Here is a 72,089-nt window from a genome sequence, read left to right as displayed (position 1 = left end):
AAATCACTACTGCTACCACCAATGATAATAATGATAAAGGAAATAACAAGGGAACAGAATACAACACCTCACCACCCGCTGACCGATAACTCGCCCCCCAAGCCCGACCAAGCTTCGACCGATACCTCCTCCAACCCTGCAGTCTCCCAGCCCTTCCGGCTAACTCCCAGTTACATCCTGGGCATGACGTGCTGTGGTATGGAATACCTCTTTGGTCAGTTTGGGTCAGGTGTCCTGTCTCTGCTTCCTCCCAGCTTCCCCTCCTCCCTGGCAGAGCATGAGGCTCACAAAGTCCTTGGCCAAACCAAAACATCTCTATCAGCTCTGTTCCCGAGCCGAAAGTCAAAACACTGCACTGCACCAGCTACCAAGGAGGAGAAACATGACTGCTACTGCTGAACCCAGGACATTATCCACCCCTTATTCCATACCATTCACGTCATGCTCAGATCCCACATTTTCAATATACCATCACTCTTATCTCGGTGCACTCTTATCTTAGTGCATGGACCAGTCCCTATAAAGCTGCTGCGTCCATCTGGTCCATGATGCCAGGCTCCATCTCTTGTAACAGTCTTCCAGAGCAGGAGAGACTGTGTGCAGTGTTCACACTTGTGAATAACCTGGGCAATAGTGTCCATTGTTAAGTCCACCCCTCGATCATGAGTCCATCTCTGTGTTGCATCTCTGCTCTGATGGCCTGAAGTGCCATGGGCCCACCAGGCTTAAAATAATCCAGCCCTTCAAGCCCGACCACGCTCCGACCGATACCTCCTCCAACCCTGCAGTCCCCCAGGCTTAAAGTAATTCACTGTCCCCTTAAGCAGTTTCTGCAGCTTGTTGCTGGGGACTCCATACAGCTGCCTTCCATCTCCGATGCTTCCAAAGCACTGGAGGGGCCCAGTGGACTAGATACTTGCCCATACTGTCCCACACACCCTGCCACTCATGACTCTCCAGCCTTGGGGAAAATCTCTTGGTCCCCCTATATTGTTGTCTAACCCCAGACAAGACCCAAACCTGACTCTGCTTAACTTTTGAGGTCAGACAAAATGGTTGTGGGTAGAACACAGCCTGTGTGTGTGCCAACATGCTGATCCCCATCACAATCAGCAGGCAGGTCCCAGGGACACCCAAAGGCCATTCAGAGCCTTCAGAACTCTCGGTTGATGCTGCTGTGCTTGTCACTGGGGCTGGTGTAGCTGCTGTGCTTGCCGGCTCTCCCACCACCGGCTTCTCTTTTCCTGAGTCCAGCTCTTCCTCCTCTGCCTTGCTGGGAAATGCTGCGTGGTCTCCTGCATCCTCCTGGGGCTCGGCGGGTGGCTGCCGGGGAATGCTCTCGGCCGTCGCGGGGCTCGGCTCGGCCGCGGGGCTCGGCTCCTCCGCCGCCTTCTCCCGCTGCTCGGCAGCCGCTTCCTTCTGCTCCTCGACCGCCCCGACCTCCTCCACCGGCAGCCGTCCCCTCGCGGCCTCCGGCCCCGCTCCCGCCGCCGCTTGGTCCCTGGGGCCGCTCTCCTGAGCCGCTTCGGCTGCCGCCGGCTCCCGGGGCCGCTCCCACTCGGCTCCCCGCAGCCTCACGAAGATGGAGAGTAGGGTGAGGGCCAGGACGGTGAAGAGCAGCCGGACGGCCAGGTACACGTCCACGGCCACGTCCGTCCCACCCTGCTGCTGGAGCCCGCCCGTATTACAAGCCATTGCCATAAAGCACAGTGAGACAAGAACCTTAGCCCAGGCCCCACACTTGATAAACACTATCACAGCAAATACCGGCTCTACGTAAGTTACAACGGTCTGAAGCTGTGAGATCAAGAAGAACAACTCTGATACCCAATAAATCAGCATTGTGACGAATGACTAGTAATCCAGTCAAATCTGTCGTTATCTCAACCCTTCGTGCCCCACGTTGGGCGCCAAAAAGAACTGTCGTGGTTTAAACCCAGTCAGGTAATTCGTTCGCTCACTTCCCCCCCTTTCTTGCCCTCCCCCTGCTCTCGGAGGGACGGAGAGGAGAATCAAAAGAATGCAACTCCCACGGGTTGAGATAAGAACAGTTTAGTAACTAAGGTATAACACAAATCACTACTGCTACCACCAATGATAATAATGATAAAGGAAATAACAAGGGAACAGAATACAACACCTCACCACCCGCTGACCGATAACTCGCCCCCCAAGCCCGACCAAGCTTCGACCGATACCTCCTCCAACCCTGCAGTCTCCCAGCCCTTCCGGCTAACTCCCAGTTACATCCTGGGCATGACGTGCTGTGGTATGGAATACCTCTTTGGTCAGTTTGGGTCAGGTGTCCTGTCTCTGCTTCCTCCCAGCTTCCCCTCCTCCCTGGCAGAGCATGAGGCTCACAAAGTCCTTGGCCAAACCAAAACATCTCTATCAGCTCTGTTCCCGAGCCGAAAGTCAAAACACTGCACTGCACCAGCTACCAAGGAGGAGAAACATGACTGCTACTGCTGAACCCAGGACAGACATGTCAGCTCAAGCTTCTTTACAGTTCTTGCAGCTTTTTATTTCCTTTATTAAACTGTGTTTCTTGCCTGTTTCTATCATGTTAGGAAGGCAGTTTACGTTTAAAATAAGATTAAGGAGCTGGACAATATGTAGCATCTGTACGGATCTAAGCTGTTTACAGCAGTCAGCTAAAAAAAACTACAACATTCCAAGGCACCAAGGGTATTGTGACAGAGAGGACACTGGATGTAGTCACATATTTTGTTGATTTTAACCATGTGTTTTCAGAATACTGAGATTTCTCATGAAGGTTAGGCACATGGTAGCTAGTTAACACAGTCTTGTAAGATTCATTTACAACTCCTGAACTGCTGCCAGCAATTACTTAGGATGCAAGTCTGTATTAAAATCAAGGCAGAAAACCACAGATGCTTCTACATTTACTCTCCTCTTCTGTATTTTTGGACATAAATCACTTTAAATAAAGACTAAAACAAAAGTAATTTTTATGAAAGAAGGAGGCATTTCAAGATTAGTTCCATTTCAAATATTATTCTTTTAACATACTTGCCCAGAAAAGCATATTCAGATACATGCCAGTTATGCAGGTTGGATATGGGAGTTTTTTCAAAAGTAAATATGTTGAATTAGTGTTTTAGAGGTCTTTCAGTTTCTTGCTACAGCTGAAAACAAATATATGTGGAAGTGGCAACACCAATTCACAGCCAGTATCTTCAACTGATACAAAATTTCATATCATCAGAAAAATACGCCAGATAAATATTTGATCTTGTAGGTATGTACAGATGTAACAAAATGTGCAAAATTGTATTTTTAGTTATCTTTTTTCTTTCTCCAAAATATTTTCCTTATTTCCTGTTTAAAAAACACATATTGAACCCAAATACTGGAATCTAATTATAATAAAATACACATATTTTTCACCTAATGTATTTTAAATATCTCAGAGAAGATATGTTCTAAGCAGCCACAAAGAAACAAACCGTTAGTTACTGTTTCAAGCAACATATATTGTCTCATAGTAGTGTCGGCTAGTATTAAAATACAAGACAAAGTTGTTTTCAGTGTGTCAACAACAAAAGCTCTCTGTCATCTCGCTTTGCTGAAAGGTATTGAAAGAAGATCACTTTAGGGTAGTCAGCTTTCACATTAATTAACATTGTGTTCCAAGCATCTTTGGATTTATTTAGATTTATTTTAAAAAACAGATGTCTGTAATGTACATAGAGTACACCGACTCTGAAAAATAGGAAATTATTAAATCTGAGGGTTCCCACTGGCTTCTCAACTTGATCTTTTCTCATCTGTTACCAACAGCAGTGACTGATATCACCTGAAAGTAAAATCTTTTCTGTGATAGCCTCTGGCATGCCTTGTTTTGTCCCTTTTTCTCAGACTTCTAGAGCTTTCATCGTTGTAAAGGTATATCTTTCAGATCTTGTGTGTCTTTTCAAGTCATACACTTTTCTCTTGAGAAAGCAGTTTCTTAAGCAGCTGCCACTGGAACACCTACGCTTCAGGTTGAATTTTTCTTTTTACTGCACAATTTAGTCTGCCAGTTGGGGAATATAGCAAGAACACTATGCTATTTCCAAAAATGAAACCACTTTTGTTAATCCCTGTCTTCTATCTTCTTAAAGCACATCAGCTTTAAGTCCTATTATGGTGTTCAAAAATTACGTTAATTTATATGTACTGCATTATTCACACCTGCAATCTTGAAGATCAATATAACAACACTTTTTTTTTTTTTTATTTTGAGGCTTTTGTTGCCTGTGTGTGCTTTCAGTTTCAAGCATAACTATGTGATTTACAAGCATACTATGTCCTTTCTCTGAAGCTTAAACACACTGATAAAAGTTTCCATTCGAACAGCCTAAGAAATGACTATGTAATAAACGCTAGCAAATATTATATGGATTAAAACATGCATTAAGGAAGATAGGAAAGCATGTAGAAATTACATGTTGTCATGGTTTACGCCCAGCCAGAAGCTCAGAATGATGCAGCCACTTGCTCACTCCTCCCCTCCCACTCTGAGAGGGACAGGGAGGAAATCTAAGGAATTTAGCTCTCACGGGCTAAGACAACAATACAACAACTAAGGTACAATACAAAACTATTACTACTACCACCAATAATAATAAGGGAAATAACAAGGGGATAGAATATAAAACTAAAAGAGGTAAAGGAAAAGAAAACAACACAAGTGTTGCACAATACAATTGCTCACCACCCATCAACCAATATCCAGGCCAAACAGCAGTCTGGGCCTTCCAGGTAATTGCCCCCAGCTGATATACTGGGCATAACGTGCTGTGGTATGGAATACCTCTTTGGCTAGTTCGGGTCAGGTGTCCTGCCTCTGCTTCCTCCCAGCTTCCCATGCCTCTCCTTACTGGCAGAGCATGAAAGACTGAGCAAGTCCATGATCGGTGTAAACATTACTTGGCAACAACTAAAACCACCAGTGTGTTATCAGTGTTGTTCTCAGACTAAAGCTGAAAACACAGCACTGCACCAGCTGCTAAGAGGGAGAAAAATAACTGCTACAGCTGAACCCAGGACACATGTGCAGCATGAAACAGGAAAATGAGGCAATGTTATGTTAAATGATGAGTTAGTTATCTTTCAGCCTCCTAACATCTAACACCTTCTCAGAGAAACTGTATGTACATTAAGAAATGTCCTTCACTCAGCATCATACATTTGTTTTCTTTCTCTTCCTGAATTGCATTGTACATATTCTATTAGAAAACATTCTGCCCAATCAGAACTTACTGATATTGCATGGCTTACTTTGTTTAAACTTGTCAGAAATGCCATCTTATTCTAGCATCCCATCTAAACTAAACTTAGTCTACATTGAAGCGAAGAAAATTTAAATGTTAGAGTTAGCATGCTTTTGTTCTGCATAAATTAAAAATTCCTTATTTATACATACTCTTCTTCCCTCAAATTGCATCATCAAGTGGGAAATATGGAAAATGTCTCCCTGTATTACTTACTGCTTAACTCCCCCTATGCTATAGGAAGTCTCTCACATTTAAAGAAGTTGGCTTCATTCAGAAAGAAAGTAATACAGATGTTCTGTTAGTTCCTGATCCAAGAACCCACTGGAAAAGTTGAATACATAAGGCCATGCTGCTTTTTGATTTTCCAATTATTTTAGGTGGGTTTTTTTGCAAGGCTGATTTCACACCATCAGCCAAAAACAACACCTAAAATATTTCTATTACTGGCATCTAAAACACCTTGTTCAGACACTTTCATCAAGTCTTAAAAAAATTCTTTACATACTATACACATTTCTCTGAATGTTAAAAAGAACTTAGGTGGCAATGTCTTTACGAAATTATTCAGATTTCTAAATTGTCTAACATATATGCTTTCAGTAATATGCTGAAAAAAATCTGCAGAATAATAAATACTATTCTACAATACCAACTTTCTTGAATGTTGTGATGGGGGTTTGGTTTGTCTGAACTACAGTAGTTTAGAGAAAGGAAGAAAGAGTAGCAATCATGCAGCAGTTCCTGGATTAACTGTTCACTCACACTTTCTTCTTGGTTTTTTATGACATATCTAAACCACAAAAAAAAACACCAACACCAACACCACCACCAAAAAAAAAAAACCACACAAAACCAAAAAAAACCAAAAACAGACAAGGAAAAAGAAAAACCACCACCACCAAAAACCACAGTCTCATGTTTTTAGTAAACAACTCCCTTTTCACAGGGATGTTATATCTAAACAACATAAAATTAGTGGTCTGTTGAAGATGTCAAAGGAAATAGTTTCAGGAATCATACGTAAAATAAAAAAAAATGGGAAGAATATGATAACACAAGAGCACAGAATGGAGTTGGAAGCAAAATGCACCAAAGGGGAAAATAAAGAAAGAAAGGGGAAAGATTTCATAGTCAGTAGAACAATTACACTAACAGGATACTAGCTTGGCTGAAAAAAGCACAGTAAATTAATTACCTAAATATAGTAAAGAACAAGCACAAGAAAGTCTAAGATACCAGGTTACTATATGCCTTATAATTTCTTTCCATACTGTTGTCAGAGGCCTTTGACAACTAAAATTAAAATCGAGTAACATATAATTACTGTTTTCCCTGAACTCAAATAGAAATGTACCTAAAGAGCTTAAGCAAAATAGTATATAACTATTTCATAAACTGTGATGACATAGCCAGGCACAATACACGACTTTGCCATGAAGGTAAGAAAACAATGTAACTACCTGTCCCTTCCTGCTGGGCGAGGGAGAGAGAGCTGATCTTTTGTAACACTGCGAGGTTCGCAAGAGAAATCACAAACCCTCCAGAGGTTTACATTTTACTGTAAACTACCCTAAAACTGTGTCAGGAGGAACAACTCATTGCAAGATCCGAAGCAGACAAGAACGAAAGAAAACCCCAAAGAAATAGGCTCACCTCTTGTTATAAAAATCTAGCCAATCTGTTTTAATTGATTTTTATTATAATTAATATCGAGAGACAATAAGCAAACAGCGCTGGGTGCACCGGGGAATCTCCACTCAGCCCAGGACGCACACCTGGAACTTCTGGGGATAGTCTCTTATACTTTTTGGTTTCCAGGGCTTCTTGGGTTTCAGCCAATCCTGTTGTCTTCTTTCCCCAGGCTTCTCCACCTGTTGTTGGGGTCTTGTCTCCAGGTGAAAAAAATATTATGTCTATCACAAGTCTGACCGCCATCTTAGCCCCCATAAATTCCACTCCTTATGTGTTTATTTGTTCAGCGCAGATTTCACAACGTTCTGGAACAGGGCATTCTCTAAGTTACCTACCCCCCCCCCAAGAAATTTAAACAATGAACAAAATTTAAATTGCAATTTAAACAATGAACAAAACATTTCTTTGCACAATGTTGCGGTTGACCCAGGGGAATTATTCCCTTGTTTCTTCTTCCTCCTCACTGTGGTATTGACAGGGACACTTATCATACCCTTTGCACATAGCACAATGATCACAAGGGATTCCATCTCCACACAAAGTGCAATGATCACTAGGACCCCTGAGTTGCTGACACAAATCACTCTGATGTAACTCACACACTCAATAGACTCAAGTAATGTCTTCTCAGTCAACGAACTGCAGCCTGTCAAGGACCAGGATTTTCCCCCAGAAATCAGTGGTCGCACGACATGCAGACAAGGGCTGTTTTGCCCTTTTATAGGGCAGGCGGTCCTAGATCCTTCCGCTCATTTCCAAGCTTGCATTATGTGAACTATTCTGGAACGTTCCAGGCAGTACCAGGGGGATCTGGTGAACGTCAGACCCAGCAAAAGCTGTGCCTAGAGAAGTGCCGCAGTGTCTTTGCCGCTGTCTTCGCGGTCTCAGGGAAGGCACACAGAAAACCATCCCCTGCCTTCCTGGAGTACGATCTCGCTCTGCCTCCTCACTACCACTCTGCTGCTCACCAGTGACAGGCACTCAGCCTCCCTCAGTGCCTTCTGTCTTCTGAGATGTTTTGAGGCACCCACAGAAAAGGTCTCTTGACCATCAAGCTTCCAAAGGGGCAAAGACATGTAGCTGCATGCAGGAGCACTCAAATCACAGATGAAGAAACTAAGTAATCCCAAAGAGCTACAAGCAGATAGGAGACCTTCCTAAATATGCAGACTGCCAAAATTGAGACAAATATAAATAATATTAGGGAGAGACAGTGTCATGGTTTAAACCCAGTCAGGTAATTCGTTCGCTCACTTCCCCCCCTTTCTTGCCCTCCCCCTGCTCTCGGAGGGACGGAGAGGAGAATCAAAAGAATGCAACTCCCACGGGTTGAGATAAGAACAGTTTAGTAACTAAGGTATAACACAAATCACTACTGCTACCACCAATGATAATAATGATAAAGGAAATAACAAGGGAACAGAATACAACACCTCACCACCCGCTGACCGATAACTCGCCCCCCAAGCCTGACCAAGCTCCGACCGATACCTCCTCCACCCCTGCAGTCTCCCAGCCCTTCCGGCTAACTCCCAGTTACATCCTGGGCATGACGTGCTGTGGTATGGAATAGCTCTTTGGTCAGTTTGGGTCAGGTGTCCTGTCTCTGCTTCCTCCTGGCTTCCCCTCCTCCCTGGCAGAGCATGAGGCTCACAAAGTCCTTGGCCAAACCAAAACATCCTTTTATCAGCTCTGTTCCCGAGCTGAAAGTCAAAACACTGCACTGCACCAGCTACCAAGAAGGAGAAAAAATGACTGCTACTGCTGAACCCAGGACATTATCCACCCCTTATTCCATACCATTCACGTTATGCTCAGTTCCCACATTTTCAATATACCATCACTCTTATCTTAGTGCATGGACCAGTCCCTATAAAGCTGCTGAGTCCATCTGGTCCATGATGTCAGGCTCCATCTCTTGTAACAGTCTTCCAGAGCAGGAGAGACTGTGTGCAGTGTTCACACTCGTGAATAACTAGGGCAATAGTGTCCATTGTTAAGTCCACCCCTCGATCATGAGTCCATCTCTGTGTTGCATCTCTGCTCTGATGGCCTGAAGTGCCATGGGCCCACCAGGCTTAAAATAATTCACTGTCCCCTTAAGCAGTTTCTGCAGCTTGTTGCTGGGGACTCCATACAGCTGCCTTCCATCTCCGACGCTTCCAAAGCACTGGAGGGGCCCAGTGGACTAGATACTTGCCCATACTGTCCCACACACCCTGCCACTCATGACTCTCCAGCCTTGGGGAAAATCTCTTGGTCCCCCTATATTGTTGTCTAACCCCAGACAAGACCCAAACCTGACTCTGCTTAACTTTTGAGATCAGACAAAATGGTTGTGGGTAGAACACAGTCTGTGTGTGTGCCAACATGCTGATCCCCATCACAATCAGCAGGCAGGTCCCAAGGATACCCAAAGCCCATTCAAAACCTTCAGAACTCTCAGTTGATGCTGCTGTACTTGTCACTGGGGCTGGTGTAGCTGCTGTGCTTGCCGGCTCTCCCACCACCAGCTTCTCTTTTCCGGAGTCCAGATCTTCCTCCTCTGCCTTGCTGGGAAATGCTGCGTGGTCTCCTGCATCCTCCTGGGGCTCGGCGGGCGGCTTCCGGGGAATGCTCTCGGCCGTCGCAGGGCTCGGCTCCTCCGCGGGGCTGGGCTCCTCCGCGGGGCTCGGCTCTTCCGCGGGGCTCGGCTCCTCCGCCGCCTTCTCCCGCTGCTCGGCAGCCGCTTCCTTCCGCTCCTCGACCTCCCCGACCTCCTCCACCTGCAGCCGTCCCCTGGCGGCCTCCGGCCCCGCTCCCGCCGCCGCTTGGTCCCCGGGGCCGCTCTCCCGGGCCGCTTCAGCAGCCGCCGGCTCCCGGGACCGCTCCCCCTCAGTTCCCCGCAGCCTCACGAAGATGGAGAGTAGGGCGAGGGCCAGGACGGTGAAGAGCAGCCGGACGGCCAGGTACAAGTCCACGGCCACGTCCGTCCCACCCTGCTGCTGGAGCCCGCCCGTATTACAAGCCATTGCCATAAAGCACAGTGAGACAAGAACCTTAGCCCAGGCCCCACACTTGATAAACACTAACACAGCAAATACCGGCTCTACGTAAGTTACAACATTCTGAAGCTGTGAGATCAAGAGAAACAACTCTGAGAGCCAATAAATCGTCATTGTGATGAATGACTATTTAATCCAGTCAGATCTGTCGTTATCTCAACCCTTCGTGCCCCACGTTGGGCGCCAAAAAGAACTGTCGTGGTTTAAACCCAGTCAGGTAATTCGTTCGCTCACTTCCCCCCCTTTCTTGCCCTCCCCCTGCTCTCGGAGGGACGGAGAGGAGAATCAAAAGAATGCAACTCCCACGGGTTGAGATAAGAACAGTTTAGTAACTAAGGTATAACACAAATCACTACTGCTACCACCAATGATAATAATGATAAAGGAAATAACAAGGGAACAGAATACAACACCTCACCACCCGCTGACCGATAACTCGCCCCCCAAGCCCGACCAAGCTCCGACCGATACCTCCTCCACCCCTGCAGTCTCCCAGCCCTTCCGGCTAACTCCCAGTTACATCCTGGGCATGACGTGCTGTGGTATGGAATAGCTCTTTGGTCAGTTTGGGTCAGGTGTCCTGTCTCTGCTTCCTCCTGGCTTCCCCTCCTCCCTGGCAGAGCATGAGGCTCACAAAGTCCTTGGCCAAACCAAAACATCCTTTTATCAGCTCTGTTCCCGAGCTGAAAGTCAAAACACTGCACTGCACCAGCTACCAAGAAGGAGAAAAAATGACTGCTACTGCTGAACCCAGGACAGACAGGAATCCATTTTTGGGATCACAGTCACCTTATTGACTAAGAGAAATCAGGAACTGCAGGCATTGGTACTGTTTAGTATGATTTCTGTAGTGCTGTAGTAGTAGTACTGTAGTTCTGTGCACCTGCAGCTAATTTAGTGTAAGCTTGCTAAAGAATAATAGTTTAGTGATAACGAAGAACTAACCATCAGCACAGAAGGGTATTGTTAATGAATACATTTAATAGTTTGTATTTTATGAAAGTTTAATAAAATGACTTGTCTGTCTTCTAGACACTCCCACCACAGCTGTATCCAATTCCCTGATAATCTGTCTTTATACGCACATACATCCATAGACATGTCTCACATATATGTACATTCTCGTGAAAAGGCAGATCAGAATATTTGTAACCAAATATTGTACCCAAAGGCCCATATGAATCTGTACAGTTTAAGTCCACTTTATGAAGACATAGGACTAAAACCTGCTAATATATTTTAAATATTGTAGTTCCACTGAAATCAATGTTTATGCTAATATTTACCCCCAGTCTTTTAAAAAACCCCTTATAGACTGTGCAGCATCCCATTTGTCTTTCAGTATTATATAGCATTCATTACTACAAAGTACAAAATAAACTAATAAAAACCCAAATGTATGAAATAATTAAAATAATAGTTACCTTAAAGGTACATGTATTTATATGTCTACAGATACTAAAATTTAATTCCCATCTGACCTGTTTGCAATTGTTACTTCATGAAGCTGAAACTGTTAATTGAGAAAACTTTTTTAGTCTGTGAACTGCAATAATGACATAAACAAAAGTTAATTAGACACTATGCGGATTTCCCTGGGGCAAAATTGTCAGAAGCTGTATGTCAGACAAAAGGAAGATCATATGGGAATGCAAAAATTACAGAGGTTTCTTCCCAAAGAGTAGTAAAAACGTGGGGGTTTTAATACTCAAATTTTGCTCAAAATTAACTTGTTTAACCTACTACCCTTGCGTTAATAGTTTTGTGTCAGAGATTTTTATTTTTTCTCTTTTATTCTAGGCTCTTCCTTTAGACTCTTAGGAAATCATATAATATTTGTTGAAATTTATTTTAAAAACATGTATTTTTTTAACTCACTGATGTGTATGGTTCCAAAAGAACTGTTTTCTGGCAGAAACTTAATTATTTCTACCCATGACCATTTAATGCCACTATATGCTTTCATTGTCCTTTAGTGTAAGTGATTCTTAGGCTACCCTAGTGCTGTCAATCATTCAAAAAGAGCAAACATATCCCTTCTTTCTAATGACAGGCAAGTTTAGGATTGCTGTTGTTTGGATCATCTTTTTCTTTAATTTATTCCATAGTCACACAAATTTGTCCTCAGCTCATAAAAGAAGGAAGTGTGACAAAGCCACAAACTTTTGTATTAATTTAAAGATATTAAATGCAAGTCCTTTAAATCCTCATTTAAGTCAGCAGTTCTTGTAATTCCTTTAATTTGTGGAAGTTTCCCTTTTGAAGTCTGGAACCTCCATTATCTACATTACTTTACTTAGCTTTCCTTTTAAGTTAAACAAACTAAATGTCATCTTTCAAGCCAAGGCTCTTTCCTACAGTCATCTCTCATAACTTATTATCAATGACAATGGGTCCCAAATCACTGGTTGTTTTAAAATCAGCATTGGAAATGCTAAAAATAAATGGTTTTAGTTATTCTGGGTTGTTACTGTGCCTCCTGTTCCCTTACTCAAAAAAAAAAAAACAACAGCTTTCTTTAATTCACATGGAAAATTCTGGCATAAATTTATTGTGTATATCCTTCCTTAGATTCAGGAGGCTCGGGTAAGCATTTGAAAAGGTGGTTCTTCTAAAGACTGCTTGTTAATAATAGGTTACTTGGCATTCTTTTTCTCCATTTATTTTTGCTCTACTGGTTTTGTTTTGAGTATGTTGATTTCCTTCAGCAGCATTCCCATTAAATGCAGGAAGACAGCATAAAAAAACATGAAAATGAGGTATATTATTACAAATTATAAAGTATTTAGCATATGGGATGGAATTCAGTTCCAAAGGAAAATAAATTATGGTTGACTATTAGGAGGTGTTTGTAATGCCCTAATAACTCACTATACTTAGAGGAGATCAAATCAACAGAGCCTACATAGTGATTCATTTCACACTAGAGTAGATGCCTCAGTACCTGAGCATATAGATCTAGTTCCAGTTGTGGTGGCTTATGGTAACGCATCTGGCAAAGAGCTCCTGACCCAGGTCCTGGACTTCCTGTTGATGTGGCCTATCTGTCAAGCCCCTGGAGAAGAAGGAACTTGGCCAAATCAGGGGGTCTGAAATGACACTGAGATGATAAAATCTTTAGGCAAACAAACTAGTCTCTGACATTTATCTAAACATCATTTTGAGAACTGAGTTCAGGTGCCTATGCGTAGATGTCAGTTGAGTGGGGGATTCATAGTATCCCCATGAGGCTGAGAGCTGTAACACTGAAGATCAGAAGTCTTCTGTAGTTGACAGCCAGAAGTGGAGTCCAGCTCTGGAGTCCTCTGTACAGGAAAGATATAGAACCATTGGAAATGGTCCAGAGAAGGGTCACAAAAATTATCAGAGGTATTGAGCACCACTTCTGTAAGGAAAGGCTGAAAGACTTGGGGCTGTTCAGGCTGGAGAAGACTCTGGGGAGAACTTATTGTAGCCTTTCAGTTATTAAAAAGGGCCTATAAGAAAGATGGGGAAAGACTTTTTAGCAAGGCCTGTTGTGATAGGATGAGGAGTAATGGTTTTAAACTAGAAGAGAGAAAACTGAAGCTAGCTGTGAGAAAGAAATTTTTTACAGTGAGGGCAGTGAAACACAAAGAGGTTGCCCAGAGAGGTGGTAGATGTGCCATCCCCAGAGACATTCAAAGCCAGGTTAGATGTGGTTCTGGGTAACCTGATTTAGTTGAAGATGCCCTTCTTCATTGCAGGTTGCTGGGACTACACAGCCTTTGAAGGTCCTTTCCAACCCAAACTATTGTATGATTCTATGAGTCTAAATCAGGCAGAATACTCTAGGACATTTCAAATGGCTCTAGTTCCTTATCTATAAGCAAAGGAATCAAATCATTAATGTAGTTCTAGGTACTGTAGGATACCATGCCTGACCTGCAGTTGCTACTCAGAATGACAGCCTACTCTATCGTCCAGTGTCATATGTATTGTCCCATAAAAATGTCTTGGATAATCAAATGCAGCAGGAACTTACTTTGAAACAATCAACTCTTTTATGTCAGGTGAGGTAAATCACTGTAGACTGTCTTAGCTATAACAGTTGTAGACTGAAGTCTGACATCCAACTCACATCCATGTAGATGTGCACATCTATGTATAGTCATCTAATATTTGGTGTTTGGAACTAAATCTTGTCTCAGTCTAAGACAGTATTTGGTTCCTCTGTGAAGGAAAATATGTGTCTCTCATGCATCTTTTCATTTTTAATTAACAAGCTGTAGTGTTTACATTTCTGAGATAACTGGGAAAAAAGTTAAACAACCTTCTCAATAATTAAATGTTTTGAGTCATCATAGCTTCTAGCCTTTCAAAACTATTTACTTTTCAACATAGGTAAACTTAGAAGTTTTGCTTTTCTTAAACATATAAGAATATAATTCCTCTGCTCATCCTCCCCTGTTTCTACTGAGTTTTCAGATTTTTTAATAAATTAATAAGGTAAGATGTTTATTTGGGGTTCAGAATGGATATTATATACTCCTTTTTTTTCTGTGAATATAAATAAAAGGTGTCAAAAGGCTACTTGAAGGTCGCCTTCTCTCTCATTCTACAGTAAAATTAATAGTAGAAAAGCTCTTCCTACAAAGCTTTTCTATGCCCTTAATTAATCCCTCACCTGTAGTGGTTGAAGAAAAAATACCTTTCTTCAAAATATATTCCTTAAAAATCTATGGTAAGATAAGACTGCTTTTGGTCAAGTAGTAACAATGAAAATCCTGACTAAATCAGATCTGAACAAACAAAATTTAAAATTCAGATATAGTGAAAAAACTTTTACATAAAAAATAACTTCCACATACTCAAGGTGTGAATGACAGGAGTCCTTTTCTCTGGAACTCTAATGCACTCTGAATTTTGAATATATCATTGTTCTTATTGCTTCAGTCTTTTCTGAAGGTCCAAAAAAGGCAAAACAACATAGAAATGGAGGAGATGGGGAAAAGGTATTGGAAGTGAAAGCCCTGTGCTCTGTTATTCTTTAATTGGAACTTCAGTTATCTTAAAGCATCTTAGCCAAAAACATTTACATCCCTAAGGTCTGTCAGAAGTAAAATCAAGCGTATTATTTCTATGACACTTATTTTTTCAATGTCTTTCCCCTTTTCCCTCTTTTCTAGTTAACTCTTAATCAAGCTTGTGTATTTCTCCTACCAAAGATAATACTCCTTCCAGTTCTCTTTCCCATACTTTTTGATATCCAGCTAATCACCTCCAAATATTGTTGACACAAGCATTTCTTTTCACAAGCCTCCCTATCTCCATTTTTATTACCTCCATAGCCACTTTTTTGCATCTTATCCTTTTATTTTCATTGCTGTTGTTGTAGTTTCAGTTCTAACTAAAATTTATTTTCCAAACTGACTACTGAAATAGCCATTCCTGGCCAAATAGTTTTTAAAGCTTCAGGGGGCAGAAAAATAGAATATATCTGAGGAGAGGAGAGAAGGGGAGAGAAGGAGGGGAGAGTAGGGAAAGAAATATATATTCATTTTTTGCAGTTTTCATACCAGTTGTAAAAACTCCCTTTGCGTGTCCTGTACCATGTATATTTTTCACAGAAGACAAAAATGAGGTGGCATGAAAAAGAATGAATTGCTGACTTTTGCTTTTACAAAACAGGCCAGTTTTCTCCTGTACACAGAAAAGGGGATCCACTGGCTAAATGGAAGGTCTCTGGTGCATATAACTATTTAATATATTTTTTATTGTTTAGATTAGGTTTTATAAAGCATAAAATAATTGTTCTTACCTTATCAATAAATGGAGTAATTTATTCTGGTTTTACAATCCAAAAGTCTTCTACTCCCCAGCTTTGCAAGTTTCCCTTCTGATAAGAGCACTATCTTTCATATAGTCCTTTCCAACTCTGATAAAAAAATGTTATTACAATATTTTACAGTATTTTCTGAGATAAGATCCTTAATTCTGACTCAATTCTATTCTCAGCCTTATCAGACAGAGAAAACTGGTAATTAGAAAGGCAAAGATCAGAGATAGGCATGATCATAGTCTTAATTTGGAAGTTCCATCATATAAATTGACCTCAAAAAATCAATTAATTTTTGGCAGGTATACACAACCAAAACAATACATGCAATACTGGTCCAAATTATAGACATGCACATGGAATTGTCTTCTAACAGCTGAACAGCTCCTGAAGCATATACTCAGTTGCCTACGGAGAGGCATAAAATGCCGTTTGGGATTTTGTACGGTATCTGTATTGCTGAATGAGGTTGACCAGTACTTTATCTCTATACTGACTCATGGATAGCAGGGGATGTGGGGATGTGTCGTGGGTTCAGCAGGAGCAGTCATTTTTCTCTTTCTTAGTAGCTGGTGCAGGGCTGTGGTTTTGATTTTCAGCCTGGGAACAATGCTGATAACACCAACGTTTTTAACTCTTGCTAAGTCATGTTTAGTCTGACCAAGGACTTTCTGAGTCTCATGCTCTACCAGGGAGAAGAGGAAGCCAGAAGGAAGTAGAGACAGGACACCTGACCCAAACTGACCAAAGAGGTATTCCATACCACAGCACATCATGCCCAGGATAGAAACTGGGGGCAGTTACCTGGAAGGGCTAGTTCACTGCTGGGGTCTGGCTGGCTATCAGTCAGCAGGTGCTGAGTGGTTGTATTCTCTTCCCTTGTTATTTCCCTCATCATTATTATTATTGGTGGTAGCAGGAGTGGTTTTGTGATATACCTTAGTTACTGGACTGTTCTTATACCAACTCGTGGGAATTACATTCTTTTGATTCTTCTCCCCATCCCTCCAGGAGTTGGGGGCAGGAAGGAGAGGGTGGGGAGTGAGCGGACAGGTGCGTGTTTTTTCTGGGTTGCCTACTGGGCTTGAACCATGACAAGATGGTGCAGCGATGGAAGCAGAGCAACTGTCAAAGCAGAGGTAAACCATGTGGGCTGCTGCACTGTGGCAAGATATCACTGCCTGGGTGCAGAACGTGGTGGTGAAGGTACGTCATGTAGATGCTCATGTACCCAAGAGCTGGGCTACTGAGGGATACCAGAACAACCAACAAGTGGATCAAGCTGCGAAGATTGAAGTGGATTTAGATTGGCAATGTAAGGGTGTATTACATTTAGCCCTGTGGGCCATGAACATAGATGGGCTCATGACTGAGGGGTGGACTTGACCATGAACAACATCACCCAAGTTATTTATTAATGTGCAGCACTGCAATTAAACAAGCCAAGCTCTTAAAACCTCTCTGGTATGGAGGACAGTGGTTGAAGTACAAATATGGCTAGGACTGGCAAATGGACTATATCAATATCAATTCAGGGTGAACCACTTTTCTAGGTCTATTTAATTACTGACTACGCTGCATTTACTTCTGTATTGAAGAATCTTAACCAAGAAATAGAGTAGTGAAAAAAAAAAACAAAACGCCTCCTAAAGGATGTATGATACTACTTTGAGTTGCGTTTTTCATTTTTCATTTTCTTGTAGATCAAGTTTTAAAGAGTTTCAGCATTTTAAATATATGTTTATGTAGTGAATCATCATACGGGGAGATTCATTTTATATCATGGTTGCCATGCAGAATGTAGGTGTCTAACCTGCACAATTTATTAAGGGATCTTTCTATATGCTCTCACTCTGGTGGTTTTCATGGTAGTTACCATGTTCTCAGTCAGCTGTGAATTATAACTTGAGGCTATGAATTACAACTTGCACTGTGACACGTCTTGTTCAACTATCCACAAATGAAGTCTCTCTCTCCCCTCCCCCAAACCCCATCACCAAAGAAAGGACTTTTCAGGAATTCTGACCCTAGTGTTGGTCATAATGGTATAAGAGAGACTTAAAACATGAGAAGGAAACAAATATGGAAAGATGCAAAATTTTTATATTTTTTAATATCTATTCACATCTGCTGTAGGGAAAATATTAAATAATTAATCCTAAGGGACAGCTACTGTTAGAGAATAGCCAGTACAAGAATTCAGGTTCTATTATAAACCTGCATCTTCCTCCTGAGCATTTTGTATTAGCCACTCTTTACTCTAGTATTTATGAACTCTCAAACAATACAGATATTAATCTCCTTGACAGTGTTAATGACATGTTTTATAGACTCTATTTTGTGTGTCTTACCACCTGTTATCCAACAAATCATAGAATCATAGAATCATAGAATTGTTAGGGTTGGAAAGGATGTTAAGATCATCTAGTTCCAACCCCCCTGCCGTGGGCAGGGACACCTGATGCTAAATCATATGACCCAAGGCCTTGTCCAACCTGGCCTTGAACACTGCCAGGGATGGAGCATTCACAGCCTCACTGGGCAACCTATTACAGTGCCTTACCACCCTAACAGGAAAGAATTCCCTTCTTATATCCAACCTAAACTTCCCCCGTTTAAGATTTAACCTGTTACCCCTTGTCCTATCACTACAGTCTCTAATGAAGTGTCCATCCCCAGGATCCCTATAGGCCCCCTTCAAATACTGGAAGGCTGCTATGAGGTCTCCACTCTACCTTTTCTTCTCCAGGCTGAGCAGCCCCAACTTCCTCAGCCTGTGTTCATACAGGAGGTGTTCCCGTTCCCTGATCATCCTCGTGGCCCTTCTCTGGACTTGTTCCTACAGTTGCATGTCCTTTTTATGTTGAGGACACCAGAACTGCACACAATACTCCAGGTGAGGTCTCACAAGAGCAGAGTAGAGGGTCAGGATCACCTCCTTCGACCTGCTGGTCACGCTCCTTTTGATGCAGCCCAGAATACGGTTGGCTTTCTGGGCTGCAAGAGCACACTGAAGCTGGCCCATGTTCATTTTCTCATCAACCAACACCCCCAAGTCCTTCTCTGCAGGGCTGCTCTGAATCTCTTCTCTGCCCAGCCTGTAGCTGTGCCTGGGATTGCTCCCACCCAGGTGTGGGACCTTGCACTTGGCATGGTTAAACTTCATGAGGTTGGCATCAGCCCACCTCACAAGCGTGTCGAGGTCCCTCTGGATGGCATTCCTTCCCTCCAGCCTATCAACCAAACCGCACAGGTTGGTGTCATCGGCAAACTTGCTGAGGGCGCACTCAATCCCACTGTTCATGTCAGCAACAAAGATGTTAAACAAGACCGGTCCCAACACGGATCCCTGAGGGACATCACTCATTACTGGTCTCCAGCAGGACATTGAGCCGTTGACCACAGCTCTTTGTGTGTGGCCATCCAGCCAGTTCTTTATCCACCGAGTGGTCCATCCATCAAATTGATGTCTCTCCAATTTAGAGACAAGGATATCGTGCGGGACAGTGTTGAAAGCTTTTCACAAGTTCAGGGGCTTCACAAACTTCATTTGCCAGCTCCTTCAGGACCCGCGGATGGATCTCATCAGGTCCCATGGACTTGTGCACGTTCAGATTTTTAAGATGGTCTCGAACCAGTTCCTCTCCTACAGTGGGCGCAAGGTCTTCATTCTCACAGTCCCTGCATCTGCCTTCCAAGACTTGGGTGGTTTGGTCAGAGCCTTTGCCAGTGAAGACCGAGGCAAAGAAGTCATTCAGAACCTCAGCCTTCTCCAAATCCTGTGTAGCCAGTTCTCCTGAGAGCTTCCTGAGGGGGCCTAGGTTCTCCCTAGTCTGGTTTTTTTTTGCTATGTACCTGTAGAATCCCTTCCTGTTATCTTTAATACTTCTAGCTAAGTTTAATTCTAACTGAGCCTTAGCTTTCCTAACCTGCTCCCTAGCTTCTCGGACAACATCCCTGTACTCTTCCCATGCCACCTGTCCTTGCTTCCACCTATTATAAGCCTCTTTTTTCATTTGAATTTTCCTCAGGAGCTCCTTATCCATCCAAGGAAGTCTCCTGGCCCTTCTGCTGCACTTCCTTCTGGTTGGGATGCAACACTCCTGAGCTTGCAGCAGGTGATCCTTGAATATCAATCAAGAGGCTTGGGCCCCTCTGCCCTCTAGGGCTGTATCCCATGGAACCTTACTAAGCAGGTTCCTGAAGAGGCCAAAGTCTGCTCTTTTGAAGTCCAGGGCAGTGAGCTTGCTGCATGCTCTTCTCACTGTCCTGAGGATCTCAAATTCGAGCATCTCATGATCGCTGCATCCAAGGCTGCACTGAAGAGTCACATTTCCAATGAGCCCTTCCCTGTTGGTGAGCACGAGGTCAAGCACGGCATCTCTCCTTCTCAGTTCCTCTATTACCTGCAGAAGGAAGTTGTCTTCTACACAATCGAGGAACCTCCTGGATTGCTTGTGCCTGGCTGTACCGTCCTTCCAACAGATGTCAGGGTGGTTGAAGTCACCCATGAGAACAAAGGCCTGCGAGCATGAGGCTTTTCCTATCTGTCTATGCAGTGCTTCATCCGCAGGTTCTCTTTGATCAGGTGGTCTGTAACAGATTCCCACAGTAATGTCTCCCATAGCTATATTCCCTTTAACCCTGACCCACAAACTCTCTGTGGACTGCTCACCTGTCCCCAGACAGAGTTCCATACTCTCCAGCCTATCCCTAACATAAAGGGCAACTCCCCGTCTCCACCTGCCAGGCCTGTCTTTCCTAAAAAGCCTGTAACCTTCCATTCTGACACTCCAGACATAGGAACCATCCCATCATGTTTCTGTGATGCCTATTATATCATACCCCTGTAGACGTGCACACATCTCTAATTCCTCTTGTTTGTTCCCCATGCTATGGGCATTTGTATAGAGGCATCTGAGCCGAGCTCCATCTGAAGCCAGCTCATTGGCTGGAGCGGCTGGGATATCTCTACATTGCTCCAAGCATTTATTATAGTTTCTGGCAACTGACTGGCTGTGTTGGAATTGAATGATGCCCCCAACACATCTAGTTTAAAGCCTCCTTGACCAGTCTGGCAAGCCTCCTACCAAAACTGCTCTTTCCCTTCTTTATCATCAGATAAAGAAATCCTTGTTGCCAAGAGGAAAAATGTTGATACAGATTCAAAGACTATGAAAATAGAAGGTTTTGTGATGATAATCTGCTGTTTACCCTGTAGATCATAGATTATAAGATAAATTAATTTCCATTTCAGGTCCCATACTTTGTGTAAATTGATATTTTTTTAATATTCAAGCAAGCATTTGTTCTCAGTGCATAGTGTCTAGCAGTTGAGAAACTCACCATTACCATTGATCGCTTGGTCCAACGGCAATTTGCTCTTACTCTGCTTTCGGATCTCTTAATGTTTCCCAGTTATAGCTACCTAATCAATGGCAGTCTGATTTGCTTTTCCTGATTACAATTTTACTTTTTCTTTAGTTTCTGTCCAGAAGCTTTGCCATATTTATCTTCTATCCACTCTGGTTATTATTCTGTTTATTAGTCTAGGAAGCTACAGTATTTTAAATACAAATCAGGAGAATTTCTTTCATTAGCCTTCAGTTTAATCTCCGAAGAAAAAAAAAAGTGTAGGCTTTGTCATCTCATAGCAGTAAATGTCATTAAGGAACCACACTTTCTATAACTAAGAGTTATAAAAGGGAAAAAATGACCAATGTCATAACTAGATGTGCTTGACACGCTCATTTGCCTGAACAAATATCTATTTGATAAAAAGCAATTCTGACTACAAATACAGATGAATACTCAAAGTCTAAATCTCAGATGATACTTCATTTACTGAAAAAAAAAAAAAAAAAAAACAAGCCCAAAAAAAGAAACTTAGATAATTCCCAATCTTCACTGATATTTTTAGTCAAGTTTTTTTTATTTGTTTCATATACTGGCATTATCTCCACCTGTGTTGTTATATTTGTCTGATTTGGTTTGTTTTTTATGTTTGTGTATCACAAGTACAATGTTCATGTATTTTACATAGGTGGGAATTTGACTAGTGTAGGTTAGAAGATACAAAAGGCAAAGCTGACAAAATTTAATAACTTTTTTTTTAGACGCTTATGTAAAAGGTGACTGGTGAACAAAGGAGGAAACAAGGCGTTTAACAGATGAAAAAATGCTTATAGACCCAAACTCACTTCACTGTTAAATCACTTGATTCTTCAAAAAAGAGAAATGATAAAATAATCCATTCAGTCGCACGCTGATTTGTGACAGCAGACCAAAAGTAATTCACAGAAAACTAGGAAGTTACAGTTGCAATAACTAGGACTTTTCTTAACAGCATAGGTTAGCTAGCACCTTCTTAAAAAAATGTGGTGGTGGCAAAGAAAGTAGTTTTTTGGATGGATATAGAGTAATTTCTTGCACAAATTCAGAGTGATGAGGAGAAACACCAACCAGAAAGGTTCAATATGTCCATTAGATCAAAAAATATGGGACTACAGGGTATCCTGGTGGACCCTATACTTTGAAAAAAGAGATGCAGTGTAACAAGGCACCTGAATCCTTACCTAGGTGGGTGTATGTGAACAAAAGATTTTGGTGTACTCACTCAATGTAAAAAATCAGGATATGCTAGATGTTTCATTCAAGGCCACAGTTAATTCAGTATGATGTGTGTGTGTCCCCACATCCCCAATTATTCATAAAGAATGCTTCCTTTAAATAAATTTCTTAAGTCTTCTGTATTAGTGTAAGTCCAAAGATTATCACTGCTTCAGTAATAACAGTGAACGTTCAAAGAAAAAGTATAAATTTGAAGTAACTCCTTAATAATAATAGTCTTCTGGGACAGGTGTTTATTTCACCCCTACGCACGCAGATATTTGCACAGTAATTAAGGATTTATACACCTTGTTCTCCAGTCTTATTGGCTGTCTTGAAGAGGACATCCTTAAATACTCCTACACATTGTATCAGAGCATTAAGTGATTGTTGTGGTTTAAACCCTGTTGGCAAGCCAGCCATGCAGTTTCTCTCTGCGCCCCCCCCCCCCCCCTTCTCCCCTTCCCCTCACCCCTGCTCCCAGAGGGATGGGGAGGGGAGGAGAATCAAAAGAATGTAACTCCCACAGGTTGACATAAGAACAGTCCAGTAACTAAGATATAACACAAGCCACTACTGCTACCACCAATGGTAATAATGATAAAGGAAATAACAAGGGAAGAGAATATGATACCACCTGCCAAAACAAGCCCAACTGAGAAGTGACTGATACCTAGTCCAACTCCGCAGTGCCCTAACCCTTCTGGGTAACTCTCAAGTTACATCCTGTGCATGATACGTTGTGGTATGGAATACCTCTTTGGTCAGTTTGGGTCAGGTGTCCTGTCTCTGCTTCCTCCCAGCTTCCCCTCGCCCCTGGCAGAGCATGAGGCTCACAAAGTCCTTGGTCAGTCTAAACATTTGAGCAGTACTAAAAATATCAGTGTTATAAGCACTGTTCCCAGGCCGAAAGTCAAAACCACAGCTCTGCACCAGCTACTAAGAAGGAGAAAAAATGACTGCTACTGCTGAACCCAGGAGAGTGATAAGAATTTGAGACAGCTTATTTCAGAACTGTTGTAACTTGGAAGTATCTAATGCTTTTTTTTTCATAAGTCCACAGGCAATTCCTGATTGCTCTCTTAAACCTCTAGAAGTAGGTTTCAGCATGGGCTATTATTTCTAATGCTATTGCAGAAATTAAACAGTTTCTGAAAAATGGGATCAATCATGTACAATTTGTTACATCTAACCTACAGCACGATAGATTAGGAAATATTGTATGACTATGAACATTTCAATAGAAACACTAATTTCTTTCTCCTCTCTTGGAGATCACTTGAGGAGGCAGCAAACTAGCAGCTTCTTTGTGGAAAGAAGGTATGGGAATGGTTTCATTATTTATTATCATTTAACCTGAAATAATATATTTCTTTACCTACTGGCAAGCAAGCATATACAAAATCTATTATTTGAAAGTTTACGATTTATATATAATTTGGGGGAAATGAGCTACTTCCATGAAAAATAAAAATAAAATATTATAAATCATGAAATGCTCATAAGAAAAACATTAATAAAACAATTATACAGAAACTCTAATCTCTAACACCTTAACATCCAGAAATTTATGTAATATTCGCATTGGCCATGGTCAAAATTAATTGTCTTTGAGAGGTCAATGCCTCATTTAATTCAGCATACCTGCACTGCGGTCTACTAGATACTAAATTGATCTTTAGGCTTCCATTTTCTCGGAGATATGTTACCAGGATTGAAATAGATAAGAAACTTGGTTAGGTATTGTTTAAAAAAAAAAAAAAAAATTGTTAAGAAGCATAAATTCTGTATCTGACTTTGTTTCCCCCTGACAAATCTGTGGAATGCAATTTAGATACTTTACTAGACTCTATTGATTGAATATCATCAACTTAAATGGCAAAAGATTCATACCCCAACAAAGATTATAATGCTGAATGCTTTGTTGTTAAAAACAATTTGGTGCTAAAAAATTTACAAGATAAACACCTCAGTAAAGTTGTTATATCCACTATATTTGATTATTTTTTAATCATGACCATAAAAGTATTGATGCTGTCATTACTAGATTTGGCTGCAATGCAGAATGTTTATTTTGTCTGATTTTTTTCCGTTGTTATTTATATTATCTGTAGGTGACTATTAACATTATTGTTTGTTTGTTTTGTTTTTTTTTTTTTTAAATTTACATTTGCTGGAAATAACTTCAGTTCTGTGTAATTAAATATTTACCAAATTCCCATCATTTACCAATTATTCCCATCAATGAATAAAATAAGGCAGTGCAAAAAATAGTACTTAGATGTAATAGGAAAAAAAAACAAAACAAAACAAGAGTGTATAACTCACACCTTTTCAAACAGGAAAAAATCGGATTTTGGTTTGATTCAAGTAAACATTTTGCCTTCGCAAGTGTTTGTGCGTGTTCCTCATTCTGCTGGCATTAGATTGTGATTGGCAGTGGCATGCACTGTCCACGATTTATTTTTGCTTTTGCCTTTATACTGTGATGAAACAGCTAAATGGCTTTGTAACATTTCCACACTAAGTCACTGAATGAACTTCATGTTGAAATAGTGTCATACTGATTTCTTAATAATAAAAATTTTACTCTTGTCTAATTTTAGAAATAATGGGTATGACTAAGCCAAAGCTTGTAAAATTCTATATGTCAAAGTCATAATTACAGAATTTTTTTTTTTCACTACAGGAAAAATGTTAGTAAGGAGAAAAGTAATCCTTTGAAGTTTCTTTCCAGCTTTGCATTTGCTTCAAATACACTTTGAAATGTTATCTGTCTTCAACTGTCTTACTCATAACTGTAGCATTTGGTTCTCTCATCTACCAGTTACAGAAGTGGATTATTTTTTTTCCAAATTCTAACCTTCAGAAAGAGAAAAATATATATGGCTGTAAATGCTTAAGAATGCAACATGCTAAATATAATTACATTTTAAAATACTTAGGAAAAAAAAATTAGAATAACCTGTGAAAATTTGTTCAAAGACAACACTAAGAGAATGTGGAATATTACGCAAAACTTTTTTCATAGTAGTAAATATTGCATCTGACTTGCCCACTTTCAAAAAGATATGCAATGTATGGATAATCATCTATAGTGTCAAGGTGAAATATTTTCTATCACGATTAATATTGAAGAAAATGTTCACTATCATGACAGCTGATTGTTCACTCTCCCTCAATTTTCTTGCCTCTTCACTGTGTGATATTTCACTAAATTTCTGATTTATATATGCAAAGCATGGAGCTTAGACTGAAATAAAATGCCTTTCAGGATGGTGTTCAGGTTCAAAAGAATAACAAGATTTCAGCAGTCTCCTTTTAACAGTGATCCTGATTATACTTTACTCATATCTCTACTCAGCATTCAACACCATTCTCTATTTTCTACACACAGAATTTCCCTATCTGTGTTTTTTTGTCATTCACCTTCATCTTCTCAGCTTCTTTCTCTATAAAACTGACTTGTATGTTTTCAATTCACATTCTGCTTCATCTTTGACTCCTTGTTCTCACCTACTCACCAGAAAATTATTCCATTGTTAATCAACCACTATGTTATTATTGTTCTGGAAGGATGTCTTGACTTTAAGGCTGACAGTACATCCTACTTTACTGAACTGATGCTTAAGTATTTAATATGATGAAGATACACCTTCTAATCACACTTCTCTAGTAGCTTCTATTTTTTTTACTTACATTTACAGATCAGAACTTCTACTTCACTGAATAGGATTGAAATTACTTCTGTTGTTGCTACCATTTGCTTATTGCATAATAAAAACATTATGATGTGCTCCCTTACTTCTGTCTGCTTTAAATATTAATGCAACTATTTTAAACAAATCAGAAAGAAATGTACGTGTGCTATTAACAAATAGTCTAAATTTAGCCATCCTGGATTTAGGCATCTAAGATGGTCACGCAGGCTCCAGCTATGGGCAATTCAGAAAGATTAACATGTTCAAGGAGTGTTAATTTCCCTACTGCCATTGCCAGGATTTTCTATAGGGTCCTAGCCCTCTCATCACACCAGATAACTCTTTCTTATGTTTATTTTTCAAGATCAGCATTTTTAATCATCAGCAATATGCATAACTTTTATTTTGTAACAATAAATAGCCTATAATTCCTTGGTTTGACCTTGGAAATGTGTATATGTACATAGTATATATAGTTTACAAAACATAAACAAAAAAAGAATATTGAAAGGTGGGGTTTTTTTCCCCTTTGAAGGTGTTTGTATTTCAATTAGATTAATTTCTTCAATTAGATTAATTTCATGAATCTCTAAACCATCTTCTGATGAGATCAAGATCACTCTGCCAACATAAAATCTTTAACTGCAAGATGATGACGATCCACTAGTGAATTAATAAAACAAAATAAGAATATAAAATAATTTTTTTTCATCTGTAACTATGAAAGCACTGTATTACAGTTTCCAAATCTAACTGCTCTTTACAGATGATAGAGAAAATGGTGCAAAGAATTTGTAGCCTAGGCAGTATGTAGCGGTTCAGAAACACAGCTGATATTTACACAGTAAATAGGTCAGCAGATGTGAACATCAATCAATGTCCAAGGAAGGAATGATGGATGAACTAAGAAGTCAAGTTCTTCTGCATTATCCTTGTCAGAAAAAAAATAATGCTTTCTAAACCTCTGTGCAATAAACACATCTTTTTTAAGACACAGATTTTTTTTTTTTTTTTCTTTTTAAACCTTTCTTCTCGGTTCCTTTTTTTTTTTAATTCTCAAATTTGGAGATAACCCTTTAGTCACAGTCAAACATATAACAGCCAAAATATTTTTTCTTTAAGCAAATTAATACATTACCAGTTGTTTTGAAAAGTTACACTCCCATTTTACAGAGGAATGTGATTTGTCAAGACTTTCTGGCTTCTTAGCACTGTCTGTCAGCTTCGTGCCACTCACGTGAATACTAAATGCATAGTTGAAATCACATAAATTTCTTGAGGTTTCCAGTTTCCAGCTTGCTCCATTTGCTTTGCAACTGGAAAGAAGTGAAGGCAAAAATAACACAAGACAGGTATCAGGCAAGAGGAATCATACTATAATCTGATCTCATTAATTAAGATGTGTTTGACTGAATAGTTTGTCTCAGCACATGAGGATCAGGTGAAGAGTCAGTAACATGATTCAGCAGAGTATAGGGAAGAATCCTTAGTAATGCAGTGCTGTTCCATTTCTCTTGACATAGATCAACAACTAATAAATAAATCGTGAAGCAAAATACTACACTCTACCAATAGCATATAATGCAAACAAGACTGAATCCAGTGAGAAAGATCAGAAGTCCTTGAAAGTCCATATTACATTTTAAGATTTACTAATTTTCAGGTTAGACTAAAAAAGACATCAAAATCATGTCAGCTATGGAAAGGGGTATCTGCTTCCTTTAAACTCTTGTCATCATTAAGCAACTGCTGTGTTAACTACTTAACAGCATGATGAAAAGGTAAACAAGCACTTAAGTTCACCTTAAAAAAAAAAAATCATATGCATTATGGTGAAAAGTGCTCTGTGATGATGAATTGCATTTGGCCTATATAAGATGGAAACATGAGGCAGACATGTAATATCTCAGATCAGTATACCACATTGTTTTTTTTTTTGTTGTTGTTTTTGTTGTTGTTTGCTTTGGGGGATTTTGTTTGTTTATTTTTGGTTGGTTGGTTGGTTTGGGATTTGTTTGGTTTGTTTATTTGGTTGTTTTTTCTACTTTTTTTTTCAAGTTGGAACCTGATATTTTTTTACAAGATAAATAAGAATGAAACTTACAAGAAGAAAATATTGTATCTTTCACAAAGTACCTTCAAAATTCAACAGGCTTCTATGAAAATAGAAATGTTGTGACAAGGCTATTTAGGGCTGATTTTATGCCATCTTATATGGAAAATTAGTGCTGCAGAGATGTACTCAGAGATCAGAAAGTGGGGACCAGCACCTGCCTCTTCTGATGCATTTACCAGTTACTTAAAATGGTAAAAAGAGAAAGAGAGAAAACATATTACGCGCATTTCAGCTTATAATAAACACTAATCACAATGTAGGCATGGAAAATCATTTTTGCCCATAGTATTCTGAAGAGTCCAAAGTGAAACAGTCTGTTTTCCCAGCGTTATTTCCAATTGAAATGGCTGCAGAAAGATGACAAGCACTAACACACACTCAGGTCACAGATGAGGGTACAAAACTAGTGGTCTAAATCAGATCACATCTCACATTTATCTATATTTAATATGATTTAAATTATTAAAAGGCAACAGAACTCATGCTCTGAGGGAGAAAATATGCTCATGTGTTCATAATGAGTACATTTGCTACAATTTATAAAACTGTGCAAAAGTTTTCACTTCCACAAATAAAGAAAATGGCCTAGCATGGGAAATTTCTAGGTTAAAGAATTTGCAAAACAATATTATCTATTTATTATATTAAAATATATACTGAAATTACTTAATGCAGTATTTGTTTTAAAATTAATGAACTATCTAATTTTGTAACTTCTAAGTTTTGTGTTGTACAGTTTTTAATTATTGAGTTGCAATATGTTGAGTGCTACTTCAGATGTGATACTGTAATAGCACGTTTTTCAAAAATGGGCAGAAAATGACAAAGCTAAATCTCAAGGACCATCTTTGTTATTTCATCTCTTACGGAGCACGTTGAAGGAATATAAATAATACTTAGTAATTTGCTTGATAAAATATGATAACTTTCTTTAATAAGGAATAGTATCATCTTGATTTAGTGTGCCAAACACACCTGACTGTTGACCCAATGAGGTATTCTTTACCCGGCCCAAAAGAGACAATTAGAAAATCAAATTTAATTACTTTGACACTGCAGAAAGGTGTGGCAACTAAGGTAAACAGAGTGAGAGTTTATTTGGTTTCTAATCTCATTTTTTGGTAAATGGATGGCTCATTTCTCTGACAAAAAAAAAAAAAACCACAGCACAGGTAGGATTTACTGCTTTTTTGTTTCTTGGAACTGTGATATTCTGCCTGGTGATCACCAATTCTGCCATTAATGCCTTTTCACCAACTTATTGGTATGAATGAATGATATGAATCCTCCCCTCTTATTTACTCAATATATCTCATTCTGATTTTAAAGCAAAGGGTGGAAAGACAAGCCAGTAAAATAAATAAATAAATAAATGAAGAGCTAACCAATTAATCAATCATTCAAAATGATTAAAGCCTCCTTTGAAGGCTCTGAATGTCAACTTAAACGTCATAGAAAAATCTGACTGATTTTCAGAGGCTTTTTTAGAAGCTTTAAGATCACATGGATCTAATTTAAAAAAATTTGAAACACAGTATCGGTCTATTCAAAGATGTGTTTGCAGTTCTGGCAGCGCAACAGGTGAGAAATTATGTGTTTGGGTGCTTATCTTGTCTGTTTCCACCAGACTGAAATTGGCCTAGTTATTGACTTTTTTTTTTGTTTTCTTTTTTTAATGTCGGGCAATAAAAACTTAATCATAACACAGGTGACAGTCTAGATCAGCAGTCTCCAAACTTTTTTGATCCACCCCATCAGTGAAAACTTCATGAGAGTACTACTGAAGCTCTTATATTTTCTTCCTAAACTCAATTGAATCATACTCTGCACCCCATGCCTGCACCCCAGTTTGGAGACAGTTGGTCTAGATGGGGATGAGGAAGGGAAAAAATTTCTTCTGTGAGTTTATCTTTACATTATTTCCAGGACAAGGGGGAAAAAAAAAAATCAACCAAACAACAAAAAACAAAACCCCTTGATAATGCTTTTGCAATAGCTACAAACGTTTTAGTTTGCAATTTCATTATTTGCTTCTGCAATAACCTCCTAGAATCCATTTCAGATAATTAAGCCTTTTAGTTCTGTGTGAGAAGATGAGAAAGTCAAACATCTTTGAAGACTTTCCCAATCAAAATAGTATAATAGATTTCATCGATTTAATCTGCAAAAGACACATTTACTGTAACGTCTATAACATTCCTGTAACAAGAGCTTAATTGACAAACATTATCTGTGCTGCAAAAAATAAAGTCTTCGTCTCTTCCACCTAGAAACATGGTTGCTTTCTTTTCTTATTCAACATATTTCAGGAGATCTTCAGTGTGGAGACAGTGTTCTCACAGGAGAATGGATAATTGGTACATAAACTCTGAATAATCCTGAAAGATACAGCAAGACCATGAGAGGCCCAAGGAAGCTTAAGCAAGCAAGATAAGAAGCAGCTAGAATTCACTGATGTAATGAGAACTGTGGACTGTTGGCAAGCTTTCGAGGTCAAGTTCCCACACCTGCGCTTAACCAATTATATGCTAGTTGCAAAGGGTCTTCAGGACATGTATCCAATCATAATATGCCAAATCACTGTAAGTGCACATAAGAAATAGTATTTAAGGGGTTAAGGCTTTGTAATAAACGGCTTTTTGTCTGATCATATTGATCTCTGACTGAGTCCATATATTTTCTGCGGCACTTCAGGAAAGTAATTTTAAAGTTAACATGATCTCCTGTATTAGCATTCTAGCTAATAATGGAAGTCTGTACTTATAAAATTACTGAAATTCATTAGTGCAGACAGTTGTGTTAGCTTCTGTTCTCCAAGTTCCTTGCAGTTTCAACAGAAGAGATGACTATTGTTAACATCACAGTTCCTATTTTGTAGGGATGTGTTTATTAGTTTGTACAACAACATTTTCAGGATATTTTTTGCCAGAACTATAGATCTAATAAGTGGGAGACAAAAAATGGTCACTATACCATAAACAGCTAAAATAATGTCTTGGGAAAAAAAAAATCCTTTCAGACTATCAAACAAAAGTCATAATTAGTGCTAAAATATTAGAATATTAGCACTTTTTGAGGAGACAATTGATAAAACTGTTTCCTAGTGTATTTGACAAACATTAAACAAATGCATCTTAATCTAAAGTAAATACTATCAAAAGGTTAAAAAAGATGGGTTCAGCATATTTCTAAATAAATTTCTTTTATATGTTTCTCTGTCATATCTTTCTGAATTTTCCTCATCATCTAAACTCTCTATCTGTAGGTCTAACCAGTATTGAAAACCTTCATATTATATTTATGGTCTTAAAAATGTACATGACCTTAAAATATTCTGTGAAATTGTACACTGTGTTTGCTCAAAAGTGACTTTTACCTCAGATTTCGCTCTACCTGTAGCAAAGGACCCACTATCAAAATATTCTCTACAATTAAGAGTTACTTTCTTGTTAAGCTAAAATTCAACAAGGAATGAGAACATTATGTCACAAGATTGCTGTTGACTTTAATATAGATATTAATTTATGTACGTGTAAGTTTATAAATGTAACTACAAATGAGTAAACATGAATTTTTAAAATGTATCTTTTAATACATAATGCAATGCAGTGTAATATAAGATGATAAATACAATTAATATAATTTATATATATTGAGATTGAGCATTATAAGTGTATCATCACTGTTCTGAGTCTTGTCCATTTTCCAAACTGAAGGTTGGAAATATGTACCCAGATAGAAATATATCTATAAGAGAATAAGTTTACATAAAAACTAAAACAGTCTAAATAAGAAAACAATAAAGAAGTCCGCATTTTTTCTTACTGCTTAAAATAATTTAAGGTGGTTGCAATCAGAATGAGTAGTGGTTTACCCATAAACATTACTACTTCTTATAGGATAAGATATTACTCAGTATTACTGAAGGTGAGAGGACCGGGTTTCAAGGAGCAGAAAGCGGATCACAGGAAAAATGTAAGAAAGTTAACTAGAATACTGTGCTTTACACAGTATCTCTGAATTGCATTCCATTTTTTCTATAGGGAAAGAATGATGGAGCTTTATCAACCAACAAATATGGGACAATAAATATGAAACATTAAAGCCCATTATAAAGGATTTAATTCTTAAAACCAACAAAACGATCAAACCAACATAAAAAGAAAAATCAACAAACAAACAAAACCAAAACCAACCATGAACCTGCAAATTTGAATTTTGTAATAGATAAACTGAAACAACAGAAGTGAAGAACAGAATAAATGGACACATGAGTTAATATACTTTTGGAATATACATTTTATAGCAGATATTCATGCTTCTGAAAAACATACAAATATTTGAAGCACTTGGACAGGCAGTCTACAAAATACACTTTGCTTTTCAAGTATCTACTGATAAACTCCACCACAAAAGACTTTAAAAAGTACTTCACCACTGTCTACTAAATGTACTAAACTCTTCCATAAAGGGAGTACTGTTATGATTTAATAATAAGTATTTAATAATAGGTTAGGAGAGAGAAAACAAAAAGATAAAATGTTTTCCTTCATAATGAAGGAAGTGTATAGGTTTGAATTTTTTCAGGGAGGAAGGCACAATGAGGTTATAAAATTTTAAAATGTTGGATAATCAAACCCAAAAATATTCCTGAAACCTCCGGAGGAATGGTACAATACTAAGCCATTCTGAAATAAAACAGCAGATAAAGTTCTTTTTCAAAGGAAGAAAAAAGTTTCTTTAAACACCTAAAGTGCTAAATCAAACTTACAAGTTATTGAAATATTATATGCACTGTTCACTGTATCTTGCAGTAAAGACAGAATAGTAAAACCTGAAAGGAAGAGTAATAAGTATTATTATTGAAAACACGGAGTAGTTTACTGATCACACACTGATTACAATCCTTCAACCTGGGAAAGAAATGCCTAAAGGTCATATGATAGGCATCTAAAATAACTCAAAAGATGCTGTTTCCCAACCTAAATGATTCTGTGTTTCTATATTTCCAATTATTATCTACAATTTCCCATTACAGAAGACTGGAAAGTATTTAGTGGAATCAGTATATTCTTTTTTGAAATTTTTTCTGTGTATTAGCTGCAAGATTTGACTGGCAGTTGACTGTGATTTCCTTTTCTCTGAAGCAAGACTGCTGTCTTTGCAGCCATTGTCTAGAGTATAGTAAAAAGAATGTAGATGTCAGAGAATCTAAGGTGGGGGGAGCTGTTAAGGTCTGAGGGGGAAGAGAAGAAGGAAACTGCCTGCTTGTTGCATTGCAAATAAGTTGGAGAGAGAAGGAAGCCTTATAAATGTTGTCAGAGAAGTGACTAGCTTGAATACTGCCAGGAATGGGGCATCCACAAACTCTCTGTCCAGTGTCTCATCATCTTCACAGTAAACAATTTCTTCCTAATATTTAATCAAAATCTACTTTCTAAACTTTACTCTTCTGTGGTCCTGTAGCATAAAAATTAGTTGTCTTAATGCCAATTAAAAAAGAGAATTTGCAGGGGAGCAGTGATAGGTTTCTAATCTCAAAATTGTAGTATTTTGATGCATAGAACACCTGAAAAGCTATCTTAGTTTGGTTTTGTAACTTTTTAGATCTTACCCATTTGAAGTAAGGTAGCTTTTATAGATGGAAAACATGAGATTTTCTACAAGAAAGTGCATATTTTAAAATTTAAAGATTGTCAAATATTATTTATGAAAACCTTAGTTATATAAAAATGCATCAATAGCACAGGATTCAGTATACTACTCTTAACACCTCTTCAACAATGGAGTAACCACAAATTTTTAGAACCATATACCTTACTACAGTTTATTTGAAGTTGCACACAGTAAAGTCCCATTAAGTGTCCCTCCTCCATTTTTTTTTGTTTGTTTTTCCTCCTGCCTTTTACCTGTGCCTTCTGTTCTTTTCTCCCTCCAAATTCACCTAAAGATTTTAATTTTTACAGCCTGTGCTTGAGCTGCTGGTTCAATTACAGAAGTTTTTCAGCTAAATATTTTCAGGCTTCTAAAAATAAATCTATATTATTATCTATATTAGAAATACATGCAAACATAGTATTTTCTGTGGAAATCAACTCTATAATTTATTTCCATAGGAGTTCAAGAAAAAATGAGCTTTCTCAGACTGCTATGAGGACCTACTTTATGACTCACAGTCTAAATAATTGTTACATAAATTCAATAACAGATACCTTTTCATGTCAAGAAAAGATTTTATGCTTATTTTGGCTACATAAAGCAGGTCAAAGCATGCATAAAGAGAGAGCATTTTTCATTTTAGTACCAGGTCATCTGTTACTCTTTCTTCAACATCTACTCTATTTCCATGTATTTGTGAACTGTTTGCTTCTCAGAAACTGCTACAGACACAATTTGACACTTTTTTCATAGTGAGATTGAAATATATTAAAACTTTAATTTAAACTTATATTCAAATTACATTGACTGTCTAGGGTATATGCACTTGATACTTGTGGAAAAATGTTCTGCATTTTGGAGAAAATATATCATTTTTTTAATCCTATTGTAGGCTGAATCTAAAATCAAAGCTTTCTGTACCCTGTAACTAGTAAAAATAGTACCTGAATCCAGTCTTCAGAGACATGGACTGGGGTTTATGGTGCCACTTTATATGCAAGAAATAGATATGAGTGCATCTGCAAAGCACATGGGCAGAGAGGGAGCAGGGGAGAGTAGAATATTTGGGATTAGTTAGTGAAGAATGTTCAATATTTAAGGGTGTTAAAAAAAGTGTAATTTATTAACACTTCCTGAGGTCTAGGATTGTGTTTCATCTATTGGAGTGCTGCCAGTAATCCTGAATCTACAATTCATTGATGGGCAGCTAATTATTTGTCATAATGGACAGATGAATAAACTGCACTTGTCCTGATTTCAGTTAAAGCATGTAGGCTGAGATGACTTCCCCTGTGATAAACCTGGTAGCAAAGACTTAGTAGACCTAATTCAGGTAAAAGTGATTTAATTGTATTTACTTAATTCAAATTCATGATTGTTATGTGTTTTGGACTAGAATTACTTAAATTTAATCTTTTCAGTTCCAGAAGAGCAAAACTAGGACAATTCATTACATATAAACACAACTGTTGGTGATGGTCTGATCTTTATCTATTCAAACCAGTAGAAAGAATCACATGGTTTTCATCTGCATTTTGTTTAAGGTATAACTGCAACTATTGAAATCCATTGTTTTACCTTATTTCATGCCTGGGTGATAGCTATAAAAGATTAATGACCTTAATAAAATATGAAGAATAAACACTGGATTTTGTGCAAGCAAATACAATACACAGAGCCTATGCAAGAAGGAGCTCTTAATGACAGTTTTTGAAGCTAGCGCTTCAGAAATAGAGCAAAAGTCCCAAATAGAAAAAAATAAAGCAAGGAAACAGGAACTCAATAATGTCTCTTGCTTGTTGCAATTAGCTGATGCTTGACATCAGCCTTTCTCCACCTGCCTCATATTTGCCTGGCTAGCAAAGGTGCATCAGTGTTTTATTGACTGATAACAACTTTAACTCTTAAACTAGTAGCTGATTATTCTTAGATATTTATTGTTTGTATTAGCCAATAAATGATCATGTCATCCTCTTAAATTGTGCATGTCTGCCTTGTAGAGTTTGTCCATGGTGATGTGATGCGATGCAGTATGTGATATGTGTTACGATGTGCCTGACTTGGAGTGTCACAGTGGAAAACAGCGTACTGTTTTTCTTTATTGGTTCAGCCAGGTACATCGTGTTTATGGCTGAGAAGGCTCTCACATTTCCTTTCCAAGTCTCTGCCATTTGATAAACCTTCAATTAAGTCTCAAAGATTCTAAAAGACAAAGATTTCTGCATTGGCTTTTTAGTGCCATGAGTGCTACAAGAAACCCTGATAATCAGAAAATGTTCTTTGCCTAAGATGAGAAAAGCATTCAGTAATGTGTCTATTCAGCTCTATTTTCAAATTTTATTTGCCTTCTCAGAGAAGAAATTTTTCACTTCAACGTGCAATATGGTTACAAGATATCAGACTATTGTTTTTTCTCACATCTACTTGTAAGTGGGAATATGCTATAGACTAAATAAAACAAAAAAAAACCTCCATATAATTATGTACAAAAATATGCTAATTATATATATGCAAATATATTTTATATAAGTATAAAAAACTGTATGTATAAATAAACTAAATATAATAGTGGATATATTATTCTTTACTGTTAAAAACTGGTTTAGAATCTTTAACCTTGATGTAGTATTGGCAGGCTAAGTTGCTACTAAAAAAACCCTTAGAATATTTCTAAATTTACTCAGAAATTGAATGTCTAGGGATAAGGCAGTAAACACAATCATAATGTTAATGTGTACCACATTGACTTTTTTCCTTATAGGTGTATGAAACAAATTATCTTATAGAAACAAGTAAAGAAATTACACATTAAATATTTTTTTGCAGCAATTTAACTAAATTCTGTAACTTTGACAATGACTAAAAGTTCTAAATTTATTCCCACATCTCTAATAATAAGCATTTCAGGCAAATTAGCTCATCGGCAGCTTCAAAAAATCAGTACTCCAATGAAATATTTATTTTTTAATCCTGAAAACTCCTGTTGCTAGGAGATTAAATTTGTGTGGATCCTGGAAACAGCCCCTTTTATGACTTCAACTCATAGTACTCACCAGTTGACATTTATAAATCTCATTCTATATGTATGCAAGTGAGCACTGGCCCTACACATTTGCAGCTCTTTGGCCAGCTAAATATATGGCTTGTTCTGATTCTCACCAAAGCATAATCAAACTGTTTTAGTGGAGCTAATGGCATGCTCTCTTTTTTCCCAATAAACAGCAGTTGCTACAGGAGCCATGTTTTCTTGGTTCAGAGGGTAAGAGGATTTTCTGCTGCTTATAGTCTCAGTGCAGAAAACCATCACTCATTACCACAGTGACTGCATGTAATGTAGTTACCATCAGTCATGTGCTCCAAAATTGCTTCAACTCTAACCACTATTATGTTAAATTCTAAGTTTCATTTTAATGCTGTAGCTCTGATTTTCTGTAGTATGAAATGTTCCTTTCTGCTTCAGTGCTGGTTATCGAAAACAGATCCTCGATCCAAGCTTCATCTTCATGGTTGTGATGAATGAGAGTTGTAAGAGGTCAGCTATGTGGGGAGAAAGAATAAAGTGACTATACTAGCCACTTCTGTCTAAAATTACAAGAATCACATTCCTTAGTGTGAGGAGGAAAAGGCAGATGCAATCTGCCACAACCAACTAGTTACTTTAGAAATGCAGCCAAGAGAACAAGCATAGAGCTTTAAAAATATTTCCTGCATGTTTTGTATTCAGAGCTAAATTATCCCCATTTTACTGCTGGCTCTGTATTTGTGCAACAGCCCTGCTGATCTCCCAGAGAAGGCAATAGAAGGAGCTGTAATCTGCTGGTATTTTGGCTCCTGGTTATAACAGCATGCTCAAACTGCAGCAATAAATTCCCATTCCTTATATAAAACCACTCATCCAAGAGGACAATAGTGAGTACAATGTTGTTGATTTGTGTAGGTGCATCATATTAATTTATTTTGCACTCTTGCTTTGAGGAATCAAGAAATTTCCATTGCTGGAGGCAATAAATCAGACATGACAGACCAGTGAGTTAGGCAAATCCTATGCTTACTTTTTAGTATGCCTGCCAAATTCTAGTAATTGTTCAGCCATCTGTGATTATAATATTTTTTTCTGTTAATAGAGAAACTGCTCAATAGCTACATTTCTCTTGTCCCATAGCTTAGTAACTTAATGCTCGGTTACATTCCTTTGGACAATGCAGTACCTGTGAAAATTATAAAATATAGGCCAGAATGCACAGTGAACTTGAAAGGTTCTGTTCTTTGGGGTTTTTGTTGTTGTGTTGTTTTGTTTGTTTGTTTGTCAGTTTTTTTTAGGCGGGATGTGGTGGTTTGTTTTTCTGGTTGGTTGGTTGGTTGGTTGGTTTATTTATTTATTTATTTGTATAAGCAAAAAAAAAACCCTTGCTGCTTTAAAGCTCTTGGGTTTTTTTATTACTATATTTGTCCTTGGGATCTGCATCATGGTGACCTTTCCTCTGAATAGATCACTTAGTCATGAATCCAGGGTTTTCTATTTGCTGAGGTTTGTAGAGCTCTGAAGACCACAGGAACAGTTTTCACTCTGGAATCCTTTATGCTGGGAAGGTATTTCTGACTTGTCAACAAAGCACAGGATGTAGTTGGTTAGCAACGAATACAAATGAATAATTAAAAAATTATGTATTAATAAATTTTTGTCAGAATTTAGTATTTGTTTCTGATAGTGATCCTTTTTCCGCCTGCCTCCATTTGGATTTGCTGTAAGATTTCCAAGGGTCTAAGTAAGCAAAATCTTTCTCCAGTTAAAGCAAATGAGGAAAGAATTTGAACAATCTCTCTTACTCTTATTCCTGTAACCCTCATTTAAACATCAGATGCTTAACTGAGAAATATGAGACAACATGTTCATTTTAAAGACAGGTTTTTTGTTTAGTTTAGTTTCTTCCTTAGTAATAATCTAGCCTGATCTTGTATACAGATTTGCACAGAAATGATGGGGGCTGGTATGTCTGATTCTCATACTTACAGGTGACATTTAACACAAATCTGGCGAGATGGGTTTACACCATTTTGGATCTTCTTAAGGTAAGTTTGGTGTAATAGTGTTAGCATTACCGAGAATCATAACGTCTTTTCCTGGTATATTCTTCCAGAGCAGCTCCTATAAAAGGCCTATAGGGTAATAAATTAAAATACACATTTAGTATGTGGATTTGTATCTATAACATGTTTGCAAATACATCCTAATGTACTTTAAGGTGTATATAGGCACGTAAAAATATTTTCCATTTTTTTTGCCAGAAATTAATTTTAGCCATAGTATTAAAATTCAGCTTTTTTCATTTTCAGGCTTATTTTTATTTGATTCCCAAAACTCTGGGTATAAATTCTGTCCATAGTGGCAAAATAATAGGCAAGAAGCTGGTAGTCAGGCTAAACTCTAAGTGACTGGACAGAAAAGATAATAAGTTTCTCATTAAAAAAATGCAGTTCTGAATCTTTAAAAATATTGTTCCACTTGTTCAATCAGAAAAATCAATGCATTGAAAATAGGCTTTAAAGGAATAATCTAAATCACATTTTTTTCAGTAAAATATCTCTAGATAGATATTCAGATTCCTTAGTCTTTATTTACAATAAATAATTTTGAAATACTTCTCAGTTTAGAACTACTTAAATACTTCCATTTTGCTATAATGCTGGAAAATACTTCACAGGATGACAAAAAAAAAAAAAAAATTTGAATAGCAATTTTTAGTGTTGTTTTCTTGTTCATTCTACTTTCCTTGCACTTGGCAGAAGAGTACCAGCAGCTTAAGAAGTGTCACACTTCTATCTTTCAGAACCAGTTATAATACTTAAAATGTAGCTGGATGCTATGACTGAGAACTAGAGTCCTCCATGTTATTTACAGTGCCCTTGTATGTACCCCTTGATATGCTGCTTTTAACAGCAAGCACAAAGCAACTATACCACAAAGATTTACTTGTTTCTGTCAGCTTTCTTTTTTTTAAACATACTAAATTTTCAAGACTTGCTAAACACTCTTTCAAGCTTTCTGACACTTCAGTACTTAACAGAAGAAAAACACAGCAAAGCTATTGTTATTTGTTACAGTCCTTTGTTATAGCAAGTGCAGCTGCTAGGAAGCTCTCCTCTTGCAAAGAAAAGATTTCAGATTTTGTTCTCTTTTAGCTACTTTTCACTTACTGCTGCTATTACATTACCTTTAACATATTTTTCTTAAAAGCATAAAATAAGGGAACACAGTAGTGGGGCGCTTTTTTTCAGATTTTGGTTTTGGTGGTTGTTTTCTGATATTTGCTGGTGTATCCAAAAATTATCACACCTAATAAAGAGAGGGGTAGTTCTTTCAGGGATGCAGCCTGCTTTTCTATCAGTTATATCTTTTTACTTAAATTTAATTTTTCTAAGGATGACTGATGGGCATGGTGCTCTCTACAGATGATCTGTTAAGCTAGTACTTTTAACAGTCAGCCAGAAGGTAGTGTGGCTGAAACACAGTTAGCAGTCTCCTCTATTCATCAGATATATCATATGAATGTTTAAGTGATACAAAATATAAATATCTGTATTATATAAATGAGTGAATTAATGAATGAATGAGAAAAATATTAGCAACAAACCTGTCCTGGGTTCAGCAGTAGCAGTCATTTTTTCTCCTTCTTGGTAGCTGGTGCAGTGCTGTGTTTTTGCCTTTCAGCCAGGCAAAGGCAGAAAGGGTGCTGATAGCACCGATGTTTTTAGTTACTGCTCAAATGTTTTGCCTGGCCAAGGACCTTCTGAGCCTCATGCTCTGCCAGGGAGGAGGGGAAGCCAGGAGGAAGCAGACACAGGATACCTGACCCAAACTGATCAAAGAGGTATTCTGTACCACAGCACGTCATGCCCAGGACGTAAAGGAGAGTTACCCGGAAGGGTTAGAGGACTGCAGGGTAGGACGAGGTATCGGTTGGTGCTTGGTCGAGCTCGGGGGGCAAGTTGTCAGTCGGCTGATGCTGAGGTGTTGTATTCTCTTCCCTTGTTGTTTCCTTTATCATTATTATCATCGGTGGTACCAGTAGTGATTTGTATTATACCTTAGTTACTAAACTGTTCTTATCTCAACCCATGAGAGTTGCATTCTTTTGAGTCTCCTTCCTATCCCTCCAGGAGCAAGGTGAGGCCAAAAAAGGGGGGGAGTGAGAGAGCAACTGTGTGATTTATGGCTTTGTTTAAACCATGACAAACCCCAACTTTTATTTAAATAGTCAGAAACCTCAAGTTTGTCTTCTGTGTGTATGTCGTGGTTTAAACCCAGTCAGGTAATTCGTTCGCTCACTTCCCCCCCTTTCTTGCCCTCCCCCTGCTCTCGGAGGGACGGAGAGGAGAATCAAAAGAATGCAACTCCCACGGGTTGAGATAAGAACAGTTTAGTAACTAAGGTATAATACAAATCCAGTTCTCTCTTTTCTGTGTCTAATTTTTTAGTTGACTTCATAGAAATGCTCACATATTAAACAAAACCTGATTTTCCCAGCATGTGCTCTTACCCTTACGATATTATCTTAAGTACGGAAGAGTTCTGTTGTAATTCTTCTACACTTTTGATGAAGCATTTATTTGGCATGCATAATGAAATTATCGACACTTTAAAAGTGGTCTTGATTGCTGAATTCCTCAGGATATTATCTGAAACAGATGATTTAATTAGTTGCACCTTAGGTTTTGAAAATTATGTGCATATTAAATAGATTAAAACAACCCAAACCCCTAGTCATATGCTTTTTTCTGTTTATTTAAGAGAACTGGGTCTTTGATATAGAATCCAGACAGATTCTGGACAGAGGAGTTTGCCCAACGTCACTGTGAACCTCATACACTGACCTCTCTCCTAGCTGGACTGCCTTATTCCTCTCCAGTTTTGCAGTGGGTGAGTAGAGTTGAGGAAGATGGACTATTCTCTTTTCCTAGCAGAGTCATATATGGGGATCAGACTTGCAGATTTTCAGGACTGAGACAACAATTTACATACTTTATCAAAGATGTGAGACAATTGAAAGCTGTGGGAATAATTTGATGGATTGGGAAAGATAGTTACTGATCTAAGTTTTTGCTTTGCTTCACTAGACCCTACTGAGGCTGGCTTGAAACATAATAGGTGATGTCAAATAGAGCAACTCTCAAAGAGAAGAACTTCTGTCCCAGGCCTGTTACTATTTTTTACACAGGTCAGCTTTGTTTCCTCCCTTACTATGCATGTACATATACAACAGGTTCAATAGATTTACAAGGCAAATCTCAAAGACAGTTTTATTCCTGACATTTACTTAAAATTCAAGTTTCTATTTTATATAATAGGAATTTTCCCTGTAATCTGAAATTCTTAGCTTCACTGCAGCAGTATCATACTCCAGAATTTTATATCTCAATAGGATATTATGGGATTTCAGGCTCTTAATTACATTAGACTGAATTTAGCCACTTATATTTAGTGAAGCCGGATATGAGCTATCCGGAGTTCAGCAGTAGCTGGTGCAACACTGTGTTTTTGCCTTTCAGCCTGGGAATAGCGTTGATAACACCAATGTTTTTAGTTACTGCTCAAATGTTTAGTCTGACCAAGGACTTTCTGAGTTTCATGCTCTGTCAGGGAGGAGGGGAAGACGGGAGGAAGCAGAGACAGGACACCTGACCCAAACTAGCCAAAGAGGTATTCCATACCACAGCACGTCATGCCCAGGATGTAAACTGAGAGATCACTGCCGGGGTTGGTCTGGGTATTATTGGTCGGCGGGTGGTGAGCGCTTGTATTCTCTTCCCTTGTTATTTCCCTTATCATTATTATTATTGGTGGTAGCAGCAGTGGTTTGTGTTAAAAAAGCCTTAGTTACTGGACTGATCTTATCTGAACCCATGGCAATTACATTTTTTTCGATTCTCTTCCCCATCCCTCTGGGAGCAGGGGAAGGAAGGGGGGGGGAGTGAGAGAGTGACTGCATGATTTATGGCTGAACTTAAACTCCAATGTGGGCTTTGAAAATCATACTGAAGTAAGTTTCCCTAACCCATTAACCTGCTGAAATATGAACAACATATTGGAATTCTGGGCATAATAGAGAACTAACAATTGACAATATTTATGTCACATAGTGTGCAGGGTAAACATGCAGTGTAGAATTAAAACTGACACTTCACAGACTAATCAATCAACTGAAATGTGGAGTTACATATCCTGGGGCTACCAAAAAAGGCTAAGGAATATCTGTTAATAATAATTAAAAAACAAAACAAACAACACAACCCTCAAAGAAACCCCACAAAACAAATGAAAGAAAAAATACAACCCTCGAAATCCCCCCAAACTAAGCCACAAAAATCAGAAATAAACCATTCAGTTATAAAGCAAAAAAAATGCATATAATGACCATGTTCATGCTGTTCCATTACATAGTGGAAAAAGTATTTCCAGAGACTGGAATTCAGTCAATTCTACTATTAGTTGCTAAAATGGCCCCACTTATGCTTTTGGTCTGTGATGGCTACCAGTGTCTCCCAGAAATTCCTGGGTATGGTCCAAGAATTATGATCACGGCTTGACATCATTCCCAGTAGAAAATTTCCTTTTGGCCACCTGTTTTAGAAAGTAAAAGGTTTTGTATTACTATATATTTGGGCTGTTCAATGCCATAAATTGAGTCACACAATGAATCTAAGTTTTTTAGGGACATAGTTAATGTGGAAAAAATAGGAGTAAAACTATATATTTAAATAATCAAAGATAATCCTCAATATAAAGTGCAGCAATTGCTGTAAAAAGATAAATGGCATATACTCCCATATCAAGCTGAACATAGGTAAATGAGACACTGCAGTGGCAAAACCAGACATACAAATACTAGATGAAATGCTACATTGTAGAGGTAAATGGCTAGAACTTGGTGCTAACAGTAATGAAAAAATCCCTTGGTAGGCAATATGTGAAGAAATTTCATAATGAAATGAAAAAAAAAAAAATTAAAACATACAATTTATAAAACTACCACAGTTAAAAAAGCAATCAAAATAGTTATAATATGCATAAAAATTTGTTCACAGTTTCATGTAGTCAGTGGAATGAGCTAATTGGATATATGTAAAAAGAGACACACTAAATGGAGCAGGTAGGAGTAAAACAAAAAAGAATCTGAGAATCTCTCTGAGGCTGTAAGAAATCTCTGAAACAAAACTTAGCACTCCAAAAGCCCAATTATCTCATAATTCTACAAGGGAAAACCTTCTTTTACTAAGGGAGAAGTTACCTGAGGAACAGAGTAGAATTGCCATTTTTTAAATCTCTGACCAGGCAAGAGACTTAACAGAGGACATAAAATAAATAACTAAATATAACTAAAATGAACTAAATAAACTTTCCATTAAGGGAAGAGAAAGGAAGGGGAGGCACTGGGAGATATGTCTACAACATCAAATAGCTTTCAGGAGAAGAAGAGTTTTGGTTTGAGGCTAAAGAAGAAAATCAATAAACTAAAATCTGTCTAAAAATTGAGATGAAAGAGAAACAGCATAGCTGACTAAAATGCTGACAGAAAATAGTAGATAAAATTAATGCAGAAAAAGGTAGGTCATACTAAAGTTGAAGTTGGAATTCATCTGTCTAGATGATTTTTTTTTAATACTGGAGAATTTGTGCCTTACCCTGGAACTTGAATAAACAAGTTGTAAAAACTATTCTGGATACTGACTAAGGTACATGGGATACTGTAAGGCACATGATTCTTAAACCTTGAAGTCTAATATGCTTTTTTTTTTTTCTTCTTTCATTCTGTCTTACACATGCAAATATAAAAAGTATATAAAAGGGGGACAAATATCACATATCATTTTGTATATGTCAACTCAAAAATAAAACTAAATATGACAAGCACATAAATATCAATGTCATACTAGAGGAAAGAAAAAAAAAACAACAAAACCATAGACTCTCACTTCTAGAGCCCAGCTAGAAGAAAATAATTAAAATTACTTACAAAGTAATTGGGTAGAGTGGTCCCAGCTGTTGTTAGTAATTTAAATAGGAGCTTTCAATACCAGTTGCATTTCCGATAGAAAAACTTGTATAAATATTGCAATAAAATGCATCATACAAATTTTCATTTGTCTTATAAAAGAATAGATTTTAAAGATCTCAAGAAGTAAAGTTTAGATTATATATAAACATGAACATGGGTGGTTTAAGCTCACCTGACTGTGATATTAAGAATGTGTGGACACATGCCAAATCAAAGGAGAAGAAAAATACTCCCTCACTCTACTTAAGAGTAAACAAAGATTCCCATACACTGGCTTATATAAATTATGCATTTTTCCTAAACTATTCGCACATTCCTGAACTTGTTATGAGAAGACAGCCAAGTTAGGGAAATGTAGCTGTACACTTGGTTCACAAATTCTTCTTGATTTTTTCTTACGAATACCAAATTTCAGGACATAAGGATTTTGTACTATGTATATTTTCTTTGTCAGAAATGTAGGTGGCTATGAACTTTATCAGGGCACCCTTAAATCAAAATGTTCATGGTCTAATCTTTAACCCAGAGAGGAAGTAGCATGGTATGGCTCCCATCCACACGGATCAATTTTTCTTTCCACCTCTAGAGCGTTTGCAATCATGCTGCTTTCAGGAGCAGTCTCAGGCCTTTGCTAATATCATGTGAGCATTGCCTCAGGGACTGTTGGTTATACGGATAAGAGCAGATTGTTGCCATTTTTTACTGGGTCTTTCATTGCTCATCTTATCTGCTGAAAGAATTAACTCATCTACAGAAAAAGGTCACTAGTTTCATGAAGTGCATCTCTATTTCTAGTACAAAGGTCCCCCGTGCAGCACCTTCTTGAATACGTACTAATTGGTACTGTAGTTTCACTATCTCTAGGTTTCCAAAGATAGACTAGTAAAAGTTTTCCCTGAAAAACTACATATGCATGGTAAGTTTGTAGAGAAACACTGAATGTAAACCCCTGCAGTATGTATCAGTTTTCATATTATTATTATTTACTGAAGAAAAAATAATTCTTACAATTTAGGCTGCAGTAATAGCTATATGGGCTATATTGCCTACAAAGTATTAATCAATAATACATATTAAAATCTGAAACAAACAAAAAAGATCAGGAAGTAAGCAAATAAGATAAAGCTGTTAAAACCATACTTTTGCTTCTTTGCAAAGTCTGTTCAATGTTATCTAAAGTCAGGAAGCAGAACTGTGCTACTGTTTACATAGATGTATACAGAAAGGAACAAATGTACAGAAGAAGGATGAAAATGCATTTGAGACTTTTGTAATAGAATAAAATATATAATGCATACAAAGATACTGGTAGCACTATATAATCTATTCATTAGCTACAAAGGGAAAAAATGAAGATTGCAGAAGACAAGTAAGGGTAGCAGTCTCATTAGATTTAAGTGATTAGCTTTTGATTTTCTTTCATTTAGTCTTGGCAGAGTTCCAGGTCAAATTACTATCTACAAAGGAAGCAAGATTAAGTATTCTTTCTCAACATTGTCTCTTGGATAACAACTGCTTAAGCTCAAAGCCAGATTTCATAACTGAGAATTATGTTCCAAGAATCAAACTATGAAGGACAAAAAAGACAGCAAATAGCTATGGATCACAGGTGTAGATAAGTAAAGGAAAAATTAGTGGTTTAGGATGTTTCCTTAAAAAAAAACCCTACTTTTGAAGTAATCATTTGGGAATGTTAGGAGGGTTCCTAGACACTAACTGTGTAATAGTTTGATAGAAGTGGATAATTCTATGTATTACTGCAAAAAAAAAAAAAAAACAACAAACAAAACATTGCAAAATATCCCTTTCCTTAATGTGTTAAATCAGTTGTGGAGAGACAGTCCAAAAGTTAAAAAAAAAACACCTTCCCCCCCCCCCCCCCCCCAACTGCATAAGAACTATTTCAGAAACTAAAGATCACCATAACTGAACATGCCTGAAAAGTTGTGAAAGAAGACCTCAAGGTAATAGTTTAAGGGAATAAATACCATCTTAACCACACATATATATATATATATATATATATGCAATGCTAAAAACGCTAGCACTTACAGATAAGCAGACCCTAGAGTCATTGTTGTTAGCCCTCTAAAACTATTGGCTTAATGTTCAAAATCTGCCCCCCCCCCCAAGAAAAGCTAAAAAAAAAATGCTTGACAACATCATGAAAGGCAAAGAGAATACAATAGAGGTCATCATGTTGATGCTGTATAAAATCTTGTTGTGTTGACACCTTAAGAACTGCACAGTTCTGGTCTTTGGATTTTAGGAAGGATGCAGTGGTCAGAAAAGGTACAGAGAGCAGCAACTAAAATGATATAGGAGATGGAGCCTTTAGAATAAGAAATTAAAATGATTAGGATTCACTTTAGACAGGAGAAAGCTAAGGGATTTTGTCAAGCTTTAAAAACTCATGAGTGTGGCAAATAAATTGACAACAGATTTTAAATATACTAAAGAAAATATCACTTTACAGAACAGCTAATGAACTTCTGTATTCATGCTGTCACAGGAGACTATACCAGTAGGTTCAAAATGGGATTAGACAAATCAGTTAACAGTAGGCTATTAGTAAGATAACTCTAAATTAAACTGGGCAATAAAATTGTGTGCTGTGCCATTTATAAAATTGTGGTACACTGATTCTGTTAATAAAAACCCTATGCTATTCTGATAACAAAATTCAATGCTATGCTGATCTTTAAATTCTGTTTAAAAAGAAAGATAGTATTTGCCTAATTGTAACCAAAACTGGGTGCCTCCACTATTCTGCTATGGATCCCCCTAAGAATTTGTTTGTCCCCATAGAGTTGAGTGACAAGTCTTTATGTTTTTAACGCAAATGATGTTAATCTTGCCTCCAGGAATTAGAGAAGCAATTGAAATGGAATTAAAGAACTGAGCAAAATGATGGTTGACAGTCATATATTTCCTTTCAGTCTTCTAGAGTTATTTGGATGTGTCCTATAAATTTTGGATGGAGAATAAACAGATGATAAAATATATCTGACCATTCAAAAGCCCTTTAATAGGTCTTTGCAGGGTTGTGTTGATTTAAAAAAAGAAAACAAGCAATGTAAAACATAAAAAGTATTGCCATAGATCAGAAAATAAGAGAAAAATATAACACAAAACAGGATGGCAAAAATGCAGCAATGAGACATATGGCATTCATTAGAATGGCCACTATTATTTATAAAATGCAGTATTGATTCAGAAAATGAATTAATAATAATTCTGCAACAGTTAACTCACTATAAACAATATTTAAATCTACCAATAACTATAGAAAACTTCAGGAAGTATAATCTTATTACATTAATACCTCAAACAGATACAGAAATTTCAGTTACAGAGGAATACATAATGAGGGTGACAATAAACTGAGTGGTGCACTTATCTGCTTGAGGAAAGGGATGCCATCCAGAGGGACTGACAAGCTTGAGGATTCAGCCTGTGCAAACCTTACAAAGTTTCAAAAAGCCAAATGAAAGGTGCTCCCCTACGTAGGGGCAGTCACCAGTGCCATTGAGTCACCAGGGTGGGGGATGAATGGGTTGAGAGCAGGCCTGTGGAGAGGAATGTGGGGGTACTGTTGTATGAAAAGCTGGTCATCACAGTATCACAGTATGTTAGAGATTGGAAGGGACCTCGAAAGATCATCTAGTCCAATCCCCCTGCCAGAGCAGGAACACCTAGATAATGTTACACAGGAATGTGTCCAGGCGGGTTTTGAATGTCTCCAGGGAAGGAGACTCCACAACCTCCTTGGGCAGCCTGTTCCAGTGTTCCGTCACCCTCACTGAGAAGAAGTTTCTTCTCAAGTTTAAGTGGAATCTCTTGTGTTCCAGTTTGTACCCATTACCCCTTGTCCTATCATTGTTTGCCACTGAGTAGAGCCTGGCTCCATCCTCGTGACACTCCCCCTTTATATGTTTATAGACACTTATAAGGTCACCCCTCAGTCTCCTCTTCTCCAAACTATAGAGACCCAGCTCCCTCAGTCTTTCCTCATAAGGGAGATGCTCCACTCCCCTAATCATCTTCGTTGCCCTGCGCTGGACTCTCTCCAGCAGCTCCCTGTCCCTCCTGAACTGAGGGGCCCAGAACTGGACACAATATTCCAGATGGGGTCTCACCAGGGCAGAGTAGAGGGGAAGGAGGACCTCTCTCGACCTACTAACCACCGCCCTTCTAATACACCCCAGGATGCCATTGGCCTTCTTGGCCACAAGGGCACAGTGTTGGCTCATGGTCATCCTGTTGTCCACTAGGACCCCCAGGTCCCTCTCCCCTACACTGCTCTCTAACAGGTTGTTCCCCAACCTATACTGGAACCTGGGGTTGTTCCTGCCCAGATGCAGGACTCTACACTTTCCCTTGTTATATTTCATCCAGTTACTCCCTGCCCAACTCTCCAGCCTGTCCAGGTCTCGCTGGATGGCAGCACAGCCTTCTGGAGTGTCAGCCACTCCTCCCAGCTCCCAGCTTAGTGTCATCAGCAAACTTTCTGATAGTACACTCAATTCCCTCATCTAAATCATTGATGAATATATTAAATAATACCGGTCCCAGTACTGACCCTTGAGGCACTCCACTAGTTACAGGCCTCCAACTAGACTCAGCCCCATAGACTACAACTCTCTGGCTTCTCTCCTTCAGCCAGTTCGCAGTCCACCTCACTACCTGATCATCCAGACCACACTTCCTCAATTTAGCCGTGAGGATGCTGTGGGAGACTGTGTCAAATGCTTTGCTGAGGTCAAGGTAGACCACATCCACCGCTCTGCCATCATCCATCCACCGTGTTATTTCCTCATAAAAGGCTACGAGATTGGTCAAACATGATTTCCCCCTGGTGAAGCCATGTTGACTGCCCCTCATAACCTTCTTATCCTTGATATGCCTTAAGATGGTACCAAGGATAAGGTGTTCCATCACTTTCCCAGGGATGGAGGTGACCTTGGATGGACATGACCCATCGATGTGCAGTTGTAGGTCAGCAAGACAGTCTTATCATGGGGTGTAAAAGAAGTGTGGCCAGCAGGTTGATCAAGGTGATTCTCTTCCTCTACTCTGCTGTCCTGGGACCCTTCCTCGAGTACTGCATCCAGCCTTGGGGTCCCCAGTGCAAAAAAGACATGGGCCTGTTAAAGCAGGTGCAGGAGGAAGGCCAAAAAAATGATCAGAGCCTTTCCCTATGGAGAAAGGCTTATCAATTTAGTTGCTCAGCACAGCAAAGAGAAGATTCTAGGGAGGCCTTTCAGTGCTTAAAGGGAAATTGCAAGAAAGATGGTGAATGTCTTTTAATCACTGCCTGAAGGGGAATTTCAAGAAAGACGGAGAATGTCTTTTTACCAGTGCCTATCATAGGGCAAGAGGTAATGTTTTTAAAGTGAAAGAGGGAAGGTTTAGATTAGATATAAGGAAGAAATTTTTATTATGAGAGTGGTGAGACACTGGAACAGGTTGCCCAGAGAAGTTATGGATGCTCCATCCCTGGAAGTGCTCAAGGACAGGTTGGATGGGGCTTTGGGCAAACTGGTCTAATAGAAGATGTCCCTGCCTTGACAGGAGGTTTGGAGCAGATGATCATTAAATGTCCCATTCGTTCTATGAATGCAGTAAGATTCACAATATAGTCTTAAAAGGTGGCCTGCAGGATTCATTAGTCCAGCCACCACATTTTCCTGAAAGAGTTAGGGAATGGTTACAGACCAGTAAGCAAACTGGCCATCTGAAAACCACATCCCTTGACTATTTGCACCCCAACTTAGGTGGGACTGATTCTGCTGCTGTTGCTATAATAATGACTAACATATGAAGGAAAGGAGATTGAGGTAGTAAGACATCTGGAAAGAATTTGTCCTTTCTATTTATTTCCACCATTGTCAGAGGAACAAAAAACTGCTTAGCTGAACATGTACATTGTTTCTTAAAGATTTGATCATTTATCTAATAGATCTATCTAAAATAATTAGCAAAATGCAAAACAAAGAAAAGTGTGGAGTCTATGGTCATAGAAGTCCTCTACTTCCAGTAATGTGTTTCTAAGGTCTTGGGAAAATAATTTAAAAAAACCCTGCTAAACCTTCTAAAGATGAAAGGAGCATATCTGCAGTCCTGACAGTGTAATAAGATACATACTGAATAAAATAATTAATTTTGTATCATAAATAATTTTAAGTTTGTATTCATTACTAATATTTTATATTGATTTTATTTTTCCTTGCTCTTGCTGAACTAGGACATGGATGTTATTAATGTTTCTCCAAATTCATTAAGAATAACATGAAAGTCTAAACAAATTATGTCCATGAAACTAAAGGTTTTAGAAGGAACAAATTCAAAGTTTGACAATCATCTAGTCCAACTGCTTGACAGCTTCAGGGTTGACCAAAAGTTAAAGCATGTTATTTAGGGCATTGTCCAAATGCTTCTTAAACACATTCAGGCATGGGGCATAAACTACATCTTCTAGGACACCTGTTCCAGCATTTGACAGCCCCTTAAGTAAAGAAATATTTTCTAATATCAACTTTCAACCTCCCCTGATGCAGCTTTGAGTCATTCTCACACATCCTGCCACTGGTTATCAAGGAGAATAGATGAGCATCTCCATCTCCACTTCCCCTCCTCTCCTGTAGAGAGCAGTGAGGTCACACCTCAGTCTTTACTCTGAACTAGGGAAAAAATGGTGTCCTGGGTTTGCTTTCCTCCCCAGGTCAGGACTTCATCATTTTTAGGGTTTCATGAGGTCCCAGCTGTTCCTCTGCCCTGTCAAGGTCACTTTCTATGGCTGCCATGTGTTCCAGTGTATCTGCTGCACCTCTCACAATTTGGTGCCACATGTGAACTTGATAAAAGTGCACAGTGTCACCTCCTCTTCACCAGTGTCACTGGTAAAGATGTTAAACTCAAGACGTCCCAGTACATACCCCTGCAGTACTCTTGTTACCAGCCTCCTGGCAGAGCATGACACATTGGCCACAACAGTTTTTACTTGTCTAATCATCTGCACATCCAGACTGTAATGTACCAACTTAAATAAAAGAAACATGGTGAAAAATCTTGCTAAAGTTGAGATAAATTACATTCATTACTCTTTCTTTATACACAGCTTATTTTGTGCTTGAAGGCAATCAGGCTGGATATATTATAAAACTTGGTGTTATGGAAGTCCAGAGAAAAGTAATCAAGAGATGTTTTCAAAATTCATTGCAGTTTTCCATAATGTTTCATTTGAAATGTGTAGAATTGGAACTTGCTAATTGTTTCTTGAAAGACAGTATAATAAAATGAAACTCTGACTACCCTTAGCAAAAGGGTCCGGAAGAATAAAAATTTTCTATTTCATAGTAATACTGACAACACTCATCACAGACTACTGTTTGGGGTTGTTTTTTTTTTTTGCAAATAGCTAAGGACACAAATGTAATTAACCATCAAGGTTGCCACACAAAATATACTATGCTCATTTATTATGACAAGTGAGGTTTTACTTTAATTGCTTACAATATAATTGTAAATTGTGCTAAGAAATCGGAGACGTGTACCTTATTAAAGCAAAACTTCAGAGTAGTATGAGGTCTCATTGCAGCTTTCTTCTATTAAATCTTCTCTGCAAAAAGAAGTAAAACAACTGGATTACAAATAAAATAAATGGGAGTTCCCAGCTACTGCACAGAAAGGTCACACTCAGAAGTTTTATGTGATTTTAGAGTAAGGGAAGAAAATGTCAGCGTGCAGAATATGTACAAAGAAGTCTAAAGAGCTGACAGATCCTGGGGTGCAGAGGGAATTACAATCTTCTGTCTCATGGGGAGAGGGGGTACACCTGCTGCCCTTCCTTATTGGATCCACTGAAGGAATGGGCAAGGGTGGGGGACAGATGGCATTTTACCACATGACATGGCATATTCCTTAGACTAGTAGCAAGTCAAAACATCCTGCTTACACCTCTCTGCATACCTGGACCTCAGTTACGGAAAACAGAACACATCAGAGTTCAAATTTGGGGCCTGCCAAACCTTGCCTAAAGTATTTACCTGGATCCAGCCTGGCCATAGCACCAATGCAAGAGTCTGAGAAATGGTTCCACGTGTAGTATAAAAAATGTAGCCTGAGTCCACCTTTCTCTCTACAACTCTCCACATCCATGGTACCTTTTGAATGTGAGTTCCAATTACCTGACAATAGTAGGAGTGAAGATATCTGTTGAAAGCAAAGGAATCTTGCAGAGAAGAGAGGCTACCAACAGCGCGACTGATAGAACAAGAATTATCCTGAAGAATAAGCAAAACCATAACAAGTTCTGTTCCCTTGGGAATATTACCTTTGAATAATATGCCATGACCTGATGATATCATTCCTTTCTCTTTGGCCATGGTGACAAGAGTATAAAGCATCAGCATTGAAACAAGAAAGGCGGAGAATAAAAAAGGCATTCCAGCTTCCCTGGAACGAGATCCCAAGATCTCGTTGATCTTGGTTAACTAAGAATAATAGTGGGCTATAGCCATCAGTGCTAATTAAAATATGAGTTTCAAAGTACTGTATACTTACAGCTAGTTTAGGACAAGCTTTTTAAGTACTAAAATATGCTGGTAATGCTTGATAGTGGTTAAACAGCAAATTTTGATGTGCACTGTTAGTGAGTTTCAGTCCAGTAAAGGATTACTTTCAAGTCTGAAACAGCTTTATCTATCAATGTTCTAAACTCTGCCCTTAGATTAATCTTCAATTCCCTAGCTGGTGTATAAATCTATATACTGAGCTGCAATAAGCTCTATTGTCCTTTTTCTTTAAGTGCCCCAGTGGTCAGCAGGAGAGAATTTATGGTTACTATACAACCTTTGCTAATGCAGTGCATAGAAATGTGATTTTTAATCCATACATCGTCCATACACATGCTTATCTCACGACCAGCTTACAAACAACTCAAATGGTTATGCTTAGTTAACCATCCAATGCCATGCTATACTTTTGAACAATTAGTACATTACACATTTAAAAAAGCAATCCATAATCCATTAGCCTTATCTAAAGGGTTACTTTAACATGGCATATGAAGTGTGGTACATATGTACACTAAAAGCTGAACATTCTTCTATTTCTTGCTCTACAAAGAATATACTTTAATACAAATATCTCAGTACTGTTCAGTCTTTCTGCCATTGATTCTTAAATGTTGCAATCCAGAGCACCTTTTTATTAGTCAGTTTCTACTCTGACCAGTCTACCTCTGCATATTTTGTGCTCTAAGGAGTATCATTCTTATTTGGTATAGAAGAAATGGGAAGATCTGCTAAGATCATGTCAGTCAGGATTCGTTGGTATCTACTGACCTTCATTGTTCCAACAAGGTAACTAATCCCCTTCTTCCATGCATGTTTGCTTAGAAAATACATAGAAATATGAAACAAAATTTATATGATAGTGTGATAACCAGATGGAATTTAATTGCAATAAGACCTTCCTTCTATTCAGAGAAATATTAAAGTGTAAATGAATTTCTGTCACAGCATTATATTCCTTCACTTGGAGCTGAAATGCTATTTTATCGTTAGAAGTGGTGTGCAGTACATTTCATTTATGTGTTTTTTAATTATGGCATAAAAATTCAAACCATGGGTGCAAAGGTACTAAATTTGTACTGATATTTGCGAGGAAATATGAAGGGCTTTGTCAATGCAAAAACTATGATTCTGATGTAAAATACTTAACCCAAACCAAACACATAAGTCCTAAATTAACATAATTTTAATAAAGATGAGGTATTACTAGTGTATTCTTCTTGGGCTTTCTTTCGTGTTTACTCAGCTATAATATATCGTCTCTTGATTAAGCTGAGCTGCAGTCTGTCTGTTAGGGAATTGTTGAATCAGAAGTACTGGCTGGCCAGAAGACCTGCCTGCTGTGCAAAGCAGAAAAAGAGAACTTTGAAAGTAAAAGGTTAACTCCTGAAGAGAACTGCCAACGTTCTCCCTTTCCTGGGTATGTTGTGAAAAGCCAGACTGCTTGGATAAATTTGTAAAATTCTGTGCCTTTACTGTAGAGACACTTCAAATTTTGAAATTATTCATGATAGAAAGGCTAGTGGTTTATGGGTGCCAAAACTCACAATATTGCCAGACTGTTTCAGAGCTGTTGTTCACTCTACTGATTTATTCATGTGATGCTGGGATCCCAGATTCCTGGGGGGGGGGGGGGGGGGGGGGGAAGAAAGAAAAAGCTAGTTTATGTTTCCAAACCAGCAACAGCAGGCTGTTACCAATGCATAATAAATACAATAGGAATTAAATATTCATTATCAGGGTAGCCATGCCAATCATTTGTTTCTTTCATGATTTGAAAGTATTAGATAAAAAAAATAAAATAATTTAGCTGTTAAAATTTTTGCAAGTTTCTGCTGAACAGCAGTTACAGTATTATATCAGATGTCATTGGAAGACATACATTTTTAATATCCACATAATCTAAATAAATGTCTTTTAAAATGTTTTAATTTTTTTTCACTCATATTAAGATTTTTCACATGAGATATGAGCATAACATTGAATGCATTATGATTAAATTTTATATGGAGGATCAAGAGGGAATTAAAAACCTATGTTTGCTTATGAGCGTCTTTAGCTCTCTGTTAATTTGAAATGCATATAACCATTTAAGAAGAGAATACTGAAATCTGGAGTTGCCCTATTACTGGGAAAGAGTGGACTGCTGTAACTGAAGTATTCAAATAGAATCATAGAATCATAGAATAGTTAGGGTTGGAAAGGACCTTAAGACTGTCTACTTCCAACCCCCCTGCCATGGGCAGGGACACTTCATACTAAACCATGCTACCCAAGGTTTCGTAAAACCTGGCCTTGAGCATTGCCAGGGATGGAGCATTCACAACCTCCCTGGGCAACCCATTCCAGTGCCTCACCACTCTAACAGGAAAGAATTTCTTCCTCATATATTTGACACACAAGTTAAATCTCAATGCTTCAAGAAAGCATTTACTTAGGTTCCAGTAGTTGAACCTGTCTGTTAATAACTACTATAATCAAATATATTACTCAATCCTAGTATAGTTAGGTATGGTATATGTAGGCATACCATGAGGAATTTTTGTTAGAATTGTTGATGGGTCTTGGCTTCTGAGATTGAGATGGCCAAGCATGAGATCTTTGACAAAGGAAGCTGGAACTGAAGGGAGTATCTTCTTTATTTACCAGGTGCTCTTACATATGGCTAGTGTTAATACGTTTTTGTTTTTTTTTAATCAAGACTAGTCTGTTTCAGCAGACGAATTCCTCTTCTCATTGTCAGTATCAGCCTGTTCTGCATGCCAGATGTGTGTTATCTACCATTCATTCTGATTTCTCCAAATGGGTGTTATCTGTTCGTGCAATGCATACTTTCAAATCATATTAATATAAACGTTTTTTTCTATAAATCTGTCATGGATTTCATTTCAGAAATTCAGATTAAAGAAGACACTCATCTTCATACAACAAAAGAACAGAAAGTGTATATTATTCATTTTTTTTTTTTTTAGGTTGGATAAATTAAAGGCAGATTATAGATTATTTTGCTATGCGAATTTCAGATTTCAATACAGAGTGAGAAATGTGTTCATGTTTATTTGTTATGTATGTATTTGTCATGTATATTCATTTATTTTTGGTTTTATGTTATTTAATCCTTTTATTCTGATAAAGTCAGTGTATGAAATTAATAAAGATGTTTTAATAAATTTTATTGTGAGAATATTTTAAAATTTGCAAAGCAAAAACCTCCAAATTTTTTAAAAAGTCATTAAATATTTTCCATTATTTTCACATTCTATCACAGAATAGGCAGAATCATAGACTAGTTTGTGTTGGAAGGGACCTTCAAGGGTCATCTAGTCCAACCTGGATCTGTCACCCAACGTATAATTTTTTCCAGTTAAAAATGGTTTCTAATTTTTTTCTGAATTTGCAAATTGGTTTGTGAACCATTCTGCATTCTGCTCTTAGAAGAAATGTGCTTTATAAGAAATAAAAAAATGATTAAGTCTAATTGTAATATTTTTATTTTGATTTCATGCTCTGTGACAGCTTTCCCTCCTATGTCTTCTTAAACAGAACATGCCAAAGTCCCATTTTATCTTGTTCTCTCCTCTTCTCCTGTAACTTTTCATTTGGATTAACAAGATCAGTTCGATCCCTCTGATAAATGCTTAGTAAATACGTAAGTAAATAAACGATCCTTGCAGTCTCCTACAGACACCATATAGTCTGGGGTGTTTTTATACTGTCAAAAACAGGAAAGCTGAAATCGTATAAAGACTGGAAATGCTTAGAACTAAATGTGACACTCAACTATAGGTATTTGTCAGTATGAGCAAATTATTGTGAAACCAGAGTGCAGCTAAAATAGTGGAAATTGAATTTCATATTGATTTATATAATTTTTAAAAAGAGGAAAAAAGATCTTGTGTTTGTATTATAAAATTACACAGTTGCAAATTTAAAGGAGAAATTATTAAATTCCATAATGACCTTTTATATCTATTAGGCATTCATATCTACCACTCAAAAATGGTGGTTTATAATGTTCTTTGAACTGCTATTCACATATACTTATTTACATTGCATTTGCAAACATTAGAAGCAGGAGGTGACCTGAAGAACTCATTTTCTGGAAAAGTCAATCATAAAAAATAAAATACCATACTGAGTCTATTTAAAAAAAAATTAAAAAAAACCCAAACTTTAAAGCTGACATTGACATCTAGTTGCCATTAAAAAAACTATCTTACTTCTTTGCTCCAAAGAAAGGGCTAGAGAGCAGTGGCTTTGGAAAAACAGGAAAAGCCAAGTGTCAATGTAGTGTCCTTTCTTGCTGGGAGAGAAATTGTCTTTAGGATCTAACAGCACCAAGTGCTAAATTAATAAAGAAATGAACTTTTTTTTTAGATTGACAGCATCTACAGACAACTCAGTTACTAAGAAAAGTGACAAAGGTCATGAAAACGTCTGATTTTATGAGTATTACTTTTAAACAATCAAATGAAATTATATTTTTATAAATGCAGAATATAAATCACACTTTCCTTATACAGGACATTATCTTCAGAATCGCTTCACTTTGTATCTTGTGGTTCCCCACCTAAGTTTTGGCTGTAGCTGTGGAAAAGAATCCCATTAATTGTGTCTTATGTACTAATACATCATAGATGTCTTGTATTTGTCATGGTCTCAAACAATATTGCATATTTTTGTTGAGGCAATTAGTTCCTTCTCAGCCTCTTAAGGTAACATTGTTTTGACAGGGTTTGCATGGAATCTAAATGGGTATTTAAACATCTGGACAATGCATATAGTCCTGCAAGTAAAACAGTAGTCAGATCATATATTATAATACCTTAAATACTTTAACTCAGGCTGAGAAAAGATAGGGTGGCAAGTCGTCCAACTGAACTGAGTGGTGTAACTCAAGGATTGTCATGAGTAAGGTTTCAAGATTTCTTCCTTATAAAGGAAAATTTAAGTATTATTGCTGCTTTGCCAGACAGAACATAAACTGAAAATAAATGTTCTGGTAAATTGGTGGGGCTATCTTTAGTATTTTTTGATGGGCTGAAGTTAATCAGGAGTGACTGTCAAAACAGAAGTTAATGTCAGAAGGACAAAATCTATAATAAACTTAGGAATCCAGTGGCAAAGTATTTTCACCCAAGAAAAGGCTAAGCTAGATCATGATCACTGTTGACAAGTGTGAAATTCAAATTGCACCTTTTTTTAAATGTTACTTATAAAGGCATGAAATTGCATCCTTGTTTTGCAATCAGCTGGATGCTGTACAGGAAGAGTCTAATTCATCACACAATGTTTTTCTTGCATAAGTGCCCTTTTATAGATTGTTCCATATTTATCCACTTGCAACTTGAACAGGCAGATTGAAACAAGATTGATAAAATAATGGCTAATTTGTAATAGGTTCTGATTTTTACTTTGCCTTTGTTATTGCAATTTATGGTAGGAGTACACAGACTGACTTTGCCATCTGTCATTGTGCTAGAACACTACAGTTTCTACTCAGTGGAGAAAAATATAAATCCTGTTTTACATTTATTTTGAAAAGTACTTATTGTTGCTCGGAAATTAGAAATAGTCAAGTGGCTAATACATCCTCCTAGAATGAGGATGAGGGAGTTATGGGCTCTGCCATAAGTAAATTTTTTTGTTCCTTGGTTCAAAATGGCTGAAAACTGAGAGAAATAGGATGTGCTTTGTCTTTAAATATGCTTTTTTTATGACTGCTAAGAGGCATTAGGAGCAAAATTCCTCCGTCCAGCTTCTGGAGCCCATTCCAGTGTACCTAGGGACCCAGGATGTCTGTCCCAGGCTAAAAGACCTGGCTGCTGCTTTCCTATTTGCACTTTCAATCGGTGATGAGCATGTCTCACAGGAACACATGCAAGCAAATATTTACACACAAACAGACATATCCATATATCTATAAACTTAATATAAATATTAAGTGGGTTTTGAATAGACTTTCTGTAGTTGTTTGAAACATCTCACAACAGATGCCAGATAATGACTCTAACACTGCAATAGTAAATGGATTCTAGTTAGTATAATTTGAATGGTTTGCACAATGTAGTTTTGAATATCTAGACTAGTTTCCCCAGCACTGTTACTTACTCTTGCTTAGATTAAGTCAATAAATAAGTATCAGTCATCTGTGACACAACTCTTATTTAATTAGAGGAAGAACTATGAAGTGAGAAGTTTCTTGTTCTGTTATCTCCTTTTTTTTTTTTATATTCATAAAACATTTTCAATAGGGTCAGTGTCTCAATCTTGGACTATCTTTAAATAAATATAATAAAGTTTATTTCTGTTAATTGAATTGCAGGAACTATGACTGTCTCCTTTGTTCAATTAAAAGGATATTCATTTAAGAACCTAAGTAGTCGAAGCTGAGCATTTACTTTTAATGTTAGTTAGCTCTAAATTTGTAGTTCTTACAACTGTAATGTTTTTACACTTCTGCATGACTAGATTATACGAGGAATATATTATATGTATAATAGATTATATGTAGAACATGTAAATTTTACTATATCATTAACATGATTATCATACAAAGGAAAAACAAAGAAGCAGGCTTATGAGAGTAGAGATTTTAATTTTATTAAGGTTATTCTGTTTATGGTTGCTATTTGTTTCCAAAAAATAAAGGAAAAGATCATTATCTCATTTATAGGAGTGTCGTGGTTCAAACCCAGCCAGGCAACTTGTTCACTCCCGGTGAGTGGTGCCGGGCTGAACAGCAATCAAGCCACATCACACCCCCCCCCTCCCCCGATTCCCCCCTTTACCCCCCCCCGGGCTCTCCCCTTCCCCGCTCCCTGAGGAACAGGGAGGAGGATTGAAAGAGTGCAACTCCTACGGGTTGGGAAAAGAACGGTCCAGCAACCAGTGTACAATACAAATCACCACCGCTACTACCAACGACAACAATGATAAGAGAAAATAACAAGGGAAGAGAACATGATACCATCGTCCAAGAAACGAGTAGTCCCACCTGGAAGCCCGTGTCCTTCCAGGTAACTCCCAGTTATCCCCCACCCCGAGCATGACGTGCTGTGGTATGGAATACCTCTTTGGCTAGCCTGGGTCAGGCGCCCCGTCTCTGCTTCCTCACGGCTTCCCCTCCTCGCTGGCAGAGCATGAGCCTCACAAAGTCCTTGGTCAGGGTAAACATCACTTAGCAACAACCGAAAACATCGGTTTCACCAACACTGTTCTCAGGCTGGAAGTCAAAACACAGCACTGCACCAGCTACCACAAAGGAGAAACATGACTGCTACTGCTGAACCCAGGACAAGAAGAAGTGCCAAAACATACTTAGAAAACAAGAAGTCTATTCTAACTAGCCTTATACTGACATTAAAAACAAATTGCATGGCATACATTCATTTACTCTATGGAACGCGCTTTTTTACACATTCTTACCTGAGTTACAATAGTAAATATTATCTGACTATTATGTGGTATGTATTTAAATTAGGTTTTCAAAGGCATGACTTTTATGGTAAAGTTCAGAAATTTGTCATGGGGAAATAAATGTAACTATCCAGACATGGAGAAATTTCTGCTAAAGAACCAGTTTCTGGGCAAGCTGGTAAAAGGTGCAGGATTTGTGACACTTACATTTGTACATTAGATCACAGTCCTCATGTCTACCCATTTTCTATGTAGTTCCCCTAATTAGGCCATCCAAAATTAAGCAATAGTCTAACCTCACTTCTGATTTATTTAGGAAACAAAATGCAAAGTTTATATGATTAAGTAAGATGTTTTCAACATTTTTCAAGTTGTGCTATGTTGGTAATAACAATCTTTTCCCAAGAAGTGAATTTCTCATACTTCCTTAACAAGACATAACAGTTTTGACAAACTATAGTACAAAATTCAAACCCATATAGACATTCTTAGACATTCATTTTCTAGTCAAGATACTTAGGGCTGTCAAACAGTCTGGTGCCAAGGGACTCACATCTAGAGGATTCCTTGTGCCTGTGTTTCAGTCTTTCATCTTTTGCTGTCAATACATAGAACTCATCAATGTCAGCATCAGAATCTACACCAGTATTTGTGGCAGACCAAACTTGTAGCTTAATATGCTTATGTTATAGACTGTCAATCTTTTCACAGTTTTGCAGCTTTGAGATTGCTTCTAAGTTTGTAATGCTAAATACAGGATGAAAAGACATCCTGAATATATATCATACTCAAAAGAAAATATTTTTTGACATATTATGTTACACAAGTTCTTGGGGTTTTTTTTAGAAATTTTAGATATGGCTTGTACTTACTTACCATATCTGGAACATCTTTCTGCAATTAAAGCATTAAAGTAATTCCCGGGGTGGGGGTTGAGGGGAATAAGAGAACATAAAAGCTGTCTTGAATTTTCTGAAACTTTTTACATAACATTAAAACTTAGAACTGAAGGTTGCTGAAGAAAGGGTATTCAGATAAAATGATGTATAAAAATATGACAGAACGTTTGCTGTAACATAATAAAATTTGGACATATGTCAGGAAGAACTCTACAGAGCATTATCAGCCTTGGTCAGCCTGTCATTCATGTTAATCTTAAAGTAAGTTCCAATCCCCAGCCATTATCAGGGATGCCTCACACTAGGCCATGTTGCCCAAGGCCCTGGACAACCTGTCTTTGAACACTGCCAAGAATGGAGCATTTACCACTCCTTTGAGCAATCTTTTCCACTACCTCACCACCCTCATAGTAACAGAACTCACAGGACTTCTTCCTTCTATCTAAACTGAACTTCCCCTGTTTAAGTTTAAACTCATTACCTCTTTTCCTATCGCTACAGTCCCTAATGAAGAGTCCCTCTCCAGCATCCTTGTAGGCCCCCTTCAGATATTGCAAGGCTACTATGAGGTCTCCACACTGAACAGACTCAGTTTTCTCAGCCTGCCTTCATATGAGAGGCGCTCCAGCCCTCTTACCATCCTTGTGGCCCTCATTCACGCCTATATATGTGTGCATATGTATAACTGTATTCACATGCATATAGCTATATGTAACTATACAAATATATATATATGTATATAGTTCTTTGGAGCACCTAATTATTAATAATTACTATTAATAGTAATAGCTATATAAAGCTATAGTGTAGTTTAGTCCAGGAAATAATGCAAACTGGTGAGATGAGAACTGGAGGGCAATATTCACTATCCAGAGATGTTTAAAAAAAAGGAAAACTTTTGTGAATTCATTATTCCTCATATTATGACTTTGGTTATTTCTGAAGTTAGTCATTGCAGTGGAGAGTAGGCAAACAGAGTACAGTATGCAAAGGGTAAAAGTGTTGACTTCAACAGAAAATGGCTGGAATTGGGGGGGACATTTTCTGAAAGACTTCCATGTTTCTCTTCCCTTCCCTTCCTGAAATTTTATGGTAGCAGCTGTTTTCTGAGGTTATAGAAAAAAGTGGACTTTATGCAGTTTTGTAATCCCAAGGTCCCTTGTCTACAGCAGAGCCACCAGAAACTAAAGATAGCAATAATACCTGTCCTTACAAATTCTTTCTTCTGTATATTAGTCTAAATAATATGCAGAAATTGTTGATTAAAAAAAAAAAATTAAAATGCAACTATATTTCAAGCTTCACAGGCTATTTATCATCTGGAAAAAGAAGGTAAGCTAACATGTTCTTCAAGATTAATTCAGAAAAGATACTGGAGATGTTTACTTTAGGATGGCTGAATCATACTAGTCACAAGATAGACCACGTAGCAAAACTATCTAATATTATTTTTTCTCCAAAGAGTGCGCCCAAAACAATTCTAGACAAGTGTCAGGTTTCAAAAACATTAATACTGTCAGAACTAATAGCTAATAGTAACTTTTTTTTGTGTGTGTGAATAACTGTTTACTTAAAAGTTTATATGACAGATAATTATATTATTCAGTAAGTCTCAAGTGTCCTTCATATCTTTGGGTATGCTTTCCAAGATTATTGCTCCATCATTTTCCCAGAGATCCAGGTAAGGCTGACTGGCCTTAGCTCTTCAGAACCTTCTTCCTGCCAAAGTGACATTTGCTTTCTTCCAGTCCTCAGAAACCTCCGCCGACTGCTATTTGGGCATTGGCATTCCCAGCACCATGCCTGTACATTCAGTGTTTCTATATTACTTCAATGCTTAGATCCTTCCCCAACAAAGTAGTTTCTAGTGGTTAAGGAACTCATCTAATACTTAGCAAAATTGCATTTAACCTCCAGCTGCGCTGTAAACTCCTTATATTACACTGGTCTAGGCATGTAAGACCAAGTTTTCAAAGATAATTGAGCATGTAAAGACACAGGTAGACATGAGTGGGATTTCTATAAATGCCTGATACATTTGTTTGCTTTGTGCTACAAGCTTTCTTACTGTTTAGATAACAAGCTAGCTAAAAATCTGAGCCCCAGCCACTTCCTTTCCCACTGTGGCCTCAGTTTAACTGCCTGTCAATGTGTATAATAAAATGTAGCTATTCCATGAAGCGGTAGGAAAATAAATACATCAAGAATATGAAAGTGCCCAATATACAAATCGGGAGCTATATGTTACCTTACATAACTGATTTAATTAATAACTCCCATGAGAAGTTTACATGCCAAATTTAGTGTTTCAGTTTGCAACACAAAATGCTGTCTGTTAGGAGAAGGAACCCTGAATAATTCAATAGTTTTTTTTGATACCAGCATTCTTGAGTGACTGTTGCTTTACTTCTCCCTGTTTCTTCTAAAAGTTTTAGATATTTTCTTTGTGCACACTCGTAGCTAACTAAATTTATTTTGGTGAAGAAAAATATGTCTCTGGTGAACAAGAATGGAAAGTATTTGAACCTGTCTCCTATGTACCACGAAGGAATCTGTAAGTGCCTAGAGAGGTGACACTGACTCTTCTGCTCACTCCTTTTTTTTACGTATCCCACCTCTATTTTTACCTTTGTTGCTCTAAGTTCTCAGCCTTTTCCTCATCTCATTAAAAAAAAAAAACAAACAAAAAATACCTAGAAAGTAATCACTGTACATAGGACCAAGTACAGCATACGGTCATATTTTGCTCTCTGACTTTTTTGTACTAGTATTTCTGGGGCATGTGTCATAACAGAAATTGCAGAAGAAAGAGAATATTTGCTGCAGACAGACACTTGAGACTTACTGAATAATACAAAGGAAGAGAAAGTGCCGAGTCCTGCATCTGGGTCACAACAACCCCATGCTATGCTACAGGCTTGGGGAAGTGTGGCTGGAAAACTGCTGAACAATAAAGGACCTGGGGTAGTGGTGGAGTCACCATCTCCAGAAGTGTTCAAAATACATGCAGATGAGGCTCTCAGTGACATGGTTTAGTGATGGTCTGGGATAATGGTTGTACTCAATGACCTTAAAGATTTTTTGCAACCTGACATTGAACCAGATATATATCAGCACATACACGTGTATATAAACAATGCTTCCTATAATGCTTCCTATATATGCTTCCTATATAACCAATATCTCTGTACAATGTTTGCTCATATGAAAACCCCGACTTGTCAGAAGTTTTAAAAATTTTGAAAGTAGATCGATTCTAATTAGTTACTATTTATTAAAATAATTCAATACGTAATATATATTACACTACATCACAAAAAAACAGCAGCTTGTTTTCCTTCAGTAACAACAAAATCACAGAGCATCTAACATTAACTGAATTAAAACAGGCAACAATGGAAGCCTAATTATATGATCTTTACACAGCTTAGATACATACTCTGCATTCCATCTTTAAGCAGAATTCACCCTTGGCTTTAGAGACAAAAGTTGCTTAGAAATGGGTAGCACAATAATCCCCTGAGATATCTGTCAGACACCTTCACATCAAAGGAGCAGTATCCTTCTCTAATTGCATTGTTCTTAGCTGCAGTTGGGAATTATTATAACTACTTTTATGACAAAATATAAATCATTATGCATAAATACATTGTATTATATATACTAAATTTATTATATTTTACATATCTGCTATTCATACCATTTTTAGGCAAGGAAATAAAGAAGAATAAATAAAGTTGTATTAAAAAGGTAGAGCTAGCATATGATTGATGATTGTCAGGGCATTTCGTCTGTTGTTAGTTAGTGGTTTAGTCCACGACTTAAACAGACCATGCAGCTATTGCACCAATCAAATTCACACTTTCTTAACCTGGTTACTTACTTCAATTTCATACTTAGAATAACAGTTACTTTATCTCCCTGTTGTGGTTTAAACCCAGCTGGTAACTCAGAACATGCAGCCACTCACTCACTCTCACTCTTCTTCCCCCCGCATCCTGGCGAGACTGGGGAAAAATATGAATGTCGTATTACATGCAAATGTGACATATAAACTATTACTTGGTGTTAACTGTTTTATAAACACTTATGACATGAAATATACATTATTATGCCTCCTTACACTCAATAACTTGAACAATAGTCATTCCAGAATCAAAGTGTAAAAATATCTCTACTTCTGTCTTTGCTTAGTCACTACTTGTAACGCAGAGTACAGATTTAGTTTTTATTTCATTATCTGAGACAGGACTCAGTTCAACACGGGCATGCCTAAATGTAGGTGTCTTCTTGCAGGCACAGGATCCAATTACTTCTAAGTAGGCATCTAGTGTCATTCAGACTGTGAAATAGCTTTCCGTGAACTCCAGCTGACAATGTAAAGGAGTATTGTCCCCCTGTAAATCCTATGTCATATCTGCCAACCATGTACAGATGCCTGGACACCCAAAATCATGGACTGAAATGGACTAAATACCCTTAAGCAACTGTATTATGCTGTATGTGAGTATTTCTGTATGCAAATATCACCTATGGAGCAGTCTTTCTGAACTCTTGTGTACCTTTCTGGAAGAGTGTAGGTCTACAACTTTTGTATCTGCCAACCACATGGTCATATATCAGATATCCTAGAGTAATTCCTGTGAGAAAGCATGTTTTTGCACAGCCAGCTCTTTTAAAGCCATTGCATTTTATTGTTTATTAATTTTTTGAAACACCCATTTAATCTGAGTATGTATAATAATAAAATGTTATATATAGTTAATAATGTTATATATAGTTGTGGGCTGTTTTTAAAGTGGCTGATTTCTACCTGTTTCACTTCAAATCAAGAAGACTGCCTCAGAAGGGCTGGAGGGGGGTGGGAATCCAACAACACTGACATTCTGTGCTATAGCACTGACTTCATTTAAATTAAATAGTGTCTTCAATTCATGTAAGAAAGGAATGCCTTTGTATAAATTTTAATTTATAATGAACTTTAAAACCCAAGATAAAAGCCACAGCTCTCAGCTGATATTTGCTGGGTTTTATACAATACACATCAATTGAGGAAAAGACTGTTCTTCTAAGCTATGTTCTATTCAGCCCGAAAGGAAAGAAAACAGCAGACTTTCTCATGAAAAGAACCAAAAAGAAAAAAACAAAACCAAAATCAAACCAAAACACACACCACACAACAAAAACAAAACAACAACAACAAAAAGTAGTAAAAGGTAGAGGCAAACAACCTTATCTTATTAAGGGAAGCGTTTTCTGTGACAACTACATAGTATGATATCTAAATATTTGATAACACTTTTTCCCTAAATGTTTTTCAAGATATTATCCTGTGTCAAAAGGCTATATTCATATCCGGCATTTAAATGTACTAAATTATGTCCCTATGGCCTTTCTTAACTTTTGCATTCCTCCCTAGAGCACAATGTTTCTGATAAATAACTGGTTCAGAATTTCAGTAACATACATATATGTGTATGTTAAAATACGGTTGCATAATCTAATGTTTTCCTGAAATTACTGTATTATGCATATTGCATATTATTTTCATTAATTATTATTTGGTGGTTATTATCTATCACACCATGATTGATTACATTGTATTTTTTTTAATGTTGTTTCCCTTTCCATTAAATTGCTTTACTTCATACTTTAACTCTTAAGTAGTCCTACTTTGCAAAATTACCTTGATAGCTATTGATCAAGGATTACAGATTGTTTTTGTTTCTTTATGCAATATTTTCTTTTATTGAGGTTATTTTGTACAGTAAGATTCTAGGCACTACTTATAAGAATACAAAACCAAAATGCTACAAGGATGGAGTTTGACATTACAGCAAGAATCTGTTAATCATCGCATATTCAGTGAGCTAATATATTATAATTCATATGGTCTAACTATTTTTATTCAATTTATATCCAAACCCCTTAATCTCTTTACTCTTTATATAGCCTAATGATATCTTCATGACATTTGTATCCAAATAAACACATTTTTAGCGCAGTAAAACTAAACCAGGCCTTGAATTCTGAGTTCATACATGACTGAGTTCAACCTTTCTACATACAACCAGAATAAATGAGCTAATACATAATAGTCTATGTTTTGATACTCACATCCAGTTCCATTGTTTCCACTGTAATTCTTTCTGAAGCCTTCAACTATAGCCTTTAAGAAAGGATGTCTTCTTTGGAAGAGCCATCAAAGTTTATACTACAGGCTGTAATTTATTTTAAAATTTCTATTGAGATATTGTATAAATTTGAACTGTCACTGTAGTATGTTGGTCCTGCAGAGTAAATTTACCAGAGAAATTCCACTGCAGGTGTGAAATCTATACACAGAAGTGACCTTTTATGACTGATTTATTAACTTGTATGGCAAGACAGTCTCATGATTCAGTGTTTGAGCAAAAATATTTCAAATGGAGATGCAAATATTAATCAAAGGGCATAAAATTTCATGAAAATAGAATGGCCTTTTCTAAACTTCTTTCACTTAGGAATATGTATCTAACTGAGAGCTACCTGCGGTCTTCAGTGTCTCAGTCAACTTATAGGTGGAAAAGCATTGAATAAAAAGTCCTGTCTCTTAAACAGGGTTTAGAATATCCTCAGAATCAGTATAATACTTGGAAATCTGTCTATATGTGCCATAACATCATAGCACTCAATGAAAAGGTGTATGCCACAGGCAGGTCCATGTCATGCTGCTAGATTAAACAAAAGTAAAGAAAGTCTCTTCTTGTATTTTGGAGTTGCTGAAGCAATTTTGAGTGGATAATTTTAAATACTCAAAACCAACTGATTTTCCAGGAGCAAAAACATACTGAAGAGGTTATTACCTGTATTTAAGCTACTGTTGTATACCATTGAGAAAAGGTATATTTTCGGGTGAGTTAGAGATCTCTTGTAACATATGGAGCACTAAATTTCTTAATTTCCATATTTCTTAAATAGCTACACAGATTTGCTCATTTACATTTGATGCAATGCTCTGATAAATTTACTTCCTATTTAAGAAATGATACTTGTTACAGTACAAGAAAAAAAACTAGTTTCCCATCTAGTTTTCAGAGAGAGAAGTAAAAAAGAACATTTTGGATGGGGAAAATTTAATAGTTTAATAAACAAAAACTTTTACATTCATTTAAAATCACCATCACGGCAGGCCGGAAGATAGTATGAAATGGTTTTCACATTTTCTTCTCACCAGTTTTCTAATGGGTTGGGAGTTCTTTTTTCTTAGCACAAGCTCTTCTTAGCCCCATCATCATGGTTTCAGCCCTACACTCTAGCATTTTTTCCCCTTGGAGCAGAAAGTGGCCAATGTTCTATTTTAAATAATCTGGAACAGCAGTAATAAAGAATCTAAAGAATGTTAAACCTGTGGGCTGAGATAAGAACAGTTTAATAATTAAAATAAAGTGCAATATAATACTAATACTACTGCTACTACTAAGGGAAATAAGGATAGAGATATAAAATCAGAAAAGAAAAAAAAAAAGACCCAACCAACAGCAGTGATGCACTATATGATTGCTCAGCACCTGCTGACCAACACCCAGCTCAATCTGAGCAGTGACTGGTCTCTTCTGGCCTTCTGAGTACCTCCTGCTTGTTTATGTACTGGGGATGACATGCTGTGGTATGGAGTACCCCCTTGGCTAGTTTAGGTCAGGTGTCCTTTTTCTGCTTCCTCCCGGCTTCCTGTGCCCCTCCTCACTGGCAGAGCATGAGACTGAAAAGTCCTTGATCAGGGTAAGTGCTATTTAGCAACAACTAAAACACTGGCATGTTATCAGCATTATACTCATACTAAAACCAAAGCACAGCGCTGCACCAGATGCTAGGAAGAAAATTAACTGTATCCCAAACAAAACCAGACCAGTATATAATACATATAAATATATCCAGAATAAATGCTGAGGTAACAACATACATCATATGACCCATGAAACTATAGGTTTGCTAACAACACATTTGATTTTTCCAATTCTGCAAGGTAAAAAGGGCAATTTTCCTAAACTGCAAGGTAAAAAGGGTAATTTTACAACTTCTGTAGAATGACTAATAAACATCGCAGGTACTATGAGACCTGTCACTAACCTCACGAACTATATTGACTCTAAAAAGTCTTCAAAACAGGGTCTTCCACACAGAAGGAGATTTCATAGAATGTTTTGTACAAAAATTAATTTCATTCGCTAACAGTGTTTTGTTTGTTATTAAGTAGTCCTAGCAGGTTTTCATACTTGAAAGTTCTTCAATTAGGTCTACCTACTATTCAGATGTAGGAAAAAGCCTACATTTTGAGGAAGAAATTTCTGAACAGAATGCCTGTGTGCCTTTGAAACAGCACGTGCCATTCTATAACGTGTATTTGTAGAATAAAAAAGTGTAGAGAATATTCTGAGAAGGAAAAAAAAGTACAAAAAATACATCAATGCACTTTGTTTTACCAATCCTGACTATGAACGGATTCCAGTTAATGGCAACAGAAATTAAGTGAATAAATAATTTATGTCCCATGTCACGTTCCCTGGGTAATACAAAACTTTGATCTGTTCTTTCCTTCATCTGTAATCTCAAACTATACATAATTCAGACTTTGTATTTTATCTTAAATAACTTAAATATATAAGCAACTGTTGTGGAAACATGAATATTTGTGGTGTATGCTCATTTGATCAAAAAAAAGAACATAATGTAACTGACAGAACAAAAAATCATTTTAATGGTTATTAATCAGATTTGTTGCAATCAAATTTATTTATATATCATTTAGGGACTTATAAATCAGGGTGATGGAAGTGATTTGAACACTGACAAATCAGTCTTAAACCTTGAAATAAAGCTCTATTAAATTAATTTATAGCACATTCCTTTCCAAGAGTTTTTCCACATTACTAGCTGTTACCACCACATAGACAAAACCATTAACCCTTGACATTTGTATTCTGTATTAACTGTGAGGACACAATAACACAGAGCTGATGCTTCCAACTTTGATGGAAGCACTCCTGGATGGTTCTTCTTTGTGAAAAACATGGTGATCATCCTTGAGAGTTCTTTGATGAGGGAAGCCAGAAGTGAAGTGAGCTGTCCTCTAACTTCTCCAGTTTGCCCCGCTTACACCTAATGATTTTCCTTGTCCCTCTCCCAAAAGAATGATTACACCTACTGCTAATACTGCTTATCTCATTTGTTTTGAGTTTCCAGTTATATTATTTGAATGCTTGGCAGGGCGTTCTCTCTGTTTGCAGTCCCTTGTGTTTGTCTTATCCTTTCACAACACTTTGTTGCTCGTATCCTTGTTATGTACATCTAAACATATCTTTGCTCCTTGGGTGGCAGCATTGCACAAATACTTGTGTAACATGAGTAGATGTTGTGACTCACTGGGTTATTAGAGTATTACACTGTGCTTATATACTGTTGTTGTGCACACATTTAGTCTACTTTTATTTGGGTTCAAGGTTAACAAATCCTAATATTTCCTGACAAATGCAGTTTCTATCACAACTGCACTTTGTCTACAGAATGAAGGGCTTATTTTACCCAAATATTTCCCCATTCTGACAATGAATTCTTCCTAACTCTTCAAAACATGATGAAAACAATATAGACTTCAGTTCCTTTAAAAATATGCTAAGCAGCTCCCCCCTTTTTCCATAGATTATGCATGCAGTGACAGTCCAGATATATTTGTGATAACAGAAAGTTTTATGGTGGAACTAATACCATTATTCTTATTTTTTTTTCCTCCCATACATCTATTTTTTCACAAAGGCAAGAAGTTGAACTCTTGGACTGACAAATTCCCATTGTAAATTAGGAATGACAGAAAGAACAGGAAGGAGCTAAAGGTTAGAATCAAAGCATAGCCTTAGAATACTTTTCTCTTTTTCAAATGCAACCATTTGAAAAGGAAGCTCAGGTTTCAGATTATGCCAAAATTTGAAACCTTAAGCTGCCTTTGATCTGTTTGAATAAATTTTGAAACAAATTACTGCACATTGAATGTGCTCAAAAATATTGTGCCATTATTTCAAGAGAGGTTGTGGAACTGATGATACAAATATTTTTTAGTTAAAAAAATTAACTATTTCAAATAACATATATATGTTTCAAAAATGTAGGTTTGGGCTATTTATAATTCCTGGGTTCAGCAGTAGCAGTGATTTTTCTCAGTCTTGGTGGCTGGTGCAGTACTTTGTTTTTGACTTCCAGCCTGGGAAC

Source organism: Pezoporus flaviventris, unplaced genomic scaffold (genome assembly GCF_033815535.1).
Source record: "Pezoporus flaviventris isolate CSIRO_AGI_PZ_B2104156 unplaced genomic scaffold, CSIRO_AGI_Pfla_v1 ptg000003l, whole genome shotgun sequence".
Classification (NCBI taxonomy): domain Eukaryota; kingdom Metazoa; phylum Chordata; class Aves; order Psittaciformes; family Psittacidae; genus Pezoporus; species Pezoporus flaviventris.
This window is presented reverse-complemented; position numbering follows the sequence as displayed.